Here is a 72,089-nt window from a genome sequence, read left to right on the forward strand (position 1 = left end):
ACTGAGCTGGGTCCTGTGCATTTGCATGGTGATTTTCCCTCCTAGGAGGAGTTAGTCACGCTCATCTTTGTACTCTCCTATTTGTTGGCAGTGGGAAACAATTGCCAAAATCCAGCTGCACAGCTGCCAGGCATTTGGGGTTTGCCTTTACCCCACCTGCAGGCCTCTGCACAGCGCAGCACCATGTATTGCATGTGGCCCCTGACAGCCACTACCATCGTGATGCCTTAAAAAAAAAGTCTGCATTTCTGTGCCCGTCCTCCGAGAGTTTCTCGTGCCTCCCGCCTTTCCCTGGGGGTCGAGTGGAGGGGAGCCTTGGCACAGCGCTGCTGGCGGAGAGCGAGCTGGCAGGGCCCAGATCTCCTGAGAAATCCTGCTCCCTGCAGAAAGAGATGTTGATCCCTCAACGGTGTGCGAGCCAGAACGTGGCTGCTTTCCAGGGCACCACCTAAAAGCTGACATCTGGCTGGCAGGGCTGTGGCACAGCAGATGTCACCCAGGCAAATTGAGCCGCTTGGCTGTGAAGGCACGGAAAGGCAGCTGACAGCCCGCCATTGCCTTCAGGCCTCAGAAACACCTACAGGGATGTGCCTGCCGAGGTGAAACCGCTCCCTGTCCTCATGGGAGTGAAATCTCATGGGTTGCCTCTGTGGGAGGAATTGCACGGAGTGGCACCACTCTTTTCATGTCAATGCAAGCAGATGACATCACTGTAATCTCCCGCAGGGACAGGTCCCAATCCCTGCCCTCAGGCTCCGGCTCTGCCACTCTGAAAGCAAAGTCTCCAAATCACTGCCATGTCCTGGTCTTCCTGCCCTCTCCTCCCTCGTCCCTCGCTGTACAGCAGCCTCTCTGCAGGGCAGCTTGGGCACAGCCCTGGGCCACACCAGCAGCTTTCCTGTGCTGGAGGTGTTTGTGTAACAACGTGCATGATCCCTCTCGCCAGCCATACAAGGGTTCACTTGTGTCGTTCCTCCATCTCCGTTTCTCAGAGCCGTTCCCTCTTGCTGTAGCAGCTTCCCATGCAAATGAGAGTTTTAGGACCGGTAAAGCAAGGGGAAACAGCGAGCTCAGCACAATGTCTGAGATGCTCCGTCAGCCCAGGCAAATGAGCTGGTACAGTAAACCCCTCACTGCTGTTTGCCCAAAACACTTCAGTAATGTCTCTGAAGAGGATTCCTCAACGATGCACAAGATACCCCGCACTGCAGGATCAACAGGTATTTCTCGAGCAAGAAGAAAGCTTGCACCATCTTACTATGCCTCTCGCTCAAAATGAAGGAGGCTGCTGCCACCTGAAATGCTTCTTGTTCCATCAGGAGATTTCTCTCTCTGTGCTGCCCTCCAGCTCCCGTGGCACTTCAATAAAAACTGAACCCCTGGCCATGTTTTCCAAGGAAAGCAGGATGTGAAGCCATGAATAATGGAGCTGCTCAGGTTCCCCAGGGTAACATTTCATTTACGGTCTTTATCCTGCTGCCTGTTTTCCTTCAATTGAATGAAGGAGTCACTGATTTCACTGGAAGCACTGTATCTGTACCAGATACAGGGCAGTTTTGGCTTTTCTTTTGTCAAAGGCCACTGTGGAGCATCATCTTCCTTTGTCTTCTCTGGGGAAAGTCTGGGCCTTGACTCTTCGCCCCGACTTTCATGAGTGCTTTTCCCAGCTTTTCAGCTCCTCCCCAGGCAGCTGCCAGCTGCCTCTTTTGCTGTTGTTCTTCTTCTTTACCCTACATGTCCAGAAATCCATAATGACTAGCTAAATTTCTAAAAAGATATTTAAAAGGCTAGTCTTAATAGTACGTTTGCATTTCACGTACCCTTCACTCAGCAGTGGAGGAGTACAGAATAGTTAAAGTAACTGATGCTGTACAGATATTTTTGAATGAATGCATGCAAAAGTCACCTGGTTTCAAGTTTCACTATAAAATTTATTAACTTAGGATGAAACTCTGTTTGGTGGTGAGTTAAAAGTTTGGTTTATGATTTTTTAGTTGTTGGAGGGACTTGACAAGGCTCAGCACTTTCACATGGTTTTGACATGAGACCAGGCAAAATTTTCAAGCCAAGAGGTTCAGAGCAGTTGCAGTTTGAGGTTTTTGAGCTGTAAAAATGCCTACAACCAGCTGCCAAGTAGATTTCTGGAGGTGTGAAGTGTGCAGACTGAAACAAGAGAAGCCTCTGGTGCACCTGTGAGCCGAGGGCAGGCTGTGCTGCCCTGCTTTGCTGGCTGCTTAGCCTGGCTGCTGCCAGCTGAGAGGCAGGAGAGGAGGGCGATGGCTCCAGTCCGCTCTGGCACAGCACTGGTGTGCTGGCAGGAGAGCAGGTGTCAGCCAACATCACACCCAGGGGCTACACCAGTGGTCTCCTGCTCTAATGCCTCAAGTGGCATCCCAGGGGCCAAATACCCTGGGCATCACCCTCCACCATCGTGGTGTTGGAGCTTATTTCGGAGATGCCCAGGAACAGCGAGGGTGGGCAGGCAGGGGTGAAGCCCTAGGACAGGCTGGGGTCTGCAGTCCCCTCCAGTGCTCCCATCTGGCTGCGTGTGCCCCAAAACAAGGCATGGGAGAGCTAGTACTGCTGTTCCTCTGCATCTCCTTTTCTGGATGCAGCCGAGATGCAGCTGAGATGCTCAGCACTTCAGCTTTGAGAGCAATTTTCAGCTGTAGGTGGGGCTTATTCTGGCTCCCGTCTTGCCTGTGTCCTTGTGCAATACAGACAGCAAGGTGCTTGGGACACCCTCAGGTGGAAAAAGAAGCCGTGACACCTTCCAGGATGAACAATGGCACTACCATTTCTTGCCGTAAGGTGAAAAACAGGATTGAAAACCTGGTAGATCTGGGCTGTCTGCTCTTTCTTTTCCTTGTTGCCTTCATCATCCCTGATAATGAGCCCTAACATCTCATAGTAAGCTGCAGGCTTGTCCCCTACTTTGATTGGTCATGGTGCATGACACAACTGACTTGGCCCTGATTGCACTTTTTAGTTGCTAATTTAGCACATATCCGTATAGTATGATAAAAATACCAACCGTATTTAGACAGTGACTGAGGATGCAATTTGAAATGCTGTTTTCCTCTTACATAAGATAACAACATAATAGAATCATAGAATTGTTTGTGTTGGAAGGGACCTCCAATGATCATCTAGTCCAACCTTTCTGCCATGGACAGGGACATTTTTCACTATGATCAGGTCACTCAAAGTCCCATTCAACCTTGAGCACTTCCAGCGATGGAGCATCCACTTCTCTGGGCAACCTGTTCCAGTGTCTCACCACTCTCATCATAAATAATTTCTTCCTTATGTCCTTATGTCCAATCTAAACTTGCCCTCTTCCAGTTTAAAACCATTGGCCCCTGTCCTGTCACTACACAGTTACTCCTTGGTAAAAAGTCTCTCTCTGTCTTTCTTATAAGCCTCCTTTATATACTGAAAGGACACAATATGGTCTCCTTGGAGAGAAGAAAAGAAACTTTAACCTGGAAATCTGCCAGAGGACAGCTACAAAAGTGGGAAGGAAGACTGAGGAGAAACATATAACAAGGAAAAGAAAGAGAATAAAAATCTGAAGGAGGAAAAAGTAGAGAAACAAAAAAGAAAAACAAAATGGAATAAGAAATCAGTTGTACTACAAGGAAAATGTCTACCTTTATCAGTGCTCACTCTAGTCCAAGTGTCAGTTCTCAGTTCTCAGAGGGTGACCTCTTGCGTTTAAGTGGGCTGTAAATTGCAACAGTCGAAAAAAGCAGCATCAACCTCTCTTGTTTGCTAGGGGTGGTGTGAAAGACCGGTCCTGCAGCCAGGACATCTCTCCATCCAGTGGCTGGTCCCAGCTGAGATGTGTCTGTACCTGGAGTAGGCACAAGGGCTGACACTTCTTCTGCGTGTGAGATCTGAGTAAATATACTCTCCCTTTCTCATTTTGGGAGATTTTAAGGCCCCCCTCATGCAGTGCTTCTGCTATGCAGGATCAGGAAGATGTTCATCTGTTACGGTTTTGGGACATGTGCAAATGGTACGTTTGGCTCCAAGTTTCAAGCCTGAGCAGAACTGGAAGTGGTATGTGGCCCCGAAATGCTCACTGTGGGGCAGAGAAGTCTGGGCTTCACCTTTGTTCATCACTAAATAGCTGCCTGAGAGGAAGCTTGGCTGGGCTGGATTCCTCAAAGGTGAGTGACTTTCATGTTTTTTGTAATACACATTTTAAAAAAAATGCCCCTGGGTTGGATCGGTGCCACCTTCCATGAAAAGGCCCTGGAAAACTTGCTGTGGCTCAGCAAGGGAAGACTGTATTGGATATTGTCAGCATGTTAAAATCCTCCCGATGGGGAGTCAAGAGGGAGAACACCTTTGGCAAAGCTGTTGCTTGTTTCAGCTAAGGAACTTGGTAAACAACGCTCTGAATAATTGCACCTCTGAGAAGGGATTTGGGATGAAAATATGAGCAGTTTAATCAAAAGAGAAACAAAGTTTATTTGCATGGGAAGAAATATATTCAACTTCACTGAGACTAAAGTCTGGGCTGCATAGCACGTTGTTTGAAGTCCTGTCAGAAGAGATTAGTTGTTTCATACAGTAATCATAACTAGCATCCTAATGGATTAAAAATACCTCTCTCACGTCCACCATGGAATTTTTTTTTTAATCAACCTGACTTGCCCTGGAATAACTCAGACCAGGGCCCTCGCACTGCTGTCAGACACGCAGCACACCCTTCAAGGGGCAAAACCTGCCCCTGCCTCCTACCTCCAGAACTGATTAAACAAAAATAACTCTGTTTTTTTTTAAGAGGGAGGACTGAACCAAAGCAGCTCTTTGAAATATCTGCCAACTCAAACATCAGCTCTCCAGATAAATTACTATAAATGAGTGAGTGTGACTAGGCACTGTGATGGCTGGGGCAATTTCCATGAGTGATGCTCAACAATGCTGTTGCAAGTAAAGTTGACAGGGCACTGACACACCTGTAGATCAAGGTTAAGGAGATTCAGCCCATCTCTCCCCTAAGTCCTACCATCCTTCCCCTTGGAGTCAGAAATATTTTTTCCAATGGATACGTCTGATGCCATGTTGATAATATTGTAGATTTAGCAAAGTGAAAAATGAATGCAAATTTGAAATGGAAATTAGAGCCAGACATAAGCTAATAATACCCTAGTAATTGACAGTGATCCAGATATTATAAGTAGTACTACATTGCACTTATTATCGTACGGCATAGAATGGTCTGTAGGAACCATCATGGAACAAAATCCTTCCCTTTTTTTCCCCAGTGAGGTTCCTGTACGATCTGCAGAGCTGCGCTGCTTGTAGAAAGCCATCCCTCGTCCCCACAAGACAGCTGGTGAGACCTTGGGTTTGCAGCCCTTCCTGGCCATCCAGAAGGACAGGCAGAGACAGTGTGCCACAGCCAAAGGGCCTGCGGGCATCTGCATGCTGGCGTTAAGTTATTTGAAATCAACTGGTTTGCTGTGCAGAGAGGCTCACACTAAGCAACAAGATGAGCTTAGGTGCTGGCATGGGCTGGTCAGGCTCCTTGGCTCGGTGTCATGGCGGGGTGGCACAGGACCACACTTCACACAGGACCCAGGCACCCAGCTTTCTGCCTCCCTTGCTGCACAGTTGTGCTGATCCCTCTGATGGAGGCAGAAGAAAGGTCATCTCTGTACAAATAAAATTGATAAATATGTATTTCTAAATCACATTCTGTTGTATTTCTGTCTCCAGCTCTCCCTTATGCTCTTTTTGGTGCGATTTGGTCCTCTCATGCCAGCTTTCCAAACACATCCAATCAGTTTAATAACTCTGCAGAGGGATATCTAGTGCATCTGCTTGCCAGGATGGAGCAACAGCTTATAATAGATTTTCTGCAAGCTGCGTTCTTCGGTGGCTGGCCAGCGGGTTTTATGCCAGCTGCATACAGACCTTTGGGAGGTTCCTAGCAGGAACTGTGCTGGAGAGCACCTGGGAAAGCAGTGTTCAGCTCACGAGAGAAATCACCCATATCAGCTTCTGCATTCTCGGGCCAATCATCTAAACAGGACTCTGCTGCTTCATTTTTCAGCTGCTCACGTCCTCAACAATTTTGTTTTCAGTCTTGAAAGTACCTTTCCGTTTCTTCCTGTAAGAAAATTGCTATATAATGTATAAGATTTTGAAAGGTAACACAAGGAAATGCTCCTGTTGTTGTTTCCTCTTTCTGGCTGGGCATGGTCTCATGGTAAACAAGGGTAGAAAAACAACATAAGAGTTTAAAGTCTGAATTCAAGTCAGTGGAGAGACTTTGAGGTGCTTTGGCACAGATTTTAAAAGCCTAGGTTTGTCCTTGGAATGGGTTTATATCGTGGATATGCAAAAGCGTTTGTGATTAGAAGTTTCATAATGTTTAAAATGTGCTCCTGGTACAAAGATGCCCCGAGCTTAGAGCTGACAGTCTGCAAATACAGATGAGCTCCATGGATTACTGTCGCTCAGTGCTCAGAGGGCACGTGAGGAACTGTTTTTCTGGTTATGTACTTGGCATGCAGCACTCTTTAGGCCAGAAAATGGGTTTCAAGCTGCACAGTTTAGCTTTGCAAATGCAGATCGGGTCATTTCTATGTTTGTCTGTTTGATTCATGCATACAACTCTATCAGCAATCCAGCATAAGCCTGTTTGAAATGTGTCCCTGGCAGTCATCTGGGCATTTCTAATCAATCCTGACTCTGGAGCTACTTCCATGCTCCAAAGGGATTACACTATCACAAATCACTGGGTACCATTTCCAAATGGTGGAACTGCTGAATGGCAGCTGGAGAAAATGCTGCCTGCTTCCTAATTTATAAAGATTGAAAAGTCATTTGTTTAAATGAGAATTAGCTCTTTATCATCTGGAAAAACAAAGTATTATATGGCAATCTAAATATGTCAGAGAAGTAGTGTGTCGACATGAAGCAAGGCAGAAAACGCCAGGAATCTGAGAAGCCTTATGTGCTGTTTTCAGCTTTGTACAGATTTTCCTGTGGGTCCTAGAACAAGACTGGTCCCTCTGTTTTGCCATCTATAAAACGCCTATGATATTATAATTTTATCTCCTTCTGAGGTCTATTGGAAGGCTTTATCCTTTAGTGTTTGCAAAATATTTTGAGATTCCCAATGGAATGTGTTCCATCAACGCAAAATATACATTATTCATCCTCTTTTTAACATCGAGTTCCAACTTAAGGCGTAGAAGATTATCTTGCAAGCAAAATAAATCTAAAATGAACAAACTAATATTTACACTTTTCATAAGACAAAAAACCTGAGGGATTTTATTCTTTTCAGATTTGTCTGGGTTTTAATTTTATTTAAGGTCCAGTTAATTCAAATTTCTCAGAAAACAGTCTACAATCAACTCTGGATGAGCTAGCTACACTGGATATAGATCCACCAGCGTGGATATTTGACCGATCAATTTGGTATTCAACTTATCTGGAAGCATATGTGTATCTCTGCACAATAATCCCACTGTGCTCTGCAAACTGATTTTGCATGGAGCCAGCTCAGGTCTGGAAGGACTTATTCACTATCACTCAGCCTTGGCTCTGTGTGCTCCCAGCTAGTTACTGCTCTCTCCCGTGCCATCAGTCTCAGGGAGGCTTATCAGCCCCAGTACAGTGCAGTGCAGTGGGAGTATCGAATACGGTTTTGTACCTAAATAAATAAGCCAGCCCAGAGCTTGCTCTGCCAGGGATGTAGTACAGAGACACTAGAGTATTGCTGCTGGAAACAGTTTGTATCTGCCAGGGTTACTGCTCCTGGCTCCCCGCCACCTGTGCCGGACCGGTGCTGCCTGGGGGTCGTGCTCAGTGGGTGTCCCCCCCTGCTTTGTACAGCCAGGATGTACCATCCCCAGACACCGGCTAGTAGAGAGCTGACAATTGTCCCAAATTGCAGAGGATCAAATTCTCGGCTGCTGTAAACCAAGGCAGTGCCTTTGATGCCAGTGGAAACTGCAACAGTTTGCACCAGACAAGGACTAGCACAGTGCCTAGATCTCGGAGGACCTTTAGTGAATTTTTGCTGGTCCTAGAAAGAAAGAAGGGGTAAGAAAGAAGCAAGCTGGTTATTCCTTTTCCCATCTGTAATGGCTCACTATGCTGGAAAAGAGGGCAAAGCCGCCACAGGCAGCTGTAAAATAATTTATAGATTACTTTCTGGGAAGTTCATCATGCCACAGGTTTCGCTGAACTTGGCAGCATTACAGGTTTATCTTTTCACAAGCAGCTGTCTTTTAATGGTCTCACAGACAGACTATACTTGCCCAGCGCTCACCCTCCCAGCTGCCAGCCTTCACTAGATACTCAGGTGCTTTTCTTGGCTGGGGACCAGAACTCAGGCTCCTTTCTCTCCTGGAGATGCTGCCCTCTCAGCACCAAATGCTGGTTTTCATCTAAAAGGCAACCCACTCCTTCCTCCTAAAAATGCTTTTAATTATAATTGCAGGTAGGGTTGCAAACTTGGAGGCAGGTTTACTGGTAAATTTGGGCTCCTTCGCAGTCTTTCAACAGATCTGGAGAGTGGTACACCAAGTTTATTTATCCGAGGGAGCCAGAGAAACACCTGTTCTAATCTACTGAATTATTATATAGAGAATGTGGACCATTAGTTTTTATCCACTGGACTGTCCTGAGTCCCCTTGAGAGCTTTCCTGGGGATATTTGGCAAGGAAGTTGCACAGAAAGGAAGAACTCCGTCAAGTTACAAAGGATGAATACAAGGAACAAGAAGAAAGGTCAAGTCCCAAAATTCAGCTTGAAGAGAAAGAAAAACTAAGAATAACACAATCTGTAGGCTGTGTGGTGGCTAGGAGGTAGTTAGAAGTTTTGGTTCATGACCCAATACATAGCTGAAGTTTGCAGCAGAGAGCATTGAGAATGAAGCAAACAATTAAAATACCCATCTGTCTTCACTAATTGTGATCTGAGGACAAATAAAACCAACATCAGAGAGAAGAGGAAGCACTCAGGTCTAAGAAGAAAACAGTGAGCTTAGCTAAATTAGCTGCTTTGAGATTATCTTGTCCTGATGATGCTCACCTCTGAGCGCTCAGGGTGCTGGAGGAGGCTGCATTTCCACAACACCTTAGTCCAGCTTTGAAGCCATCCAGTGGCAAAAATCCCTCAGGTACTCATCTCTGCTCCCTGTGCCAGAGTTCAGCCTTCCCTTAGGTATGATCTACAAACTGGACTGCTGATATACCTTGGGTTGAAATAATCCTTTGAAGATGAAGAGGGAAAGCCTTGTTTTCTAACTGGCAAAATTACAACAACAGTTGTACTTACACAGGTGGGGATTGGAGTAAGTGGTGGTTTCAGGGCAAGAAAAAGTGATGAAGAGACAGGATAGAGAGAGAGAGGGAGCCATGAGGTGCAATAAGGGTGAGAGGTAGGAATTTCTTACATCATTTTCTGCCAAACCCAACACTAACACACAAGGCAGTTTCAGAGGACATAACATTTATCATTGAAAAGTTGCGGTGGACAGAATAGATTGCTGAAACTAGAAAGCAGCAAACTTATTCTATATGCTTAAAAAGGGGAAAGGAATGCTGAGTAAGCTATAGATCTATCAGCCTAAATTTAATTTCTGGAGCAAACAGAAAAAAAAAAAATGGCTGTGAGCACCAAGAAGCCACAACCAATATGCATTTCTCAAGAACAAAACATGCCAGAGTGACCTTATTTTCTTCCCAGACAGTGCCAAAAGCCTGATGGAAAAGAGAAAAGCATAAGATGTCAGATAACATGAGTGTAGTAGAGGTTTTGACCCTGTATTTCCCCTGACATTTTTAAAAGCAGGCTATAGTAACATGTTCTTGGAGCAACTGGAAGGTTACTGCTCGAATTATTGAAAACCCACTCTCTAGAAATAATTATCAGAGGCTTAGGCTCAAGTCAGAAAAGCGTATCAAGTGAGGATCCAGAGGTCTGTCCAAGGTCGGGGGCACATCAGTATTTTTTGCAGTGCTTGAGATGCCGTAAAATGGAGAAAGTGTACGAACAGGTAGCTGGTGCAGTGCCAGGAGGAGCTGCAAGCACTTTGAAGGCAAGCTCTAGACTTCAATATGAGCATGACAAATGGGAGAAATGGTCTGGAAAAGTAGGAAGCAATTTTATAAGAAGTGCAGGGTCAGATAAGCATGCATCAGCAATGGTTTATGCAGAGGTGAGTTGACTTGGGCCTGCAGGGATGGCCAGGTGACATACCAAGATCCCACATGGCTTTTTCTTTTCAGTAAGAAGATATTTTAAGATGAGGAAAAAATGACATGGAAAAGCTGTATGCAAAGGTCAGTGCTTGCCTGAGACGTCTCTGATCCTAATAATGGCAATCAATCTCTGGTAGTACACCTAGTAATATTGCCTAAAGAGACTAAATTCTAAGAAACTGAAGTGAAGCCTGCCCCATTTGAAAGTCACCTGATTTTTGTCATGTAAATCCATGCAAAATTTGGCCCAAAGGACTTACAATACTTCAATTGCAATGGCCAGCAATACAATACAATACAATATTTTTGCTCAATATTTTTGAGCAAAACATGAAGGGATTAGGAAATTATTAAAGTAAGGTTATGTAAAGTGCAGTTCCCTGTCATGATCATGACTCTTCTGCACCTATGTTGTATTTTAAAAATAGATTGGGTAAGTAAAATCAGAGAAAAAAAATTGACCACACTTTCTCCCCTGCTGCACCTACAACATATAAAGGACTATTTTCATGATTATGCATGGTGGAATCACGCAAATGTGCACAACTGTGCTTGGAAGAAGGAGGAGGGTGTGCCAGGAGCCGTACAGACCCTTCCCAGGGATAGAATCATGGAATCGTTAGGGTTGGAAGGGACCTTTAAAGGTCATCTAGTCCAACGTCCCCGCAAGGAGCAGGGACATCTCCAACCAGATCAGGCTGCTCAGAGCCCCATCCAACGTGGCCTTGAATGTTTCCAGGGATGGGGCATCCACCACCTCTCTGGGCAACCTGCTCCAGTGTTCCACCACCCTCATTGTAAAAAATTTTTTCCTGACGTCCACTCTGAATCTATCTCCCTCTATTTTAAAACCATTACCCCTTGTCCTAGCACAACAGGCCCTGATGAAGAGTTTCTCCCTGTTTTTTCTGTAGGCTCCCTCTCCCTGGAGCCTCCTCTTCTCCAGTCTGAACAGCCCCAGCTCTCTCAGCCTGTTCTCACAGGAGAGGTGCTCCAGCCCTCTGATCATCTTCATGGCCCTCCTCTGGACTCTTTCCACCACATCCTTCTGATGTTGGGGGCTCCAGAGCTGGATACAGTACTGCAGGTGGGGTCTCACCAAAGCAGAGCAGAGGGGCAGAATCACCTCCCTCAACCTGCTGGCCATGCTGGATGGCCCTGTCCCTAACATCCTAACATGTTCACAGTCAATGCAGAAGATAGAGACAAGCTGACAGGTATGACAATGACTCTGCCTGAGGGCAAGGCTTAAAACATTAGCCAGGTCTCCTGAACCTGTATCTATTGCTTCACTCACTAAATAATTGCTTTGGACTAATGGAGGTTTAGACTGGCATTTAATTCAGTGCATGCACACAGAAATCTCTGCTAACTGGTGCTACAGGTTAATAATCAGAGAAAGACCCATCAAAGGATCATATGGGAATAATGGTTGTCCACTCGCAAAATAAAGGTGTACGGCTCACATCCCATTGTCCCAGGCTTACTGGTTCGGCAGCTCACTGGTGTTGTGCACAGGGCCACGCAGGGCCCAAGGGCTCCAGGGCACCAAGTCCTTCATGGGCACTGAACTTGCTTGCAGATGGTTTCTGATGCCCTGCTTTTTCCTAGCTTAATTCTAGTTTGTAGAATTAAATGCCACATAACAAATTACTTTGTCAAAGCAGACTGAGAAGAAATGAATCTTTCCAGCCTCATTCAGTTAATCCAGAATAAATAATGTGATATTTCTCAGTCCGTTGCACAGGGAACAGACTATGCCAACTGATTTCTTCTCCCTAATTGAGAAGAAATGGCCAGTATAATGCAGCTGGGAGGGAAATGGAGAGGTCTGGCACTTCCAGTGCTGCAGAAGAAAGTCTCTGAAAACTCTTTTGCTTAGTGATATGCCAGAAAGCATCCTTCCCCTTTTGAGAATAGCAAAAAAGAGGGCATTTCTAGGCTGATCTTACAGATTTTATATGTTATGCTGATTGACTGCAGCAAAGAAGAGCAGCCTAGGTGTCAAAGCAGACCAGTTAATCACTGGGGTTAATTAATCCCCCCGCAGCCATGAATGGCCACAGTTGCCACATTACTTTTCTCATTGCACATCACTTGCAGAGGAATAGAAGTGTTTTGTATTTTCCTCCATCACTGACAGCAATATAAAAGAAAAATACAACCTGGCTACAAATGCCTGTGGGACTGGAAGCGCTAGCTGCTTCAGTGGACCATTCTGTCTGCTAAAAGTCTGCTCCTTTCCTGATTGCCAGTGGCTATCAGTGCTTTCAAAGTGGATTTATTTCTCAGGGCCCAGTTACAGTAGCTGCTTGCACTGCCACCTTCTCCCGGTGATGTCTGGAGGCAGGAGCCAGGAGAGCTGCTGGTGCTGCTGCCCAGTTCCTTGCCACTGGGTCAGCACCTCCAGGAGAGCTGGCCGGGAGTGCCCACCAAACAACATCTTGCACAGCCCCGAGAACAGACTTGCCACTTAAAATGGATAACCATTGCACAGCTCTTCTGCCTTTGAGGTGAGGACCATACACCACATCTTCTTTGCAGCTCCTTTTATACCATGACTTGTGCAGAGTACACGAGTGACACCCTAAGATTACAGACGGAGCTTGCTGGACACTTGCCTTTACAAGAGAAATGGCATTGCCAAGCTGTTCGTATTGAGAAGGAATGTGCATCTGCAGGTATCAATCACTGGTGCACCCTGTCAGTCACGTTCCTGGGGTTTGGGTTTTGCTGAGCTGCAGTTCACATAAGGCCAAAGACTGGAGAAGGCGGCGCCCAGCCCACTTCACCTTCCTGGAACTCAGATTGATCTGATCCTTATCTTAAAAATAACCTGTGGCCATCTCCAGTTTGTGCCCATTTTGGAAGGAGGGCTTTGAGTGCATCAGTGGGGCTGGAGCCAAAGTTCTTCTTCCCCATGGCATGCTCTCAATGTTTGCCATGATAGCAGTCTAAAGACTGGCAAATTTTAGGGCTTTCAATGGTCAGTAATACAAGCACGGTCATGACAGTGAGATCTGTAAAACTAAACACGGCTCATATAAACCTGATCTGTCGGGTTTTGGCTACTCTACTCCTTGCATGTTTTCTGAAGGTGTACATTGAATGATGTATTTTAAGTAGGGTCCATGGTGCATCAGCTGTCACAGTGTGCATCTGCCTGGCCAGTACCAGCTAACTGTGTATCACTGGGTGCAGTGGTGGGCACCAATATGGTCTCAGTACCGGGCACTCAGCACAGATGGAAACGCACCCATCTGAAATAAGTTCCTTGACTTTAATGCACACACTGATAAATAGCTCAGCTTTGCCTATCTCTGGCAGAGGGTGATGATTGTCCCATGTCAGCTTTTAATATCACTATATTATGTTTTACTTTTATTGTGTTGGAAACTCAGAAATCTCTCTTTACCCTCCACTCCTCTCTTCAAATTTATGATACTCTTGTATCTTTTGGGCTTTCTATCCATTGCCTGTAACCATCTTCACAAAACAAGATCCTGCCTCAGGAAACACTTCAGGGCTCTGCAGGGCAGGTATGGGCTCTGACAGAGTGTGGTGGGTAACGGGGCTGCTCTGCCGGCAGCTCCCACCAGCTAGGACCTTTGGCTGAGTTGGATGGTGCTCAGCCCTCCTGGGTGCCTGCAGGGAAAGCTAGGCTGACTGGATCTGCCAGCATCCCTGCCCACTGGGAAAAAGCCATTTTGACAAAAGCATTGTTTGAGTCACAAAACCATAGCAATCTTGAAAATATTTCCCGTGCGCACCATTGTTTTTTAAATGAAAAATAATTTATTTAAAGGAAAAAAATAAATTTTGTTTTAAGCCATTTGTGTGCTGTTGTGGCTTCTCACATTCCAGCCAAACATAAGGCTTTGTATATTGTTTTGCTATTTCTGTATTATTCTGTGATATCAGAATTACTAGTGCATAATCCAACATTCTGTTATGACATAATAGCTTAGTCAAAATACACAGCTAATTTACAACTGACTTTAATTATTTAAAAATCATTGTAATCAGCAGCTGCTTGACATTGATTAAAACAACTTACTTTCCATAACATAGTGTTTTCCAACACATAGAGATAACTTGGAAAATCTATGACAATTTGACTAATAAAATAAGAATGGCTTGTTTTCATTCTTTCTTTAAAAGGTTGTTTAGCTATAACAAGCATTAAACATTTAATATCAAAAATGAAATAAGATCTTCCGCTCAGAACTAACCAGAAGTTGTCCATAATGTTAAAAAAAAATCTTGCACATTAATTACCATCTTCATGTTATAGAACATATTAAATTTCATTAGAAGGTACAAAAGTATATATGTCTATATATGTAGTTTTCCTTTCAAAAAGAAAATTTCAATTTGGAATAATTTCATGTTTTTCTGAGACACCCTTTACACTGAGCAGACTATTTTTAAGGCTTTCTGTTCCTGGGGAACTTTGCAACTTGTCCACAGTTACTCCAAGGCAGACTGCGCTCAGAAGTAAGATGCCAGGACTTCCTGTGCTGCTTCAGGGCTCTGACCATGCCATGCATGACCTTGTGGGCAGAAAGCATCAACCAGGAGCTACGAACCGCAAAACCCCCCTGGCAGTGAGTGTGTCCATGGGATGGAGGGGAGCCTATCAGGCAGTTTCCTACTCATCTTGCTTTCTTGGCCCAAGGGGCTCAATGCCTGGGCACGCTGCGGATGAGCCATTTTGAGCTAAGCACCAAAAGGCACAAGCTGCTGTTGCTGCTGTCCTTGCTGTCCATCAGTGGCCGATGGGAAGCTGGACGGAGGTGTCCCTGCCACCAAGGAGGCTGCTGCACCCCCAGCTGGCTGGAGCTGCTCCTCACCTTCTGCACAAGCCCCAGCTTGTGCCAGCTGCGAGATTTCCAACGTGCATTTAGCCTCTGGGTCTTTCCCAATGCCAAATAGGATCAGTCCCCAGAATTTACTTGCTTTTCAAGCTGAACGCCACTATACACAGCTAACTGTGAGAGTGGGAAGGGCTCGCCAGGTACATCCAAGGGATGAGGCTTTAAAAGAATGTGGCAAGGCTCTCAGATGTATTTTGATAATAATCACAAAATGCAGATGAAGGTAAAATAGAAAATGAATGCTGGACATCTGCTCTTGAAAGGAAAAACAGATGCAGAAAAAAAAAATGCAAGTCACACTCATCTTTGAAAGCCTGTTCTCTTAAAAACCTACATCTGATAAAAAATTTATTGACTCAGTTCAGGAACGTAACATTTGAAATGTGATCCTCTTTCTTCAAAATTAAACTGTTTAATAATTGACTAGAAAAAAATAGAGTGGCCAGCTTTGGGAACTTTACTTCACTTACAGCCATAATTAAGGATGATATTATTTTGGCTCAACACTGGACTTGTATGTGCATGTGCAAGCGTTTGTTTGTTTATATGGCTTCAGCATAAAGGTAGAAGAAGGGAATGTATCGCTCACAAGGTGTGTCATGTTTTGTGCACAAAACTCCATGAAAATATAAACATAAACAATCTTGGTCAGACCCAAGTAATATAACAAATGAGGAAGAGGAAAGCAAAGTTGGTCATGACATTGAGTTCAGAACACCCCTCAGCACAGGTCACTTTAAGAAAGGTTTGAAGCAATGCTGGGTCAGGCTTCGTACCCTTCAACACATCAGGGAAGCATGCTCTAGGAAACAGGCATGAAAAGGGAAGATAAATTATGTAGCAATCTTTCCTGTTATATGAAAGAGAAAGGAGAAAATATCAGCAAGCTTGCATTATTTGTGAGGCATTTAAGGACAACTGCGAACACCAGGAAAGTCAATGATGAAGCCAAATTTTATCAAAACATGTTTTCATTTTTTATAAAGTAACTGATCAATTAGTAATTTTGTGTGGTGATGAAGAAACATTCATGGTTTTGATATAAAATTATAAGAAGCTCACATTTGATGTTGGAAACAGGCTGAGTTCTCATGTTTTTGACCATACAATTCAAACAAAATTTATTGAGATTTAATCAAAAGGCCACTAATTCAGTGTGTTTTCCTCAGCTGGCTGTCATTTCCACTGTCATGTAATTCTCACTATTCCCTGGTAGTTATTAGCAGTCTTACGAAAAGGTATATTGTGAAAAAAACAAGAAAATCTGCAAGGGAAAAAGAGCTGTAGGCTCACTCATACATGTTCCTGGGACAACAGCTTCTTTGTCCTGTCTCATGTCTGCAGGTAACAAGCACCAGTTCTGCCCTGCTCAGAAACACTGAGCTCTTCTCAGGAACATCCTCTTCTCATTGCTCCAGTTTTGCTTCGTACTTCCCTTTGCCTTTTGTTCTTCCCTTCCCCAGACCTCCGTATGGTCTGCCATCACCTCTCTGTCACCAGTGGCTCCAGCCAGTCTTGTTGAGTTTACTGAGGCCTCCTTGATGAACTTCTTTCTTTGACTAATTGCTTTTAACATCTGAAACATCCTGCAGCAATTGCTTTATGCACAAAATTAAACCAAAATTAAGCGAGGAGATATTCTGTTCGTTTTTCTTCTTGGGGGAACAAGGAGGAGTGCTTGAATATTTCCCAACTTCAAAAATAAATGAACAAAATCTCAAACTGTAGGATGTTTATCAGTTAAACAGCTTTTCCAGACAGAGAGACAATTTGCAAGTAAAGCTTTCATACAAGGTTGCAGCCATCCCTACTGTAGCAATATCACTGTGAGTGTCCACTCTACCATAATCTGATGGATTTTTCTGAGTTTAAGATCACTATTCTACCTTAGGTGAAACAGGAGATTTTGTGTGCTCTACTTTTTCGTCTGAGGTTCTTCACACACAGTAGCACAGCAGAGTAAAGCACAGATCTTAACACCCATTAACCTGCTGACCACTGTGAACCTTTCCATGTATTCCTTGTAATTACAAATTACACTGAAACTGAAAGCAGAAGAATCAAAATGAGTAACATGTGGAAGCTTTGCAAAGATACGAAGGGTGAAAGGGCTTATGAGGTCTAATTTATTTTGAGTAGTCTACCCCGCTTTGAAAAAATCCTGAGCAAATGATTCAGCGGGGTTATCTGAGGAAGCTGGCCACCAGAAGAAGAGGTGTCTTGTTCAGTCTCTTACAGTTCATCTTCTGCCTGTCTCTGCTCTTCACTATAAGCTAGTTAAATTAGTGGCGTCCCTCAGGGGTCCGTGTTGGGCCCGGCCCTGTTCAACATCTTTGTCGGCGACATGGACAGTGGGATAGAGTGCACCCTCAGCAAGTTCACCAATGACACCAAGCTGTGTGGTGCCGTCAACACGCTGGAAGAGAGGGATGCCATCCAGAGGGACCTTGACAGACTGGAGAGGTGGGCCCGTGCCAACCTCATGAAGTTCAACCAGGCCAAGTGCAAGGTCCTGCACATGGGTCGTGGCACAAATATAGACTGGGCAGAGAATGGATCGAGAGCAGCCCTGAGGAGAAGGACTTGGGAGTGATGGTGGACGAGAAGCTCAACATGAGCCGGCAATATGCTCTTGCGGCCCAGAAGGCCAACCGCATCCTGAGCTGCATCAAGAGGAGTGTGGCCAGCAGGTCAAGGGAGGTGATTCTCCCCCTCTACTCTGCCCTGGTGAGACCCCACCTGGAGTACTGTGTCCAGTTCTGGAGCCCCTAACATAAGAAGGACATGGACCAGTTGGAGAAGGTCCAGAGGAGGGCCACAAAGATGATAAGAGAGCTGGAGCACCTCTTCTATGAGGAAAGGCTGAGAGATTTGGGGCTGTTCAGCCTGGAGAAGAGAAGGTTCTGGGGAGACCTGATAGCGGTCTTCCAGTACCTCAAGGGGGCCTACAGGAAAGACGGGGAGAGGCTGTTCAGTAGGGCCTGTTGTGATAGGACGAGAGGTAATGGTTTCAAAATAGAGGGAGATAGATTTAGACTGGATACTAGGAAAAAATTTTTTACAATGCGAGTTGTAGAACACTGGAACAGGTTGCCCAGAGAGGTGGTGGAAGCCTCATCCCTGGAAATGTTCAAGGCCAGGCTGGATGAGGCTCTGAGCAACCTGATCTGGTTGGGGATGTCCCTGATCCTTGCAGGGGGGTTGGACTAGATGACCTTTGAAGGTCCCTTCCAACTCTAACCATTCTATGATTCTAAATAAATATTAAATGGACAGATGAAGACATTAAGCTAAATGATGATTTAAAGGGACCATGCAAGAAGACCAGAAGAGGGCTGGCCACAAGAATATACCCCTGACATTTTTTCCAAAGTGAGGCATCATGGTGGAGCAGGCACCCAAAGAGTGTAGCCTTGAAATTCAAGTTGGGATGTTTCAGTTTTATCTAGGCTGTAATCCCATCCCTTAAACACTATCTAATCCAGAGAAAAGACACCATCAGTGTCAGACAAAACATACTTTTAGGCAAAGTAACCATGGTTTTTGCATTACTGCTTTTACTTTTGCCATCATTTTCTCCCATTTGGCAACAGACTTCAGGGCCCATTGTCATCTGCAGAGAAGCTTAGTGCGGAACTGAACCTCCAGGCCACCAGAACATCCCTTCAACTCCTGCAGGACCAAAGAAGGGCCACAAAGTTGATCAGAGGGCTGGAGCACCTCTCCTGCAGGGACAAGCTGAAGGAGTTGGGGTTGTTCAGCCTGGAGAAGAGAAGGCTCCAGGGAGGCCTTATAGTGGCCTTCCAGTACCTAAAGGGGGCCTAAAAGAAAGCTGGAGAGGGGCTTTTGACAAGGGTGTGTAGTGATAGGGCAGGGCAAAATGGCTTTAAACTGAAAGAAGGTAAATTTACGTTAGGTATAAGGAAGAAATTCTTCACTATGAGAGTGGTAAGGCACTGGAACAGGTTGCTCAGAGTTGTGGATGAAGTGTTCAAGGCCGGGTTGGATGAGGCTTTGAGCGGCCTGGTCTAGTGGAAGGTGTCCCTGTCCATGGCAGGGCAGTTGGAACTAGATGATCTCTAAGGTCCCTTCCAACCCAAACCGTTCTGTGATTCTCTAACCCAGCAGCTCTACCACCCTTTTCCCAAGGGAGTCAAGAGTTCTGTGGCAGCAGACACAACTGCATAAATGAAGGGTTTTTGGTGACATTACACAAGAGTTTGCAAAAAAGTCTTCACACCTCATGCCTGCAACCTGAGGCCAAAGAACTACTGCTGGATTTCATCTGTGAAATTTGGAATTTAAAGAGATAAGCATGCAGGTGTGCTCTAAGGATAAGCTAGCAGTATCAGGTCACAGGAGAAAGGTAGAAAAGTTCAGTTGAAGCAAAGAAAGCTGCCTCTTTCACATACACTTTGACCATATCTTCCTTAGTAAGATGTCTTTCGTGGATCACTTTAATTAAATGGGCTGTCACACAGAAGCAGGTATATTTTCATGCCAGCAGATTTTAAGTGCTAATATAGAAACAAGCCTTTCAGAGGGAGCAGGCCACTGGGCATCAAGGCTAAATTCAGCTACAAGAATGGGTGAGTCGTCTGCAGGCCAGAGGTTAATGTCAGCGCTGCCCTTAGGAAAGACTGACTCTTAAAATATCACATCTGAATATGCGCTCTTCTCAAGCTACAAAAATCTGTCGGGCCCCTTGCCAAGAGGAATTGGGTTGCAGACGCTGCTGTGGCTTCGGTTCCTCAGTGCTCCTGCAGAATGATCTGCTCACATACACATTTCCAAATCCAAGACAGCGTTTTTATCTTTAAAAAGCAATGAGTGTCAAGGCACTCTCTCCCAGCAATCGTAGACTCTCTGGATGAACCTGGCATGGTTTCCATGAGGCTCAGACATCGAGGAGGAAAAATCCTGATTAATAAAATCCACGTCTTGCTGTCCTATCTGCTCTGCGCAGCAGCCTGCAAAGGTGCTCCTGGAGCACTCATTCTGCAAGGCTTCCAACTCACTGTACTCTGTGTGTAAGTTATTTTTGTGTGCTTTGAAGCCTAAACTTTTGGTACATAACTTCAGGCAGTCAGCTGAGGCACCAGAGGCAGCAGCAACATCCATCTCGGGCTTCCTCTGCAGCGAGGAGAGAGCAGACCCACCAGAGGCAGATTTGGAACCTCTTTGCAAAACTGTCCTGTTTACACAAGGAAAAATGTGAGTGTGTGTTTCTGTGCGTGTGCAAAGAGGTGTATGTAAGTGTATTCACATCCTTACAGTTTTACAGGACATTTTGATGCTGTCTGAAAATGCAGCCTAAGGTATTTAAAAGCAGAGAGTGTAATCTATGGAGAGGAATACAGTGTCCTGCTAAAAATGTTATATGTCTGATCTGGGAATACTTAAGGTTTAAGCGGGCTATAAATGAATACTTAACTGCTTTAGTGCTGTGAAGTGATGACCCTCACGCGGCCTTGGGACATGCAGCATGGTCTTCTTTAGCTGCCACTCCACTGAAAATAATGGGAGCATGCATAACAGAGCCAGCCTGGAGGGCAAGGCTGCCTCCAGGAGCTACCAGACTGTCCTCTGCCTGATGTAATGCTCTAATGTTTCCAAAACAATGTAATTCTGCTCTCCTCTGTGCAATAAATGCTATTTATGAATTCCAAATCAAAAGTACATGTAGGCTGAGTATCACATTTTAATATCTGGAATAGTACCGCTATTGCTATACAAACCATAAACCATTTTCTTAAGAAAGAGATAAGTATTGATCAATTAGTACATAAATTATTTTAAGGCACTAAGGCTGTGTGGCAGAAAAAAATAATTTAATATAAATTTTTAACAAATAAATTGCAAAGTTTGGCTTATCCCCATTAATTATATTTCTTATTGGAAGCTGTTTGGACAATCCCTGCACATTTGTTTTGTCCTTGTGAGCATTGCTAATTTTAGCATGAATGATCGTTCATCTAAGAATTCATGCCTGAAATGAAATGCTTCACCACTTGTTATTCTCTTCTCATAAATGTTTGTTATCCGGTCACAAGTGGGAAAGCACAGAGTGACTACGCAGCTCCCCACACAGCACAAAGAGTGAATAGTAGCAAGAGGCATTCAGCCGGTTTTGGAGATGAACTAAATCAGTCCAAGGTAATATTAGACATAAAGCCCTCTTTCGTGCTCCACCAGAGAAACAATGTCATCCGCAACTCAGCACAGCTCCGTTCTTCCCAGACAGCATCTCAGGTCTGCCACTGAGCTTACTGGCATGATTAAACATCACGCAGCCTCTCCCTCACTGAGCTGTGAGGGAGCAGAGGAAGGACTCCAGGCTTTCCTGCCTGAATTTCCCCATGCCTGTTCTCCCCTTGGCTTGCCTCTTCCACCCGGCACCAAACGAACAGCAGGAATTTCAAAATCAGAAATGAAAAGTAAATCAGGCCCTTTGGTTTTCGAGTGGGCATGATCAAGGCTGAGTGTGCCAGGGTGGACTAAAAACATGGCACTGCAACCAGGTCTTTGTGTTCCCCAGCAGAAGTCCAGCACAATTTTCCATTAAAGAGTACCTGATGTGACACCCATCTCCCCATACTTTTCAGTTCGGCAAGTCTGACACTGACAGTGTTCTTTTATAGCGAGAGGATTCAGAAATCTGGATTCATAGCATCCTGTGTAATGTGTTACATTACCGATCAACTTCACCACTACAAGAAAAAGTGCAGAGGTCAGCCTGCAGCCATTAAACTGGAGTGGCTGGGAAAAGTGTGCGCATAACACGAATATGCTCAGCTAAACTCCTAAGTGTAATCAGTATAGGCCATTGATTCCTACAGAAAATCTTCAGATCAGTTATGATTTCCTCTCCATCTTTCATAACAATTTCACTCCTTGTCCTAATAGATTTTTCTCCTTATCTTTTAGTCTTCACTTCAGTCCTAGTGATGTCCTCTTTCATCTAGCAGGGATCTTGTTATTAATAATGCTGAAGCAGTGCCTGCTCATAATCTTTGCTGCTGCTGAGCAGAAGAGGCTTCTTAGAACATTTAGTATGAAGGACATTTTGTGCATCTGATATATTGAATCTACCTTTTTTTTCACCAGTGTAAAATAATCTGTCCGGATCCTGTTGAGCAAACTGTGCAAGTGTGTCTTCTATAGACTCGGGCTAGTATAGCCAAAAAAGGCCAAAGAAAGGTGTAAAAAGGGGAAAAAAAGCCCTGAATTTCAAAGTCCCTAAATTTGGAGAAAAGATATATTTGTATGTCAAATGAGAAATAAACAACCGCTTTAATTAATCATTCAGGATTTAACTGCAATGTTAGAATTATTGTTAATTCTGTTAATTCTTAACTCAAAAAATAAACCTGTAATTAAAGATGAATACAATTCATTGCCATCAATTACCATCCCAAGCAACTGAGAAGGAAGGCAGGCATAGCTCTCTCTGTGGCTGGCACTGCAGCAGCCCAGTCCCCTGGCCTTGGCTGGAACGTCCCATGCCATGTAAATAATGATATACTCAAATGGCCTCTGTCATTGGAGCTTTAAAGGTGCACATGATAATTTGGACTGCGTTCAGAATGGGTAGTTCTGGTCCTTTAGAGCTGTGGCAGGGGTGGCTATTGATTTCCAAGTTCCTCTGCTGCGATATGAGGCTCTGTAAGTGCTCCCTTGCGGCATTACTAACAGGCAGGCAAGTGATGCTCGGGTAGCATGCTCCTACATGGAACACTACTGCACAGGACCTCCCGGTTCCTCTCCCTGCTCATGTTTTATGTACCAGTATGATGCCTTCCCTCTCCCTCTGCTTCATCTCCATGAAAAGAGGGTCTGAAAAAAAGAGATCAACAAAGTAACAGAAATAGGATCAACATTTCTTTTTTATATTAAGGTGAAGCCAATGTCTCGTGATTGGCCTTCAAGGCACTTTGCAAAGGGCAGAAAGCATGAAAAGACTGTGCTCACTGTATTTCCATAGCTTTGGGCTTTGACTTGCTTTGCTTTGTTAGAGATTTCCTAGCCTTGCAAGCACATCTGAATCCCACACACCCATCAATTCTGCTCGGCCAGTTTGTCTCCTTGGTGCTTCCAGCTCAGTTTATTGGTTCATGGTTGACTTACACCTGCTTTGATTAATTTGTGGGCTAATGATTAGCCTTCCCTGGTAAAGGTGTATTTTTCCTAACTAACCCCTCCTCCTCCTTTCTTTCTACACTATGTACTTCTAATTACATCTTCTGCCAAAGGTGACCTGAATTTGTGTGTCACACTGGCCTGGCGTGGAGACAGCAGTTTGGAGCACAGTGGATAACACTACTCATCATTTTCATCACTGCATTAGTTCTGCTCCTTCCTATTCGTAAATTTGAAATCACTAAAATTTCCTCGATGTCTGACATAAATAGGCCTTAGTGGGAACAATCTCGTTCCAAAATGAAGACAGAAAGTAACAGGCTCAATCATTTGGAAAGAGCAATTTGTTAAACCAAGCAGAGCACTCGCGTTGCTTTTGGTCCATCTTTATTGCTTCCAGAAGGCAATACTCTCAGGAAAGTTTTCATGGCCAGATGTTCAGCTTTTCCAGCTGTTGAAATATTTTTGGAAGGATCATCAGTCAAGATAAAATTACGGGTCACTGGGGATACACGCTGACCTTTGCAGGAAGAGGGTGGTTTGGCTCACAGACCGGCCTTCCCAGCCAAAAGTCTGCTAGGAGGGGAGTTCTGTGACATCTATAATTGGACCTCATTATTCAATCTAATGGCCTCACTCAAGTCAGGGTATTACCCTGGAGGGCAGGACAGCAGAATCAGAGCTTAACAGGGCCTGGTATTTTCAACCCTGGCAAAGCAGCAACTAATTTATGTGTGGATCATTACCATGTGATTAACATCACCTACTGATTGCCATTTCCTAAAAAAAAAATAGATTGTGATGCCCTGACTGGCACCAAGAAGCATCTTATACCACAAATGCAATGCTGAGCTGAATATGAGCTGCAATGCCAAAACCCAGTCCTGCATGGTGGTACCCTCATCGCAGCTTGTGAATGGAGGGTAAGCTGGCTATGGGAGTCCCCTCCGCTGCCTCAACACAGGCATCTGTCGCCACCTGAAATCCCACCTACCCTCGCATTGCTGCTCCAGGAGTAGGGAGAGGTTTCCTAGAAGTCCTGTGTCACTTCTGCCAGCCCCATGCAGGTGTCCTGGGTGCCTGGAAGCCTCTTGAAAGTCTCTTGAACAGCACAAGATGCTCATGTGTGGGCAGTTAAACCTGCTCCTGGTGGGCAGCCAGCTGAACGAGGCTGGCTGTGGGCTAGTGGAAGGATTCACCCACCTGAACACAGGTTTGTAGTTCTGCTCTATAAGCCCCAGTCGCCACATGGAAGGGGGCACAGACCCTAAAGGTCCTCTGTCACAGCCCTTGGCCCCATTGGGAGGTCACTGCACCCTGGGTGCTGTGTCCCAGATGGTAACTCCTTCCTCCAGGCAGCTGAACTGATGCGTACATCTCCCCTAGCTGGAAAAACAGCCTGGACAGCCGGTGCTGAGGCAAAATCCACATGCAAGTTTCTTTGTCTGGAGTGGAATCTCACTCCTGGTTTTCCAGAGGCAAGTTGTATTAATTGCTTCCAAACAGTAACGCCTGTGGTCTGCTTCTCAGATTGAGCCAAATTAGCATGGGACACAAGAGGTTCGGATAAGGAGCTGTGACTTTAGATAGCTGGGCGTTTAGTTAGACATTGTTAAACACATCAGTACATAATTGAAAATGGCAGCCTTATGGGGACAATGTACAAAACCTCACCTACCTGATCATAAAATCGTTAACTATTTTATTGTTCTTTGTCTTTTTTTTTGAGAAGTAACAGTCATTTTTCATTTTAGAAGAAATCACAAATTAGATTTACTAATAGCACATGTGGTAATTGACTCAAATAATCACTGCTTTTATCTTTTCTTTAATTCAATTGTAATACCAAGGTGAAGAAAGCATCCAGCACAGTTAGATTAAGCTCTCAGAATCAGCAAAAATTGGCCTAAGCGGAGGCTGACCCCAAAAGACCTGATCCCAGCTGCTTGTGCCCTCTTTCCAACAGCACTGTCCCTGAAGCCATGAGACGAGCCAAGTCATGGAATGATCAGCTGAAAAGGAATCTTGCTGGGTTTTATACCTGGTTAGTTCTCAGCTAGATGTGGCTAAGCCAGGGACTTCACAGACTCTAATGCTGGCATGAAAGACTCGGGAACAAATGAATGTGGATCAGCTGAAACCTGTTATGAAACCGCAATCTAGAAAAATATCTAAGAAATTTTGAATTTACGGTTTGGGGTAATGAGTGTATTTTGCAATGCTTCGGCTAAGTGAAAACTGTTAATAGCTTAAATGCTAAAGCCTTTGTTTCCTCTGCAGAGCAGCAGTGACTGATCAGCAGTCACTCTTGCGTGCTGATCTTGCAAGCCTCACGGTCTTTTCCCCACTGCTGAGTGAGTCCCAGATGGTTCATACAGCTATTTGTCCTACATACTTATAAGGATCCATTATCTGGATAGCTGACTCGTGCAGCAAAAGATTTTCCAACCCGGAATATTTCCTCTCAGTGCTCTGTGCTATGGTTTTCAGGCATGCATGCAGTATTTTAATTGATATATTTATTATTTATTATGGAGTCATTCCTTTGGAAAAGACCTCACTGCAAAAAAAAAAGAGTATGTTTAATGCCACAAACAGAACATAGCAAGGATTGAGGTCGTTCCACTGCCGCAGGGCGAGAAATTTTGCAGCTGAGGTTGTCATAAACCCAGCACCTGCCTGGTTCACTTTTGAATGTTTATGCCAGTGATGCTAATCTTGCAGATCTAAAAAGCAGGCTGCAGACCTGATGAAAAAAGGCAAGAGCTGTCTGACAGTTCACAGGGCAAGGCGAGGCTGGGGGAAAAGATTATGCTTGTGCTGCGGAGAAAGTAGAGCTTTTTTTTTTTTTTGGCAAGGAGTCCAGCAGTTTATATAGTTGATGGCCTTGTCTTTCAGACATCTTTTGGAAAGACCAGTGGGAACAGTAGGATGCGTTTTTCTGAAGCAGAAGCAACCACCTTCTTTAAGAAATACTCCTACAAAGCCGTGAGTCATAGAATCATAGAATCATAGAATGGTTTGTGTTGGAAGGGACCTTTAAAGGTCACCTAGTTCAACTGCCTTGCAAGTAGCAGGGACATCTCCAACCAGATCAGGTTGCTCAGAGCCCTGTCAAACCTGGCCTTCAGTATTTCCAGACAGGCACCGCTTTTACCTTCCAAAGCAGCAGCTGGTAGAAGCTGAGCTGGAGGAGGCTGATGGAAACAGAGGAGTGATGAAACATCCCTCTTCAGGGTCTAGAAGCAGCTATATGGGGCAGATAGACATGAAGTTATCACCTCTGTGCAACTCTGCACTGGGGTGTTTCAGGTGAGGACATATAAGGGTGGCTGGGGTGGCCTCTCCAGTTCACGAAGACTGCTCCAAGGCTGGAGAAATGTCCTCCTCCAGCAAGCCAGATCAGGTCACCTCTTTCCCTAAATGTAAGAGGAAAAGCGGTGGTGAGCAGTGAGTAAGGCGTTGCTTGGGGAGCTCTGTTCTTGCTAGCACACAGGCTGAGCTGTCCTGAGCTGGGCAGCGTCTCCTTGCAGACCTCTCTTTCCACTCGAAAGGCAGGGTGCCTGTCAGCTGCCTACACAGATCATCTCCATTCTCAAAATACACCTTAGATTTAGCATTCTCATACTGGTCCAAGAGCACTTTGAAACTGGGAGCAGTTTGCAAAGGGAGGATAGCCTGTGTACCCAGATTGCTTTTTGCCTAGGGTTGTGTTTACATGGGTGGGTGCAAACCCAGCCAGAGCTTCTCTGCCTGCCAGCATGACACAGTGCCCCACGGGAAAGATAGCCCTGATGTGTGCTAAAGCAGCTTTGCAGCTTCTTGTCTGCAACTGGCTCACACATTGGCCTGGCAGGAGAAGGGCCCAGATGTGCTTGTAATCAACACATCCATGGTCTGCAAGCTCTATGGCATGAGCATCCTATTTTTGTCTAATGCATGCGGAGCACCTATAGGAAAGCATGTATATCATAGTAGCTCAAAATATAAGAAAAACCTTCATGTAGGATAAATAAACAAGGTGGCATTGCTGAAATTAAGGCTGGTTGTCGCATTGCCATGCTCGTTGCAGAGCCATTTTCACCTTGGCAAAGGGGAGCTCAGCTTTCATTTGGAAATGTAGCACAGCTATTTTTCACTGCCTGAATCATAGAAACCCACATCACCCCGTGCAAATGTTTAGAAAGAGGCATCATGACCCCTCCTCATGTGCATATCTCATGGGCCCAGCCAGTGCGAGAACATTATAGGCAAAGATGTCACTGCAGCAGATGCAACAGCTGCTTAACAATGGATTTTGCTTTTCCTTTTCTGAGCATATTAACTGCTTGCTGAACTTTATACTGGCACGTTTTCCGGCTTGGCATGCCTTTGAATTATAGAGGAATTCTGAACTCCCTCTCAAATATATTTAAAACCCCTATTAGCACAGTACTTCTACTTAGACTAGTTTAAAAAAAAAGAAAACACAAAAAAAAAACAAAACACAAACCCAACAATAGTTGAAAATTTGCTTTACCATGGCCCCAACAGCTACACAGTCACTTGGCGCCTGCCTTCATAAATCAGCTTAAAGTCCAGCCGAGACTTACAGTCCAGCCAAGATGAGCTTCTTTAAAATATCCTTTTATTACTTCACAGGGTATTAGTTTTTTTCCATCACAGACTTAAAACAAGCCTGTGCTTCCTGGAACTGCTTGGACTCCATCCCCTCTTCTACTTCCAAGCCAGAGGCTTGTTTTAAAAAGCACTATGCTATCTCAGACTGCCCCACTACCAGGGGCAAGCAGCTGATAGAGGAGAAAAGGTGTGAAGCAGCTGAGCAAAAATGAGGGTAGCAGAGGGACATAATCTAGTTCCTAAGGTGGAAGAGAGACAGCCTCTCCAGAGATCCTAGGCTAAGAGTAGTCCTTCACAGAATACCTTAGTGGTTGCCAGTAATTGCCCATTTTGGAAAAAAGGGTGCTGCTTCTGAAGAAATCCTGGCAATGCTGTTTGTGTTGGTGTGCACAAAACACACCTGGAAGGAGAGAGACATGCTTCTGCCAACAAGGCGCCGAGATGGTCCCAGACTAGTTGTGCAGACTTGCAGGTGCTTTCTTCGCAACAGCACAAGAAGCAGACAAGGAACAGTACTGAGCCCCTTTATAATGCACTCAGATGGCTCACTGGGACTGGGCCCTGGCAGAGGAGGACTATGGCCACTCAAAATTAATCTCTTCTGTCAAACTTCATGTGCAGTGCTTGGCGCACACCAGAAAAAGGCTGGCTCAGCACGTAGTGATGGCTCTAGGTCAAGATGACCATCCCACATCTAATGTTTGTGGGGAGCTAATTTTACTGGATTTATTCCCTTGATTTGAGTATAAAATGCTCTAGTATGAAGATTCGTCTGCCTGTGCAGTACTACAGATTGCACTAGCAATTCTAGTCAACTTCAGGAAGTTTTTGTCTTGCTGCTGTAGAGGAGGCTTCTGGCAGCAACTCGTCTCAAGATGGCAGAGTACTTTTGACATGCAGGGATTTTGGTTTCTCACCTTTTTTGGTGGGGCAAGTGCTGGAAGACTGAAATACTGACATTTAGGCATCTGCATGTGAGCTGAGTGTCTAAGGTTCCCCATAGTGGAGATTTGGTTAATATAGTCAGTACCTGTCCATCCCATTAAGGGTCTAATTCTTGGCAGACCAGATTATTTTCTAGACACTTTTGATGTATTGGGAAGTTAAACACCCTTAGAAATGGACAGGTTGCTGGTAGGTACTGAGTGACAGACTGGGTGCTCCAGGGCATTCTTCCAGTCTTCCATTTGCTGCACTGGCAGGTCCTGTGTTGCATCTGCCAGCTTTTTGTTGATGTCTCAGGCAACATAAGAAGTCTCTGTGGAGGCAATTGAATCACCCTCTGAGCTCAGGTGTCAACATCTCTATGCAAACACTTCAGCGTAGATACTCTAGTCTTGAGCTGAATATTATCTAACACAGCTGTGTGGCAGCTAATGCAGCCAGTCTACACAACAAGGCTTTGCAGCATCTCCCCATACTTGTGTGTGGTAGGACAACCAAGCCCCACAGCACCACTCTCAGCCTGCAGCTTTGGGTTTTTGTCCCTGCATCCCTTCTGATCAATAGGGAAGTTCTTGCTCTTTTGCTCTGCGCAAGAACCTTGTCCATGGACTTCTGGGCCTTGCTGCTGGTCTAGCTGAGTGGGGTTTGTTGTAGATTGTGTCAAACTAGCCTTGCATATTGGGCTGATTTGGTCTTTAGCAGTGTTCATGGCAGTGATGCTATTAAGTGTTGTGACCTTTGGTAGGAAATGGAAACATTTTTCCTGTAGTTGACAATGGTCTCACTGCTGATACTGCAACTCTATGCTGTGACTGTTTTACCAAAAGTGCCCTGGACCTCCTCCCTTCTTCCTGCAGCTCTGCAGGAGTTGTGCTGACAGCATTTTCTGAAAATGTTTGCACCCAACAGCCCTCCAAAAGGGGAATTTCCTAAGACAAAGAGGAAAGCACAGCAGGAGGATCTGCCCAGGGCTGGTCAGAAGACAGTAGGTACAATTCTTGGGATCTTCCCTTCCCTAATTCTACTGATTCACATCATTGGGCACTGTTTTATTCAATGAAATATTATGAAAAAGATATCCCAACCAGAATTTTTAATAAGGGCGGAAAAAAAAGAAAAGAGGAAGGATATAAGGATATGACCCATTCTGAATAAGGAAGCTGTTGAATAAAAACATTCCTGAAAAATATCAACTAAATCTTAGATAAAACTCCAGCACCAGAGAGCAGGTATAAATGTGAATGGGATTGATGAGTTTGAGACAAATTACTGCCTTTTAAATACATTTTTAAAAGTGAGGAACTGATGGACAACCACGAAATCACCCACAACCCTTGCTGGACTGAAGCAATCCACGGTGCTGGCACAGGAGGAGAGCACTGCTCACTACCCGCCCTGGGAAAAGGGAAGCCATGGGGGAGTGTCACTCTTCCCTCTACTCTGCTGAGGTGTGTAAGTGCCTGGTGGCACACCAAAATGTCCAGGCAGATATTGCAGCTGTGTGAGTCACATCACACTGGCACTTGCACCCACTGCATGAGCAACACGGGCAGGAATGCTTCCTCCACTGACATATGCAAATACCTTGCATCCACAGCACCTTCTTCCATTTTATTTCCTCATAGACCTTCTCAGAATATTTTCTGTTTGGTTTGTTTTCATTGACCTAAAATGCAGAGAAAGGAAAGCAAAGTAGATTTTTGCTCATCAACGGTCCAGATGAAGCAAGGTTGTGGGTTTGTTTTTTTTTTTTTAATTTAAATAACCAAGCTATGGCTTGTCATTCACAATGATGTCAAATATATAAAATATATAATTACTGTCATGTGTAACTGGTTTTTGTAACTTAAATAAAATGAATGACAAAATAAAATGCTTGCTTCATTGTTTCTTTTTGATTCACTGCCTACAAACCTGTAGTGCTTGAAGAGGATGTCAAAACAAGAGCTGGATGGGAACTTTTCAATTAAATGTTTTTCACCAGAAAATGCTGTTTCATTGAAACCAAAACTTTTCAAGGAAATCTATATCTGTAGTTGAAACTTTTGTTAGAAAGGTTTGAGGGTTCAGAGTGATATTTCTGATTAAAAGGAGAAAGAGACAAACAGACAGATAATGCACGAGACAGAGTATTACTGCAGCAGACCGAGTATCACCTGAATTTGATTCCCCTCACCAAGTGAGTGAATGAACCAAACACTTTCTCTCTTTACCCTCATTTATTTTTATGACAAATTTCAACAAATCATCAGTGTAACTAAAATAACGTGAAACCTTAAAAAGCTTTGCAAGCTAGAATTCTCATGTCTAGCTAGCCCAATATCCTGGTTTCGGCTGGGATGGAGTTAATTTTCTTCTCAGTAGCTGCTGTGTTTTGGATTTAGTATGAGATTTGATATGTGAAGAACATCAATAATACACTGATGTTATTTGTTGTTGCTAAGAGATCAAGGACTTTTTCCAGCTTCCCAGGTTTTGCTAATGTGCAGGTGCAGGAAGCTGGGAGAGGTATAGATAGTACAACTGAACTAGACTGGACAAAAGAAGCGTTCCATACCATAGACATTATGCTCAGTATATAAGTAGGGGTTGGCTGGTGGGCAGTTCTCTCTCTCAGGAAATTGTGGTTCCAGGATCACTGCTTGGGAAATCGCTGTTCTGAAATCACTGCTCAGAGTCATTCTGGGATCACTCTTAGTTCCATTCTGTGATTGCTGCTTAGGATGTATCATTTGTCGGGTCATCAGGTGGTGAGAAATTGTGCATAGTTGGTAGTGGATATTTTATTATCCCTCTATTTTATTAGCATTATTATTATCACTGCTAATATATATATTATTATTATCTTTTCCTTTGCTGTCCTAGTAAACTCTCTTTATCTCAACATACAAGTTTTCCTTTCCTCAACATACAAGTTTTCCTTTCTTTCCTCCCACCTGGGAGGAAAGAGGGTAAGCAAGCAGCTGCATGGTACTTAGTTGCTAGCTGGGGCTAAACACTAACACTCAACTAATACCAAATGTATGAGTCTTCTTAGGACATCTGTTCAACTCCAGTTCCAGAAAGGTTTAAGCCTATGAAAGATTAAAATAAAAGCATAAACCAGAGAAATCTCCACAGGGAACATCAGATATAAGGTCTTATAATAGGTTTGTGTGACTCAAAGAGTAGCTAATCACTGTTGTCCTTAATTTTTTTAAATATCCAAAATTGATCTTCATCAAGTAGTTACCCAACGGCTGGTTTTGGGCAGACAATCCAAGGCAATCTCTTCAGAGCATGGTGGTATACCAGACCTGGGAGCCAGAAAGTAGCCATCGTAGCACGCAAGTTGTAAGCAAGCAAGCAAGCCTGAGCTTCCTGAGCCCAGGAAGCACCACCGATGGGAGCTGGGTATTGCACACCCAGTCACTGGAGCCTGTGGCCCTTAGCAGCGAAAGCCATCCCACCACTGCATTCATTTTAAAAGTGTTTGGGGTTGCACTTTTCTGTGCATCTTCCCTGGTTAGCTTTGCAGGTTATGCTTCCTGTATTCTCTCCTCATAAAGAAGTAAAATGAAAAAGCACACACACCAGGAGGAGATTTAAGATGCCAAAGACTTGTATAATACTTAAGCCAGTTACTTGTAGTTTCATGAGCTGACAAATCTCTTTTGCCAGACTGGGAATCCTGACTTAGGAAATGCTGTGACTGTGGCAATACGAATCTTGAAGAGCAACTGGATAACAAATCTGACTCACGTACACACAGTGATATTTTCTGGAAATTCAGTGGCTTTGTCCATTATCAAAACTACGGATTTAGCTTAGCTGTTAAGCTTCAGCTAAATTTCTCTGTTTGCATTTGCAAGGGAGCTGTGTTTTCTGCAGCGGGGTGAAAAAGTTTGACCCAACACTCCTATGTTGCCTTTGGTCAGGTCTCACATAAGACAAGCAAAATGGCCTATCTCTGCAGGACACAGCCGATGAAGGATCTACATCGAGGAAATTAACTGTCAGTTTAATGCAAGCCCTTTACAGCTTGCCAGTGGCAGTAGGCAGGTAAGTGGAATATCATGATCAATGATCACAATGGCTGCTGATGGACTGGGGAGACCTAACATTGACATTTGACGTGAGGCCATTATCCATCACAGCTCCAACTGCTGTCTTCTGATTATGAGGGGGCTGAATTATTGAGCAGACCTAATTCATGGCAAGCTGCCATGTGAGTTTCTGCGAAGGGCGAATGTAATAAGAAATAAATGCCTCAACTACAATTTTGTAGTCTCTCCAAGTCTCTCCCATTGTGCTTCCCTGCTGGGTGAAAAAAAGGCGAAGAGGGAGGTTTAACTGCATGCTGAATGGCTTTGCATGGCAGTGACAGGTATTCAGATGCAGTAAGATTGTCTATTTCCAAAGAATCAGCATCAAAAAAATATTAAGACAGTGGGAATGCAGCACCTTTCAAAAGGAGGAGGCTCACTTAAAAGTTTGGCAGGATCAAACCCTCTATTATAGCCCTCTCTTCACCCCTCCAAAACTCTCAGACAAAGAACATGAACTTCTGCAACTGTAACTGACTGTAAAATCATCAGCAAAAGTATGCTCCACTCACATAATTTATTTGGATGTGGTCAGTGTAGAAACTGGCACTTGCTCTGTCCAAGTTCATAGCCCAGCTTCTCTGCCACAGAGAGTCAGGATCCCTGATGCTGAGTTCAAGGGCACTTCTGATATTTAAACATTCATTTTCACCACGAAATCAAAAAGAAAAGTTCAGGCTTTCAAGGCCTCCCCTCTAGATGAGCATGGCTTGACGGCAAGACGAGGTGGTGCTGGTGATGGAGGATGGAGCTACTGGGACATGGAGCAACACTTGCCTCCAGCTCCAAGCCACACACAGGGCACTGGCGACCGTGCCAGGGACCCTGAGGTGGATGGGACTGCAGATTCAGTGCCAGGCAAGGATGTGCCAGGAAAGCACAGGCCTGCTGCATCCTCCCACAGCCTGGCTCCTGACTTTTTGGGGTCTTTTCCAGTTAAATGAATCAAGTGTGATCAGGAGTAAATGTAATCAAACTGAGTCGTAAATGTTCACCTGATCTTTTAGGAGAGGGTGAAGTAAAAATCTGTCCATCAAATTCATGTCAGTAAACTACCAATAAAGAAATACCATCCCTGAGTCAGCACTGAAGGAAATTATTGTCTGAATTATTTCTTCCTATAAAATTGACTCCATTCTGGTCCCTCTTTATGAAAAGTGCCTGTAAATTTGCTTTGCATAAGAAAGGAAGCAATAACAAAACCAGCTACATGCTGTGCAGTAATATTTTGTATTTTTAAAAGTTCCTAATGGATAATCCCATTTCCTTCTATTCAGAGACATTTTCAATTATCTTCAAAAATGAGATCCCTGAATGGTGCACAACTTTGCCCTCAGCGATGCTGATACCGTGCCATTATAGTCGATGAGATTACACGTGTTTGAATCATGGTGGAATACAAGCCCTGCATGTTTATTGCAAATGCATTTGTAAAACTTATTCCAAAGGGCAAAAAGTGCATAAATAAATGCAGCCTCGGTAAATATCAGTATTTTTACTGAATGGATGTATGTGCTTTTGAACAAAATCTTGCAAACAGAAGTGGATTTCTGTCTTTTTCTTTGACTTTGTAGATTTGCCTGGCTTGGCCATATCTCCCAGTCCTCCACCTGTAACTTCAGCAAAATAGGTGAAGAAAACTCCTGTTAAATTTCAGTAATACAACCATCACATTAACAGTGTATACATTTCTATTTTGAGAAGAAAAAAGCTTTTTGTGTTTTGATTAGTTGTCTTTGACAGACTAATCTAGGAGCATGAATAGGTTGTATTATAGACTATTAACTTCCTAGCAGTTCCAGTGCCGGGAGTGTTTCTAGGGAGGCAGGTCTCCTTTTGATCCTACCAGACCTCAATATTACTGTTTGTATTAATATTAGCAGTGACATTTTTAAAAATTCAGTATTAATTGAATCCTGATTTCTTCATTATTTTCCACATATTGTGCTTTTCCATGAGAACCATGACTCAGGCCAACAAATGTTTAGAGAAATATCTTCACCTTGTAAGCTGCAAAGTACATTCTACCACCCAGTTAATTTATGGCAGCAATTTGGAAGTCTGCCGAGGCGGACACAGCTGGCTGGCAAAGAGTGTATTGTTATTAAATGTGAGCAACATGTGACACTAATCTCTAATTAATTTTTGAGAGAAAACTCACGCAAATTGCAATAAACTATAGTAAGTAAAAGAAAAGGCTGCAATATGTATTTACAGAAGTTCATTTCTGTAGTAGGTTTATACACATTAAATTTTTATCCCTAATTTTATTAAGTGATTGATTGAAGTAGAGAAGAGACCAGTAGAGAGACCTGGCTACTGGTTGTACCAGGGCTGAAGTCTTTTGCTTGGAGCTCACTGGAGAGGTTGGATAACCCTGATGATAACTCCATTTAACCAGCCACAGAAACGCCTTCAAAGAGCTGAGGTGGGTTGTTGAAGTCATAGGTGTCATTTTGTGAAACTGCTACTCACACGAAAACCACAAACCGTCAGGTCTGCGCCAGGACTTTACCTTGAATAATCTCGTGCAAGCACCGGCTGGATTTTCCTAAGATGCTCTGCTGGATAGGGAATATAGAGATCGTGCCATATCGGAAAGAGTGAGTTTCTGCAGAAGGGTTTGGCAATAAAATGAACGTCATTTTAATTAGCATTTTCCATAGGAAACATTGCCTTTTCATTAAAAACTCCCTATATTCAAAATGTTTAAAAGCTATTTGATTTTTTAGTAGCTGGTAACCATTTTCCCTCACTAAAAACTGCTGAAAATTTGGGGAGTTTCTAGCATCACTGTTTCAATGAAAAGCACCAATTTTCAAAGAAAAGATGTATTTTTTTCAAAAGGTTTTGTTTAAATAATGTTCCAGTCATCATAAAAGAATGTTTTCAATTGAAATGTTTTGGCCTGCCCTTTTGCAAAGAATAAATCTCCCTGGAAGGTGACAGAGTAAATCCCCCCCAGGTCATTTACATCGAAAACCTACAAAATCTTTTTAGGAAACAGAAACTGCACTGAAGTCACTGCAAGTCAGCCTCTAAATATTTTTAAGGTTTTCTGTGTGTCATCCTTTTGAAAGCGCTACCTAGCATACCGCAAAGTTTTTACAAGAGCTGTGCAAGGAGCTGATTTCTTCCTAATCTGTATCCAACTGTCAATGATGACCTTCTCACACAAAGCCTGACTGCATTTGCTGCTGAGCTGGGAAAGCGACACTTTCCCATGCTCCCCATCAGGCCCATAGAGCCTGTCCTGGTCCCTGCGCAAGACTCCTATGGAGAAATATGGTTTGTTTGCACTGAGCAGCAGGTCTGGTGGCAATGTCCAGCTCAAAGAGGACACAGAGGGGATAAATGACAGCCTGCAATGAAGCCAGAAACCAGCCCATTGCTTCTGTGCTCACATGCATGGTACCAGCGTGGGACCCACATGCTCCCTCCTGCCCAGGGATGGAGATGGAGCTCTCCTCCCAGAGCCCCAAGCCCTCCTCACTTTTGGCTTCATGCAGCGCACAAAGCTGTCAGCATCTCATCAGGAAAAATTTAAATTAGGAGAAAAAGGCACAGAACGAAGCGCTGATGTGGTTTGTTCACAGTCAGGGAAGCCTCTGTTACAGAGTGCTGTATTTTTGTCATTTTGTCATTTTAAAATTAAAGACTTTTTTCCACCATTAAGTATGCCAGGCACAGCTCCGGCTCTACTTCAAAGTCCACTTTCCCAGGGAAACAAAGCTTACGTCCATCCCATTGATTAGTGTGCTTCTCACTGTTAGCCTCACGCTAACTTTAGCACTCGCTGCCACAGTTTTATCCAGATTTGAGGCTTCATGAAACATGGAAGGCCTTGGAAGAGAAGAGAAACTCTAGTAGGCCCCAGTAAAAAGGAGTTAGATACCAGAGAGGGCTGTGCTGGCCTTCAGGCTTCATTAGCAGTGCTGCTGGTGAAAGGGACCGGGCTATTTCTCATCCCGCATCCAGTTTGCTTGGCAGGGACCTCATAGCCAAGCAGGCGTTTCACTTTTCTCCCAGCCCAGCCCCATGATGTGAGTGGCCACAAAAGTAGCCTGGTTAGAAGCGGAAAAATTACCGAAGAGAAGAAATTGTCTGCTGAAAAATACAGGGAGAGAAAGGGAGGCCAGCCTGGGACTGTGAGTCTGGGGACAGGGCTTGTGAACCAGAAACATCCCTGAAAAGTGCAGCCGGGGTACCTAGAAACCAGAGACATCCTGAGATACCACCGATATGCACAAGGCTAAGGGACTGTGATGGCAATTTATCATCTGAGAAGGTGGAGAACAGTCTGGGAAAACAAAATTTCTCTGAAAGAACAGAAAACATCATCACCTATTGGCTGTTAAAGGTCAAAACCAGAAATTAACAGCATCTATTGGCTGTTCAAAGTGGAATGTCCTGCACCCTTTTATGTCCCTATGTTATAAAAAGAATGTAATTTTTATCTAAAATGGAGCCTTTGCTGTTCTATTGCTAACAAGTTTGCCTTGCTAATGATAAGTTGTAGTAATAAGTCATAGTACTTAATTACTTGGTTGTTGCTGTTATTGGTTGTACTACAATCCTAATTTATTCTGTTATTGATTAATACCATACTATTGATTGATACTATGTAATTGATTGCTGCTAGTAGTTTGTCATAGCTTGATAAATACATATTCATATTCAATTTATTAATCATTGGTATATTTGCTAGTGGTGATTTTTGTGGTATTTGTGGTAATCTGTAATAAAGCAAAGAGATTTAGAGGACAAAGCCTCCATGTCCTTGTGTATGACAGAATCCTAAAAACCCACGGTCGGGATCTCTACACTAACCCCTTAGGTAATGATACCCCATCAGCACTCCGCGTTTCCTCACCGTGGGGGATGTGCCATCTGTGCACTGACGGGGTGAGGTATCAGCTCACGGGCTCCCTGCAAGGCAGGTTAGGGAGGCAGCTGCCCACTCAGGGGGTTTGGAATTCTGCAAAGGGTAGAGAGAGGAGAATCATTCAGTGTTTTCAGACTTGCCTGAGAAGTAACTGCCCAGCAGGTGACATTTTTCTAAGGGCAAAGGCACACTTCATGGTGAGGCAGAGAAAAATTTCTGGTTTTTCTTCTTCTTTAATAGATTCATTTTTTAAGTGGTAGCAGTGGTGGCCATAGATCAAAGCAGACTCTGTGATAGGCTGCAGATGATGCATCATCCTTTGAAATACACTTGCTTGGGATGAGCGCTGCTGGACACACAGCAATTTTATTCTCCTCGAGTGCTATAGAAATCTGTCAGTTAATAATAACAATTCTCTTTTCCCTGGACTTTCATGGTAGTTTCCAGTCATCATGAGGGGCTGGGGAGCTTTACCCCTGAAATCCCAAAGCAGACACACTGGATCACTGTGCACAGGATGCCGGCGTGCTCCTTGCAGGAACACCAGTGAGCCAGGCTCCGCTGCCACTGCTCGCTTTTCAGATGACCTCTTGCAGTACTCCCATGGAAACGTCACAAGCCAGAGAAATAATTTGTGGGTTTTTTCCCTCCCTGCCCAGTCCCTTGATGAATCTCACTACTTGGCAACTGTAGTGTGTAAATGCTGAAGCCAACAACACTGCAAGCAGGTGTTGTTTTCCCCCAATTTACTCTATCCACGTGATTTTCTCAGCAATTCTTGTGTGAGCACAGACTCAGAGAGAAAAAAAAAAAGTTGTGTGCATAGGATGTTAAAGCTGCCTGAAAGCAAAAATATCCTTAATCCCTCTAAGTGTCTGATATTAAGAAATGCTGGGCATCCATAATTTCATAGCTACTGAACTCAGCAGCAACTGCCAGTGCTCGACAGCTCCCAAACCAAAAGCTCCCCAAACCAAAAGCTCCCCAGACCAAAAGCTCCCCATGGGAATATATTGCTGTTCTGAGGGGACTTCAGCTGAAAGACTCTAGACAAGTACACAAGTTAGTTAGCAGCTGGCCACACTATGCTAATTTTAGAAAGCTGCAAACACATAACCTTCCAGCCAAGGGTGACAAATTTACTCTTGGACGAATTGTGCATAAATGAATCAGGCTTTCAAGTGCCTGTCGGTGCGAGCTTGATAGCCTGCACGCAACTGCCACAAAATGGTCTACAGCGGGCTTATCTAGGCTGAACGCATCCCGATGCGAAACAGAGGGATCTTGTGTTCGAGTCCCATGCTGGGGGAGGTCTTTTTGCCTTGGGCTGCCTGACGAGGACAGGGTGGCGGCTGAAGAGCCAACACCACGTCTCTCTGCTCCCTGGGCTTGTGCCCAGAAGGGCAGCAGTGGCCTGGCACTGGCAATGCGGCACTGCAGCAAGAGGGGAGAAAACCCCAGTTCTGCGGCACCAACATCCCTTTGAGGTACCTCACTAAAGCCAACTCACTTTCACAGCACCTCAGGACACTGATCCATCTCAGAGCTCCAAGGACACATCAAAGCACCGTCAGTTGTGAGCAGGACAGAAGAGCAGCTTGGAGAGCTGGTGCTTGACGTCGAGGTGGCTGCTGCAGTGCACAGGGCCTCGGGAACCTCCAAAAGGGACCTTAAATCTGACCAGAAAGATGTGAACCCATGCCTGAACAGAAAGAGGATTTGAGTGAGGGAGCAGAGAGGGGAAAACAGCTCTGTGGCATCATTTGCAGAGGCTAAAGAGAAGCTGCAAGGATCTGTCCCAGGCTTTTGCCTCTGCCTTCTCCTGCCCCTTCACACCTTTTCTCCTCTCCTCCACCACACTTCCTGTCCTTTTTTCATCCCTGTGAAAGGTTTGAAACAGCAACCTTTCTTTCACTTGCTTTGTTTGATAGACTTTTATGTATATTTAAGTCAATATAAACAAAATCTATCTCTATATATCAGTGCATATTGATGATATGATAATGGCAACATATGTATGCTGTATATGAAATGCCTGATACATATGATGTATATATATATGTTAATACATACAAGTATAATATTTATCTAATATATTCTAGATGTGCATATACATGTACGTTTTGGAGTTTTGGTTGGGTTTTTTTTAAAGTTCACAGCTTTACTATCTTTTCTTTCAAAGCCTAACAAAACAGTTCATCTTTTCTATTATTGGCTTAACTGGAGTTATTAACAATGATTATTGCTGGTAAGTTAAATAAGAAGCTAATTTAACTAGGGCAGAGCTCCCATTTGCTTTTTACTTGCATTTTCTACCCTGTTAAACATCACAGCTGCAGTTAAATCAATTGGCATCATCTGTCCAGATGCCTACACTTTAACTTATCTGCCAGTGTTTCCATACAGTATTTCCAATTCCTTTTTCAAAATGTAAGCATGAAACAAAAACTGCGTGGAGGTCTCCAGCAACAGTGTCTTTTTCCCTAAAGGAAGCAACAGCAGTGGAGCAGACCTACGCCCTGTGAAATGCTCGACATTCCCAGCAGAACCCTGTGCAGTAAAAGCTGCCTGCGTGCCCCCAGGGCTGTCAGCTCTTGTCTTGGGGTACGATGATCGGTGTGGGTCAGTGTGGAAAGATGGAGAATGGGAGTTAAATTTTCCACATGATGAAGTAAAAGCAAATTTTTTGTTACCTTAAGACAGCCAAAATGTTACGCATGATCTGTTTTTCCAGAGGTACCAAGCGCTGGAGTTGGAGAACGTAAAGGCACTGAGAACCACAGAAAATGAGTCCCAAAGAGCATCATTACAGAGAAAGCATCTGTGCAGGCGCTGAGCAGGGCAATAAACTGCAGTGAGCTTAGGAGTTGCTACCCAGCTCTAACCATCTTCCAGACCTTTGCAAAAGAGCCGTCTGTGTTTATTCCAAAGTGCCTAGAGAGGGCTGCTTCCCATCCAGCCCGGATTGAGTGTGTCCACAAAGCTCTCGTGGTCTCAAATAAGCTGCATATGCTCTTGTCCTCAGCCTCCTGCCTGCATGAAGACCTCGCAGACACCTGCAGACCACCAGCAGGATACATCCCACCAAGATGTGCCCTGCTGTGCTAACAGTGCGTTAAATCCACAGCTGGCCTCCAGCTTTGTGCATACCGCAATCCCTAAGGGCAGCTTTGCTTTATGCTGCCTTTGAAGAAGCATTTGAAGATAGAGGCCACTCTTGGAGCAGTGTGGGGACCTTCTGCTACTTTGTACCTGTCCCTCTCATGGGTGTCCTCTCCTGCAGACCCCCTCAGGGCAGGACACAGGGGGACCCAAGGCAGTCCTAGGGCTCCTCTGTACTCTTACAATTTAACTGATTTCAGAAAGCAGGTGGGACATACAGTGTTAGGAAAAGCCTCAGGTGGGGTAGAACTGGGCTGATCGTCAGTGCCTTGCTGCGTGGCGAGGCTTTGGTGAGCTGAGCAAGCAGGCACAGCTGTCTGAAGGCACTTCCTGTGTTTCATACAGGTTTCCCCCCACGTTTTGCAGAGAAAGTCTGTTTTTCACAAAATGAGATGCAAACAGAAGTGTTACTAATGCAAGCTGCAAGTCTTTGTTTTTACAGGGATCTTCCTAAGAAGCAGACAAGCACTCAATCAAACAGAAGGGGAAAAAAAAGCCTAAATCTTCTCCGTGGCCCTGAGAACGATAGAAGCCACCACTTCCTGCCGAAGGTGAGCAGAATTGATTTGCAACCAGAAGAAACTGCTTAGGTGTGCATGAAAGGCTCGATCCTGCTGTGCTGACTCAGGTAAATCTGCTGCTTGAACATGCAGCCTGACACTTCAGGTAAGGTGTTTTTCCAGTGCTGTTCAAAATCAGAGCGATGACTTTGTACCCTGTCCCGACCAACACATGCCCATGTGTGTGTACGTCTCCGTGGTGGAGCAGAAGTAGGCTTCTCCCAGCTGTGGGATAGCTGCACGCCAGGCAGTTTGCCTTTCTAAAGGCATGTGTCTGCAGTCGTATTCACCACGCACAATTCAAACATAACCACTGGGCTTTTCAAAGCTGCCTGTCAAATCAAAGTCAGCCATTTCGCTGTGCCTGCAGGCACCTGGGCAATACCCTCTGAGCAGCGTTGCACCGTAGGCTGAGGCAACCCAGACACTGCCCTCAAACCCATACCCTCCCTAAAAAATTGTCTCCCAGAATTTCAGAAATTAGGGGCAGGAGGCAGAGTGGTTATTTTTCCTAATGGAAGGACCATTAGGAAATGGTCTCATCTGCGGGATCCCACAGGTTTACTAGTACTCATGTTGTTTCTGAAACACAGAGTGACCTGGAGAGGGGAGGGGATAGCGAGTGGCAAAAGTTGCAGATGACACCAAATTAGTCAAGGTTCTTAAACCTGAAGCTGACTTTGGAGACCTGCAAAAATATTTCATGCTGCTGAGTGACAGGGTAATAAGCAAAAAAAGCTCATAAACTGATAAGCAATAAAAAAACCTGATAAGCACCGAATAATGTACTTCAGACAAAAAGTATGTACAAGATGACAGGCCTGAACTGCTACCACTCAAGAAAATGGCTTTGACATCACTGTGAAAAGTTCTCTGAAAATTTCTGTCAACACTCAGCAGCTGTTAAAAGGCGAACTGAATGTTAAGACTTCTTAAGGAAAGTGTAAACAACAAAATGGGGCTCATCATCTTCCAGTGAATAAGTCTGTGGTGTACGTGCACCTCAAATACTTTGTGCAGCTCTGGTAATGCCATCTCACCCATCCCTCCAAAAAAAAAAAAATAACAGAAAAAGGAGAATGACTGGAAGCATCCTACCGAGATGCAGGGTGGCTTCCACTAATTGAGAGCTACACCTCAGAACCTCCTCTATCTGGAAAAGCAACAGGCATGGCAGAGGCCTGCAGATATTAGTGGTGCAGAGCAAGGGATGGGGTTTTTATCCCTGCCATTGGGTGCTGTGGGAGACATGAGTGCAAAGACATCGCTCTGAGGTGAGACGAATTCACAGAGGCTTGGTCCCGTATGTGACTGACAGGGTGCAGCTCTGGCTCGGGAGGGTCCCATGTCCCTGTCTGCTGGAGGTTAAATGAGCTTTTTCTGTGCTTTCTCCGTTTCTGTACACTAGGGCAGGCTTCTGCTGATGGTCAGTTTCACAGGTGAGATGCTCTGCAGGTGGACCCTTGAGGTGACCTCCCCTGACTCTTCTTCCATTACGCATTCTTGTGTTGAGCATATCTGGGTGGGGAAAGTTGTCAAGATTTATGGAGGCAACCTAATAGAGCCTAAGCAAACTACAGACGAATCTTACCTGTGCTCTCTTAACCTAAATGCATCCACTGAAGATACTCCTGTTTCCTCAAGGATTCATCACACAGCTAACAGATTTGTACTGATCTATTGGCCATGAATTATTCATGATCTGAGAAGTGGCTGATGTAGTCATTGTTTGCAAAACCATTACAGAAGCCTCATTTTGATGCCTTTCTGGACAAAATTCAGGTTAAAATAGAATATAAATTATTATATTGTGCCTCAAAGACTTTCTATTCTGATTTTCCTCTTTTCCCTTTCACAGTCTAGAGAGATGTCAAGCCTGTAGCAGTGTGTGAGTGAAGGTGCAACAGTGCAGTCTTTGATGACTTTCATATGTAGTCTCAGCAGGAGACTATGTACTATTTTCCCTAAATAATTTTTGTTACTAGATTACCTTATTCGAAAGTTCACAGAGACCCATTTCTACCTTGATCAATGGTTAATGGTATCTTTATCCAGAACTGAAGAAGCATGAGACATCCTGACACTGACAGAGTGTGGAAATCCTTCACTTCATCACATAGGGCAGAATCTGCCCTGATTCATAAGGACGTGAGAGTCAGATTTGCCAGCATTTGCTGATACCTGCCAGTATTTTACTCCACAGGTAATTTGTCTGCCTCTGGCAGTGCAGAGGAATAATCAAATCCAGTCTTGATGTCTCCTTGAAGGCAACTGGGCTACCCCTAGGGGATCATTGCTGCCTGGTAGAGTGCCTGTTGGTGGGTAAAATTGTTGTCTACTTATTTAACCAGTTTGTTGTTGCTGTTGTTTTTTGTTTGAAACTTGTTTTTCTTATTTGAAATAACAGCATGAATGCCCATAAAATTGCCTCTATTTTGTGTTTGAAAGGTACATCATTATGTTTTTCCCCTGGTGCATTAGGGTAGCGCTTTTAATGCTACAGGTTTCAATAAAGTGTAGAAATATAGCTGACAACAAAACAGCTCTGCTTGCTTCATTTTTTATTAATGGTGATAGTTAATCTGTATTTATATGGACAGAGACACTCATTGCTCCTTTACACAAAAAATCCACAAGGAAAAAAATGAAGTTGGGGATTATAAACAATGCTATCTTCCACATGTAGAGTCAGCGAGGAACTACGGTGTGCGGTGAGCCCACATCCCGGTACCCTGCTACCCTACACCCTATGCCTGTGGGGAAGAGCAGCCTGTACATCAGCTGAGAGCAAACTTTTTCCCAGTAAAAACACGCTCTGAGTACCCTCCTGTTCATTTCCATTAAATGCCTTCAGGAGCAGAAGGATGTTCATTGCTGGTCAGGAGTGTGCCCTTGCTCAACGAGGTGTCAGCTTGTTTCCCACCAGCTACAGCTTTGGTGGGAAAAAAAATCTCTAAAATACGGCAGCTTGGGTCGGGAGATGATTAACCTTCTTCAGAAAGTGCTGTTGTCACCCTCTGGTTCTTCACCTTTCTCAGTGGTAGTTCAAGTGCATCCTCCCTGTTAGTGCAAGAACTGTCCCCTTAGCAGAAAGAATTTAAAAACTTTCGTAAATCAAGTGCTACAGCCTGCAACCTATCCATCTCCCTTGGTGGGTATTGCATTGGGTTGTAGCAGCAGAGCAAGCAGCAAAGAGATCATCACAGTGGAAACTACTCCCACGTGAAACTAGGCAGTGAAAAGTGTGGAGTGTCCTCAACACTTGTTTCTGGATTGACTGTGGACAGGTGTTTTTAAGAAAGATCGCTCATGGCTTTTGGAATAATGTTCTGTGTAAAAACCATGCCACATTTAAAGTGCTTAATGAGTGGAAGATACTATGCAGGGGTGGGGTAAGCTCAGTTCATCATTTGACACGTGGGTTTATGCGAATAGAGAATGAAGTGTGGTGCAGTACTCGTAAGAGTGGACCGCGGTTGGCAGAAGTTTCTCACTTTAACCCTCTTGCTTTGGGTGTACAAAGTACCTGCAAGTTAATCCACCACAGCTTTTAGAAACCATCTCTCACACCTTCCCACCACTGTGCCCACTTGTCACCAAATGCCTCAGTGCCCCTTTCCCGCCTGAGGCCCGAGCATTAAGCAGAAAACATATCGGGTGCGTGTGGTAACAGCTTACTCATAGGAAAATGCCGATAAGCCCAGGAACCGCACGCAGCATTAAAAAATGGAAAGATGACGGAAGAGGTGTGAGCAACCCCCTACGTCACTCCACCTCTCCTCATTACAGGAGAAGAATAATCCTTCCGAGAAGATTGTATGCCTCTGAAAGGCTCACTGCAATGTGCAAAGGAAAGGATGTCTCAGGAAATATTTTTCACCCTCTGCGCACTGGGGATGGTGAAGCTGGGCAGCCCGGGGAAAGGCCAATGAGAACACCACAGGGACTGAAGCGAGGGAGGGCGGAGGGGGCCGACAGGGAGGCTGTTGTGGGAAAGACACCGTGTGTGCATCCCTCTGCTCACAAATCCAGAGAGGGGAGTTCATAAAAAAAGCCCCAGAGACTGTGTTACTCTCATCATAACCCCAACCACAAAGAAGTTTTGCTAGACACTCTGTGCAATGACTCACCCCTGACACACAGTTCGCTCTCCAGCACTTGTCCGTGTGCCAGCGGGTGGCACATGGAGCCTGTCCTGGCCGAAGCAGAAACATGCAGGCATTCCGGTGGAAAGCAGTGGCCTGAGGTGGCATGGGAAACCAACAGACCCATGAGAGCAGGCAAACCATCGCTGTTGCCAGGCAGGGGGTCCACGCTGCTGCCTCTGCGGCACCCACCACAGCATGAGGCAGCGCTGATGTGGGACCGAGACCTGACACCCTGGGACACAGAACGAGAACAGTCCCTAGAGGCCACCAGCCCACCCCACCACCAAGGCTGGGTCCAGCCCCAGGCTTACGTCATGGCCCAGTGAGGGTAGGAGTGGAGTTTAAGAAAGCACTAAGTTGTGCAGATGTTGTAATAAATGTGACCTCTCCTTCCTGAGCACCAAGGCTGGCACGAGGGCATGCAGGCAGGTGCCCAGGGTCACAGGGCTTGTGCCTGGCCAGCAAAAACACCAAGGAACAGCATGGAGCCACCAGCACTGCCAGCTTCCAGGTGTGTCTCTCCAAATTTGTTATCCAGAGTGTTTCTGGAAACCAGAACCTGAACTTTGACTGAAGCCAGGATGTTGTTGTTCTGCTTTCTGTGCTTTTGCAAGAGGACTTTTTATTCTTTTTATTCATTGAGCTGCTAAATGACATGAAATTCTAATTTACTCAAAAAATGACCCAGAAAATGACAAAACAGAGCAAAGATGGTGGCCAGTTCAGCACCTTCAGTGCATGTATGCTCTTTGCAGGGCCATAATCACTGCCCAGCTCTTCTTGCAGGGTGACATCTGCCAGGGTAATTAGAGCAGACCCGTGCTTGGTACCAGGCAGCCCTGCTTCACCATGGGTTTGTTCCAGATAATGAACTTGGCCAGCCTGTTAAGAGACATGCTTTGCTACCAAGCCATCAAGAATCAATGGGGAAGAAATTAGCGTTTCCAAGCTAACACTAGAGAAAGACATGGTATTTTCCCATTTTATCAGTCACAGGCTCACTGTTGACTGTGGGGATACCAAGGTAAGGTGATGCTGAAAAAAGCCGCTGGGAGTCTTACAAACTAGCAGCCAAAAGGAAAATGCCTGGTCCTGCTTCTCCATTCCCAGGCTGTATTTACATCAAGAGCAGCCTCTGATAGGGCTGGTTGGGAGTTTTCTCTTGGAATGATTTATCTCCATATATGCAGTTTTGTTTTACAAGCTGCTGAAGACATTAAAATGGAAGCACCAGCTGCTCTGCTGCATGCTTTCAGAGGCTGTTTCTGAGCGGGCACGGGTGACCTTTCCCAAACTCTCTTCTCCATGACAACACAGCATCCCCATGTTTTGGGGATGGGAGCAGCTCCCTGCAGGCAGGGCAGGGCAGGGCAGGGCAGGGGGACATGCAAGCATCTCAGTGCCCATGGGAAAGCCAGCCCCATTGCTCAGCTCCCCACATATAGATATGGCTGCCAGCCAGCTCTGCCTGCCTTGCATTGAGTTTGGGAGGTGATGGCAAGCCCAGGGGTGCCCACCCCAGCCCGGTGGCAATCCAAAAGGTGGGCAAACTGGGGAAGGGGCAGCTGCCTCTTGCTCTCCTTGCACCGATGCTGTACCTGATGGTCAGGTATGCATGGCTTTCTGAATGGGAGTTTCTTGTTTATGTTTTGTGTTTCTCCTACTTCAGAGAACCTCACAGAAATGAGGTTTTGAGCTTTCACCAGTTTGAGTCTTTTGGTTTGTAATGTGCCTAGAAAACTTTAGAGGAAAACACACATAAGCTATTTTCATCTTGCTTTAGTTCAGTTTTGCTGCGGATTTTGAGCAAAAGTCAAAGGGTCACTCACTTCACCCTAAGCTGCTGATGTGCCAAATTATGGCACAAAGTCTATCAGCACCCCTGAAAGCAGGAAGTAGCAGAAATTTCTAGAGCAAGATTGTTCTTGTGACTGCTCTGGGTCAGCTCTGCGAATTCAACAGTACGAAGTTCACATGCAGTTCAAATATTTCTTGAATGTTTTTCTGGAGTGAACCTCCGCAGCGTGAGGAGGTTACTCAAGTTTACTCACTGCTAGGTCCTTATAGCAAAAGGAGTGTTGGCTGCCTCTTTATCTTACGTTGTTCAGTTGTCCCCACCTTATGCAGTAGCATATCCTCATCTCAACCTGGATCCACGCTCCCATTTACAAGGATATCTAGTCTCAAAAGGTCAGAGGCTCAAAGGGCCAAGCACATAGCAGATCTCCTTGGCTTACCTTAAGTACATTCTTCAGGATAGTGAGAATGCTCTGGTCTTGAACAACCCTTAAGGTAACAGCTGGTAGGAGCGATGGAAATATGTCGGCTATGGGGTTTGATATGCTCAAGTCATGGCTTTATAGGTCTCTTCCCTATTTTTCTCAGCTTTTGTGATAAGGAGCTTACAAGCAGTGACTCTTGCAAATACCTGTTGAGAGGCTTTTTCCCCCCATAAATGGCAGAGAGGAGAAACGCCTCAATGAAAAGGAAATCTGTTGAGGAAAATACTGAGTGTGGTCAGATAACTCCAGGTACTCCTAGAGCCGAAGAGAAGTGCAGTGTTGTGCATAACCATTTTCCAGAGAGTTCATGCCCCCGTGCCCAGCCCAGAGTCCAGCAGGCTGATTGCTGCAGCACAACTGGGACAGGCAACACCGAGGTACTTCAGGTTTGACCCCATACTCCTTGGCACTGGCCAGTCTATTCTGAGGGAACAACCAGGACAATAATACTCATCTGGCTTTCTTTCGAAAATGGGTTAAACTAAGCATTCAAGTGGATTATCTCCACACACGGACACAGGTAGATTATCACTGAATCCTTTGCTTATTCTTGATGGTAGACAGATGGATCTCCATTTGTAATAGCCTGATACTTCCCCTCAGAGAATAATTGTTACTGTTTCTTACAATTTTCCTGTGTGAGACTGTTGCCTTGGGGTCTATGTCCTTGAATGTTTTGGCTAGCATCATTTGTTCATATTGAAAATAAGGTCAGGAAAGATGTTCCTTGCTTTGTCATTAAAAAACTAAAAAAAAAAAAATTGAGGTTTTTTGATGGGTTCTGCTGTCTTGTGATTTGCAGTGGAGACAGAAAATCAGGTTTGTGACTTAAGGTCACAGAATCTCAACCTAGGAAAGTCAATGTGTTTTCTGTTCATTATTTTTTGTTTGTTTCTTACATATAGGGAGGCATTGCATTAACAAAATCTCAAAAAAAAAAAAATTTAAAGGTCCAGCAATCAGAAGTTAGAAATGGCCAGGATTTACGTTTTCTGTCAGCTTTATTTTTAAATTTTTCTCCTTTCTTCTCCCATTAACACATCATGCATAGTGTTGTCTTTAATTATAGGATCACGTACTATTTTTTTTCCATTCACTGTGGAGTTACGAAGTATGTAATCCCATAACTAAAGACTATTTCATATGCCATGAGCATGGCTAGATAGAAGCATGTGACAGAGATATGATCCTGAAAGTCCTGACTTTTGACTTTGCAGCAATATACATTTTTTTGTTTGTGGGCCTGAAGCTAAATTCCTTGTTATACATTAACCAGTTTTGCTTTGTTGCTTTCTGTAGCTGTGGGTTTTTTACAAAAAAAAAAAACAAACAAAAAACCTGTTCATTTTATCTTATTTAGTGTTAAAGCAGAGTCTAAATAGTTCACAGAATTTAATCTGAAAGTGCTGCCAGTGGTGCATCAGGGCTCCTGACTACAAGGAACCTTTCAAGATCCCGGCTCTGGATATAATTATTGAATTATTTTGGATTTGTGACATAAACAACAGCTTTTGGACATAAACAACAGCTAACTTATCTGAAAATCTCCCTTGAATCATACAGCTGCTGCGAAAGCTACCTAGTAATTTTCCATTGATCCTTTCATTCAGAAAATTCTCCCCAGAGCTCAAAAGCATGGTAAGATGTTTAGAAGTTGCTTGGTCCTTCAATGGTGGCCACAATATTAATTATGAAAAACACAAAGAAGTGGAAATGCTAGAGCAAAGAAAACCAAGCTCCTCACTAAGTTGAGGATACAGTATAAAGCAAGTCATGTTAGGAAAATTTCCCACCTATCTGGTAGCTAATTGCAGGAAATAAACTCCACAAATTCATTTATAGCTCTGTGGCTAAGACAGCACAGTCAGCAGGGAGGAATCGGTCATAGTCCCTGTGCATTTTTTTTCCATTCAGATGAGAAGAGGATTACAGTTGGGTATCTTTGATACACACTGCCCAAAACATAGGAAGAGGCAACTCTTTTCCAACCAGCACTTAACCCAAAGGGTCCTTCTTTGGACCTTCCTCTGTGTCACCACCTCGCCTGCTGGGGTGGTGTCTCACGCCACCTTTTCTCCTGCCCTTGAAGGGTTTCTCCTCCTCCTCCCTTTCCCAGGCAGTGACGGGTTTTCATCCATCACATTCAAGCCATGACTGCCTTTGCCTGCCTGCTTAGCTTTGGGAAGCAACTTTTCCTTCTGTTCAGTTTTGGAGATCAGGTTTACAGCACTAAGTAGCTTTCCCCTGCCATGACCTGGGAGATTTTGCTTAGTTCATCAGGCTGTTATGATGGTGACTGTGCAACTAAGTACATTGCTGCATGATGGTCCTCCAAGGTGATTCTTTCTTCAAACATTGACTTTTCAATGAACTGCTAAATATTTTCCTCATCCTTTTAAGTCTAACTTTACTCTAAAATAATTGCTGTCTACCTGTCCATCTGATTCCTATATCTTCAGTAGAACAATCTGGGAAGATGTCAACTGTATAAGAGAGCGAAATACTCGATAAGAATATTTTGATCAAGCTTTTTGCTACTTTTCTTTCATCCTTCTAATAGCAAAAAAAAAAAAAAAAGCCTTAGAGAAAGCTCTGGGGTCTGGGGGATGAACCCAAACAAAAAAAAAAACAAAACCAAACCCCAGGAAACTATGAAAAGGGAAAATAGGAAGAGAACATCTGGAGAACACAGAAAACATATTTTATCACAAGAGGGCAGTGCATATTAACAAGTAAGGAAATAATCTGCTTTCACAGGAGGTTAATCCCTTCCTTTTAAACATTTCTAAAAGCTTTGCTGCCAGTGCTAAAGGACAAAAAAGAGGCAAAAAAAAAGTCTTAGTATGCAATAGCAAACAGTGCCTTGTGAAGTTTGTTGTTCACTGGGACTGCAGGAATCTGCCCCTGTTACCAGATGTTGTGATTTTCTAAGAGAAGCGAGAAATGTCTAGGGGGCACAGGAGCCACTGGTTATCCCCATTTTGCTGTTTCCCTGGCAGACAACAATGCCACCTGGGGAACGGTTATTTCGCTTGTGTACCGTAACACCGCAAGAAAGACCGCTCTCACATTACACTTATTTATCCTGGCAACAAAGAAATGAATTTCCCCACTCAGAAAGAGGGATTTCAAGCACAGGCATACAGCAGAGAGGTGCGTACTTCTCCACTGACCAAGCTGTGTTTTAAGTCCAAGTGCCTGTGTTCCTTAAGGAAAAATAAAGCTTGTTTCAGCTCTGAAAACTGAAAAAAAATGGTAGCCATGGAGGCTTATAATGCCAAGAGGATGGGATATTGTCCTGGTTCTGGTTAAGATAGAGTTAATTTTCACCTCAGCTGGGAGAGAAACTGGAGCTGGTGGCACCTGTGGCTGGGGGACACAGCTGGGATAGCTTACCCAAATTAGCCCAAAGGCTATTCCATACCTTGTGACATCATGCTCAGTATACAAAGTGGGGACTCTGCTGAGGGGCGGGTTTTGCTATCTGGGAGGGAGCTGGGTGTCAGGATCCACCGTGAGCTATTGTACTATAAATTATGTGCTTAAGTATATTTTCTCATTGTTTTTGTTTTCTATTTCTGTTCTCTTTTCCTCTGTTTTTCTCTTAAACTGTTTTTATCTCAACCCATGAGTTTTGCTTTCTTTTCTTTCCTGATTGTCTTCCCTATCCCACTGGGGAGGCAGTGAGGGGGGAAGGTGAGCGAGCTGCTGTGTGGTATTTTAGCTACTGAGTGGGGCTAAACCATGACAGACTTTCACTGTTTGCAGGTTTTTTTCCAAGAGACTCCAGCAGCTATGGACGCAAGCCATTAACCCTGAAAACAGTGAATTTGGCTGAGAGAAGGAAGTGTCTGAATTCCTATCCCAGGTGTTTCCAGACACCTCTGTCTGAAAGTCAGGTGCCCATGCTCAGAAGTATGAATGATGCACCTAGCACGACACATGGTGAGAAAAAAAATCATCAGTGCCAGCAATGCTTATACTTGACTCACACACCATCCATTCAGTTCTTTTTCCAGCACACGGCCTTTAATCTTTCTGCCCTGAAAGGTCTTGAGGTTTTAACTGTACTTGTATGGTTTAACTGTACTTCCAGGTCTTCTGACTGACAAAATGCCGATACCAGCAGGTAGCCAAAAGGAGTCCATCCCAGCTGACATTAATCCTCCAAGGCTGCTCCCCACTGGAACACAGTCTGAGATGGGGAAAGCCCTCACCCTGCCTCTGTGAGATGTCAACTTTTGCCCGTTGCCTGCAGAGCTGTAAAACTCTGCCCTGGTGCCCACAGGTGACCCTGCAGTGTGAAAGCATTGCTGCTGCTGTAAAGCACTGGGATTCAGCTCACCTTGATTTAGAGGTCTACCTGAGGAGGAGGTGAGCTGAACTCAAGAGGTGCTTTTACTTTCTATTTCGATGGTAGGTGACTAGGCCATGTATAGGTAAGAAGAAATCCACTCCGCCCTCCTTTTCTTGCATGGGGATTGTGCTGGGGGAATTGAGATTTAATTGCATGTTGAACACCTATCAGTTCTTCTACCTATCTAAATGTATCTAGGGGGGAGAAATCACATGCCTTTTCAACATACTTTTATGGTTGCGCAAGGGTAACCTGGGCCAGAAGATACACAATAAATTATCTTGTATACTATCTTGTCTTGTATCTTGTGTACTGTGTTGTCTGTCTATTCCAAGATGTGAGATTTAGAGAGCATTTTGGCCTTCCCATCTGCCTTCAGCAGGGATGTGAGAGGAGGAGGGTCTGTGCAGCATAGGGCACACTGGCCAGCAGGAGGAAAAGTGGAAACGTGTGTCCTTCCCTGGTTGCTCCTGCAGGTCTGCCCCTTTTGACCATGCAGCCAGCTCCCTGGGAGTCACCGTGGAGCTGCTATGAAAGTTTGCTGACCCTCCCATCCAACCATACCCCCACCTCTCCAACACTTGCTTTGGAGAAGAGCATGTTTTGGAGAAGAACTCATAGAGGTGAGCCTTCCACAGATGGGTTGCTGGAGACAAATAGAGGAAGCATCTGAGTCTTAAAGTCCTCCTCTTGGACTTAAAGATGGGAAGATGGGGCTCAGCTGTCAACATAAGTGGAGATGATGTCACACAACTGCATTACACCAAAGGTTAAATTTGCACCTCAGTCTCTCAGATCACTTTCTTAACTATGTGAATTTGCAATGCACAAGATGAGCCAGATTTTCCTAGAGATTCATGGCTTCTTGTTTGCTACCCTGTCTCTCTTCATGTTTCTGGAGGACGTGTTTAGCAAGCCAACTGGTGCCCGCTCAGAAGTCACCTCTCTTCGAGTGTGGGGAAACCCATTCAGTGCTCCTGGACAGAGAAGAGCTGGTTTCAAGGAACTACAGAAAAGCATAGAGTAACTTTGTCAGCATCTGCTGAAGGGTTAGACAACTCAGATACTGACCCCTGACAGTCACCTCTATTTGCCCAGGAATAGTAAACTATAGTGAAGAACACAGTGCTTGAGAAGGGAGCTACTCTGAAAAGTTGCCGCTATTTCTCGCACTCCTGCAGAAGGCACTGTCACAAGGATGCGCCTGGTGCCACTGGCAGCCACATCTGGGACCTGAGAGCCCACAGCTGTGCAGGACTACATGAATTGGGCTGCTTAAGCCCTGCTGATCTTGTATTTTGCAGTTTTTCTGTATTTGATTGTGAAACAGTATGGGTGCAGTACGAAGTGATATGCTTAGTCCAGTACAGAATATCCACAGACTTGCATCAATCTGTTTCCTAATCTGTTTATCAACTAGAAAACAGGAAAAAAAAAAAAAAGAAAGCAGAACTACAAACCCAAGAGCTGATTTAAAGGCTTGCCTAGGAAGAATAGAGTCTCTATTAAGGAAGGCTGTGTAAGTGAAATCGCAGAAAGAATAGGCAGAAGAATATATATTTATCTGTTCAGAGGCTGTTCTTTCACTTACTCTAATACAACGTGCCTCAGCATCAAGACTTAAAAGGTGACTCTGTGTGCCATGGAACCATGCAGTGCTGCCAGCTTCTGGCTGACGAGTAGCATAGTCCTCTTTTGGGGAATGAACCTCCTGTGTCAGTCTCATGCTGCCCTGCAGCCAGCTGAAATATCCTCACAGCTTCCACTGGGCTACAAGAATTTTTACCGGCCTCTGTTTTAAAAGTGACATTCCTGATAATGTAATTTCTGTCAAAATTGTACCTTGAAATATTTTCAGATATTTATAGGCTCAGTGGTACAGTGATGTTCCTCTAAGGAGCATTAAAAATTGAAGTATATATTTGACAAGCAGTGTATTGATTTTGCATGGCAAGGTTTTGCTGGGGGTGGGGGGAGATTACAGGAGTTGCTTCTGTGAGTTGCTGCTGGAAGCTTCCCCCGTGTCCGACAGAGATGTCAAGCTTGCTCCAAGATGGACACGCCGTTGGCCAAGGCCGAGCCCATCAGCGACAGTGCTAGCGCCTCTGAGATAACATAGTTAAGAAGCAGGGGAAAAAAACTGCACAACAACAGCAGCAGTGGAGAGAGGAGCGAGAATATGTGAGAGGAATGGCCCTGCAGACACCCAGGTCAGTGAAGAAGGAGGGGGAGGAGGTGCTCCAGGTGCTGGAGCAGAGATTCCCCTGCAGCCCGTGGTGCAGCCCGTGGTGAGGCCGGCTGTGCCCCTGCAGCCCATGGAGGCCCATGGAGGAGCAGAGATCCACCTGCAGCCCATAGATGACCCCATGCTGGGGCAGGTGGATGCCCAAAGGAGGCTGTGGCCCCGTGGGAAGCCCACGCTGGGGCAGGCTCCTGGCAGGACCTGTGGGCCCGTGGAGAGAGGAGCCCAGGCTGGTGCCAGTTTGCTGGCAGGGCTTGTGACCCCACAGGGGACCCAGGCTGGAGCAGTCTGTTCTTGAGGGACTGCACCCCATGGAAGGGACCCACGCTGGAGCAGTTTGTGAAGAACTGAGCCTGTGGGAAGGACTCATGTTGAAGCAGTTCGTGGAGGACTGTCTGCCATGGGAAGGACCCCAGGCTGGAGCAGGGGAAGAGTGTGAGGAGTCCTTCCCCTGAGGAGGAAGGAGCGGCAGAGACAACGCGTGATGAACTAACCACAACCCTCATTCCTTGTCCCCGTGTACCATTCAGAGGCAGAGAAAATTGGAAGTGAAGTTAATCCTGGGAAGAAGGGAGGGGTGGAGGGAAGGTGTTTAAGATTTAGTTTTTCTTTTCTCATTATCTATCATTATTTTGATTGGCAATAAACTAAACTGATTTCCCCAAGTTGAGTCTGTTTTGCCCCTGACAGTAACTGGTGAGTAATCTCTCCCTGCTCTTATCTCAAACAATGAGCCTTTTGTTATATTTTTTTCTTTCCTGTCCTGCTGAGGAGATGAGTGATAAAGTGGCTTTGGTGGGAACATGGCATCCAGCTAGGGTCAACCCACCACAGTAAGAAATTTCTCAAGGGATAAAAAGGGTAATTAAGATCTTGCTTACGTAGAAGAAGGTCAAGAGAGACAGTCTAGTGCTTTATCTGGTTTTACAGCCTCTGAATATATAACTTTCCAACTTCTGTGGCAGAATACGTTATTTTTCATTGCAGCTATTGTTTGCTCAGCTATATGTCTAGTCTAAGCTCTTTAGATTCCTGTACAATTAGTACAAAAGTGTCCATAAAAGAATATTCATTTCTCCTCTTATATGTCTGTTGTAGGACAGGATAAATGACTGCTGTAGATTCCTCTACAATTTAGAATACTGCATTCATTGTAGTGTCATTGCAGATTTGTTGTGGATTCAGTGTAGACTTATCTACACTGTGGAAGGCCAACACCACAGGTACAGTGAATCATGGCCTTATGCACTGTCAGCAGCACTTCAGACTGTCTCTGAAGGGTGCTGTGAGATTTGAAGAATTTCTCTAAGGAGGCACAACCAAAAAGACTGACCAGACGCCACAGGTAGAGCAGTCAGATTATATCTGTAAACCACAGAAGAATTCTGACCCCGTTGAGATGACAATCTTTTGCCTGAGGACATCTCAGCACAGAGCAGAAAGGGCATGATGAAAAATATGAACGAAATGTGGTGGGAACAAATTGTTTAGAAGTCACAGGAACATCTCTGAGAGTGATTGGTGATTCTAGAAGCCTCAGCCTTTGGGTAGCCAACTTTGAGATGCATGCTAGGAAATCATGCAACAGAAGTCATACCTTTGGGTAGACAAAACCAGCACTGTGTATACTAGCCACCAAAATCTGCTTGAGTCAAATCCCTGCCTACTTTGGGAACCAAAAAGTATCTGTTTACTTGGTTCTATTCCTTTTTCAACATTAATGTGACTGAAGGAAGGATTATTTTGCAAATTACTTCTTTGATTATTAAATAATATGAGTATGCTGTCTGGATTTGATAGATTGCTTATGCTCTGGGTGTCAACAATTCTGGTGTCAACACTGGTGAAGGTCTTCAGACCACACACTGCTCTATGCTGTACTGCCATCTAAAAGAGGTGTTTGTTTTAGCAAAACCCACATTTCCTATGTGTGCATGCTGAGTATTCCCTCCTAGCAACTTGTTCATTTACAGAAAGAAAGTTCTTTTTATAGTCTTTGCATTACTGATCATAGACTTTTCAATTGCTAATTATCGCAGAGGTTCTTTCCAAGAGAAGGGTGGAGGAGAAGACAGGCTTTCCACATTTCTGCTCTACATTAAAGATTTATGCATTTGTAACATTGAGCTTATTTAGCTGCTGCTTCTCCTCAAAGATCTCGAAGGAAATGCTGATGCTTGTTGGATTACTTCACCCTGTGGAGAGGAACTATGATTTCTTCTTTAAATAAGATGAGAGGTACTTAACATTTACAAAAGATCTAACATGAACATATTCAAAGAAATTTTAATAATATTAATGGATTTTGAAATACACTTATCTGTTCAAATCACTGATCTTTATCTCCTGGGTAATCAACATAAATATGTGTTTACCTGCTTATTCTTTTCATTCCAGGTCCAAAAGCATTGCTCCTAGGTTCTTGTTCTCAAATTGTATTACTAAGCATTCAGTCCTTGCAGACTGGCAATTGATTGGATTAAATATTGAATAAATGACAAAAAGGTAAGTTGTTTTTTTTAATTTTTTATTTTCTTTTGAATTTACTAATAATCATCAAGGTGAGCACTTACACCTTGTGCTTGCATAGTCACCTAATTTGCCCAAGCATTCTCACAAGTGGTGGTGCCATACTGTCCACAGAAAATTCAATCATCAGATGAAGAACATGAGATAAATTTGGGCTTCCTTCCATCAGTGTTTTTCCATTTTTAATAAAGTACTTTGAAGACTAGAACCCTGTCTGAATCCTGCCTCAAATGTCAAGGTGATACTTGTAGCAAAAAAAAAAAAAAAGAATTCCAGTATGAAACTTCATCTTTCTTCCTACCTGAGAGCCAGGCCATTTTCCCTCTCCTGCTGGACTCCTGTGATTTATTCTAAGTAGAGCTGAAACAATCTCTGTGTCCTCCTTGCTTTAGGGCTCCTCATGACACCCAGGGAGATCAGTGTCTTCACTGATTCCCAGTCATTACTGAGGGATAGCTGAATGATACAACCCCAATTTCTAAGGGATAATCAGGTCAAGCTCCATCTTTCCCAAAGACTGAATTAGAGTGCAGGTGCCACCACATGAGCTGTGTTGCTCTGCTCCATGACAGAACACAGAAGCCCAGGCCAAAGTGCCTGAAAGCTATGGAAGAAGCATTTTTGATCAAAACTTGCAGAGATAATTGAGTGAAACCCATCTGTACAACTTTAGAAGAAGGGTTTTGATATAATTTTAAAACTTACATTCAAAAACCAGTTGTTAAAAAGGAAGCAAACAACCAAACATCACAAACTGCTGGGAGTGGGGGGTTTGCAATAAATTTTTTTTTTAAATATGCTGATGCTCCTTTGCAGATACATGCAGACACTTCCAAACTGAGCTTTTCCTTAAAAGAAGTTGTAGAGATGCAAGGGAGACCTCTTCATGCATTGGGTGTCCCAGTGTTTGCTGCTGCTGCTACACATTTTTACTCTGAAGGTGTTCAGATACCATCATGATTGGTTGGAGGATAAAACCCTGAGACAGATGGAAGAGAGAGATACCGTACTTCTACAGGACATGGTTTGCCGAAGTGAAGCATGGTTATTTGTTGTCTGAAAAGAATTATACTTGACCCAGTTTAATTAACTGTGGGTTGCGGTTCAACATTTGAAAATTGGTTACTCAGAAATTATACTGCTTTAAAAAAACCACTATAAAACAATCTTTTTTGTGGTCTGTTCTCAAAGTAGCAGCATAGATTAAGTCACTCAAACATGTATACTGTATTTCCTTAAAGGCAGCAGGGCTGAAAATGCAGGTGGTTTAATACTACAGTTTAACCAGGAGGTGTTATCTATATGCCACTTAGACCAAGAGAGCAAATGTTTCTCTAAAGCAGATGACATTTAAGCACAGTTTCTTTCTTCATGAATAAACTCTCATGCCTACAAGAGTGTCTTCTGTAGCTGGTGAAATAAAGTGGTTATTTAGATCTTTATTTTACTAAACTCAGCTTTTAGAGTTATGCTTATGTACAGCTTTAGCTGACAGCTTTAATTAACAAAGTGCTTCAGGAACACATCCTAATAAATGCAAGTGACTTCCACCATGAGATCTTCCTGTGACTGGTCACAAGACACAACCCTAGGAAGAAAAAACAGCATCTTCTAATCATTAACAGTATGGGTCAGATGTTAACTAATGACAACTCCATCTTTGAGCCATACTGGCAAGGATCAGAAGTTGTAAGCAGCAACAGGTTGTTTCGCTGGTCTTTGTTAAGGACAGTGAAGAAAGAGTCACTTCACGAGCTACTTCCCAGTAAGTGGTCACATTAGATGTCAGTCTTGGCTCTGAGGACTGGAAAGGTGTGAAAGGGGCTTTGGTATGTTTCTGAACATGTTACAGCCACACCAGTTGACTCTAGCTGCTGATCTGCTCTTTTTGTCTCTGCACTGATGACCAGATAAAGGCCAGATTTCATAGCACCCTGTTCTGGTTCTATTTCTTTCCCTGTCGCAGGACCCTTGTTTCAAACACAGTTCATCACACACTTTGTCGTCAACAGGGACACATAATGCAGGCAAGGAATCCCATTGGGAAAAACAAATGAGGCTAACTGGGTAAGCATAAGAAGAATAACTGAGTCCATAGCCTGACAGGGTTATTATTGTCATTCAGATCTGTTTTCCCTCCAGGGGTTTCCATTCCTGAAGAGTGGAAAGGGTGGAAGACATATGTGTCGGTACAGCTAAGGCAGGCACTGGAAACTTTTGTGAATATCAGGCCAGTGCATTTCTTAAAACATCACAGTAGCCTGAATCCCTTTACCTGTGGACTCTGACTCAGCAATTCACTCTTCTTGGGATGGCAGCAAGTTCTGTCTCCATATCTACAGAGTCCTGAATTTTTATTTCTTTTTGAAGCTATCTTGTATTTAGTAATGCTCCCAAACCAGACCTGTTCTGATCAACTGAATGGATTGGCTGGATCCTAAGAGACATGTTCTTTGTGGACTTATGGTATTTTCTACCATGGCTTGGCACTGATTTTTGAAAACAGAGTAGCTAAACTGATGTATTTTTTTCACAAGTTTCGAAAGCAGCAAGAGGAAATTGTATGTCCAGAATCTTGTATCAATTCTAAACACTGGCACGAGGAAAAATGTCAGAATCAGGCTGGAAGAAGCAAGATATTGATGGGGCAGGCTGCCACACAACAAGAAGGAAAATTCCCTAGTTGGCAGACATTTTAAAATCACTGAATTAATTTGGAATTATGTAATGGTAAACTTGAAAAGATAGCAATTTTAAGTGCTTTTGAGAAATCAAATACAGTATTTATGAGGAACTCCTAAACATATCTTATAAAAGAATAATGGACTTTTAAAGGTATATAATATTTACAGTTAGTGGCTATTACTAAAACATCCAAGCCTAGCTTATCATTCTCATGTTAGTCTAACATAACTTTGTGAGATAATTGCCTCCATCATGGGGTTCTGGTCCAGTTTTATCAAAGTTTGAGTATAAGCTCATTTAAGGATGTTCAATGAGATGAGGAATCTCAGGGGATTTATTTTGTGGGGATGGGATTTGCTCCCCCATAGAATAAGACCCTCTTCAGATCATCTCCCTTTCAAGACTCCTTCCTGAAATCTTTGAAGGGCCAGGGAGAGTTTCTAAAAGAAACAGAATCTACTTCTTGTTGGTCATGGTCAGGCCCATACAAGAAAAGAGCAGGAAGAAATGGCAACCCCCTTTCAAACGCATCAGACACCTTCTCTGAAAAGTTAAACCAGCTAGTTGCTGTCTGATATTCATCACTTTCTCTAGATACGATCCTGCGTCACTTAATTCTGAACCTTCAAATTTAGACAAGTTGGTCAGCTGCTTCCATAGGGTCACTATTTTATAGTTAGTTGATAGACCAACTCGGTACCCTCCATCCAACCAGTAAGTCTTCTTAGCCCTAGTTGTATTTTCCCATTCCATAGCTACTAAAGAGAGAACATGTCATTATGAGCAAGAATGTCATATCTCTTATCTACCATAGCAAACGTAATTTGAAACCCCGCTTTAAGTGTGGGTGGAACGAGATGCTTTTCTGAAAGTCTGCAGTAGACTAATAAAGCTTAGGAAAGAAGCTCTTAAGATAAGGTCCAAATGCAGTTTCAAGATAAGAATCTCCTTAGTGAGATAAGACTGCAACCAAATACATACTGGTACTAGATCAAAAGCAACTGCTCACTCATTTCTGAAAGCTGAATTCGAATCACAGACGCATAAGACACTTTCCTGTGGGTCTCTACACTGAAACAACAGAGGGTGAGGTGTGTTTGTAATCAGCAGGTTTTGGAAGGTGTAGAACACTATACACCTCTGAATAATCTGATGTGAATAGTTGTCTTTGGCCATTTAAATAAACTCTAATTTGTAATAACTTGACCTCTCAGCAACACTCAAGCATCACTTTGTGTTCCCGTCCTCTCAATTTTTTAAGGTATGTTAGCAAACTTAAAGCACTTAAACTTAAACTGCACTTATGTTAATTTCTATATCTATGCATGATCTGTTTTTCTTTTTAATCCCAACTATGTGCATTTAACTATGATGCTATTTCGAAACTTTCGTATGGTTTAGGAACCCAAAATAGAAATGTTATTTCTTATTGCAAGAGAGCAATGCTTTGCAAAGGTGCAAAAAATGGTAACTCTGCAATTGTGGCTTTGTTGTACCGAGCTTCTGGATATGTAATTCATCTTCAAAGGGGACAAGCCTTAAGATAAAGAGTTCCCATTGCAGCTCTTGGGTCCCTTCCAGGACATGGATGAGGGAACAGAGGGGACATCCACTAATTCCTCACTGCAGGGCCCAAACCTGAATAGCTGCATGGGTGCATCCCTCCTCCATGCCCCCACAACCACCTCCTTCTCCCCACATCTCTGGGTGATGGCACTCCCCAAACTCAGCTCCCTCACTCACCAGCCCGCTGTGCTGCTTGCAAGAACAAGACTGGGCTTTCTCAAGCGCTCGCTGTCCTTGAATTCCTCACAAGTTACAGACACCCAGTGGACACCCGTTGAGTGTTTAGTGCCGCGGTGAAAGCCAGCTCTAAAATCAGCACCATGCAAGTGAGCCGGTGGCCACAAAGGTAGGGACAGCGTGAGGGTATGATGGAGTCAACTTGGCCTTGCTAAGAAACACAGAAATAGCTGGGCTAGGGATTTTGTCTTTTTGTTAAATTTCTTTTAATAATACTCTTGGTGTGCTGTGTTGTTTGTACATGTGAGTCTTACTGCAGGAGTGTGTGTGTGTGTATATATATATATATGTACATATGTGCATGTATACATATACACATATATCCATTACAAGACTGCTTAACTGCCAAGTTTTAAAATTTGGTTCTGTTGACAAAAATGAGATTTGCCTTTTTCATAAGGATTTTGTCCTTTTGCGGCATCTGGTAAAGACAAAGTGGAAACTGTTTAAGCAGGAGGTGTGGGCGCAGTCCTTTCCAGCTGGTTGTAAAACTGTCAGAGGGCAAAAGCCTTAAATATTCCACATTGCCTGAAAATTTATGCCAAGAAGAAAAAACATTTCTCATCACCTTCTTCTGGTTTTATGAAGCTGAACTTGGCTTCTCCTTCTCACGTGAATTTGGCTTGAATAGTATCAATCACCACAGAGAGGTTTTGGTTTTCACCGTTTTCCTTTGCTCCCCTTCTACCCAGGTGTGGCACGTTTTTCTTGTGGTACTGCACCTGTAGAGGAATGAGATTTCACTCTTGGCAATCTTGGCCAGCGTTATTACACTTTCATTTGACAGTGTTTTCATAGCAAATATAACACTTCTGTTAGCTAACCCTTAAACCAAATCTGTGACCATCTGGGTGCAATAAATAGCTTAACCAGGACACTTTCCACCTGACTTAAGTATTTGGTTGGAAGAAGCAATTTTAACCTTTTTTCTCACCTCTCCCTTCAAATACCTCTCTTGTGAGAGCTTTTCCCCTCCCTCCCTCAGTGAACCTGAGCGGGCGACAGAGAGATTATTAACTTCTACCTGCCAAAACATCAGGTGACTAATAACTAGTTCCTCGAAACTTCAGATCTGTTCAGTTCAGAGGCTCTTCCTCTGAGAGTGCCACAATGTCAGAGGGACAGCAAGCCTTCCTCATCCCTTGCAGGATCGTGCACAGACCCATTTCTAACCACCCAACTCACATGACAGGCTCCGTGCCTGCACATTCAGAAGTTTTGCATCGGGATAATAAATGGTAGAATAGAATAGAATAGAATAGAATAGAATAGAATAGAATAGAATAGAATAGAATAGAATAGAATAGAATAGAATAGAATAGAATAGAATAGAATAGAATAGAATATTTCAGTTTGAAGGGACCTACAATGATCATCTAGTCCAACTGCCTCACGACTTCAGGGCTGACCACACAGGGATGTTAGTCCCTGTGTTACAGGGCTGTGGCACATACTGGGTGGGATGGAGAGGTCCTTCAGAGAAACAAGGATAAATGTGACGGATCTGCAGTGGTGCAGATCTCTCAGGCAGCTCGCTGCAGGGTAGAGGGGTTACAAGGGCTACTAGTTTGGAGACTAAGCTGCACAAGGTCTGGTGAAGAATTTTCTCTCCCACCAGAGGATGTGGTCAGAGGTCCCTAGTCCCTAGTCCTGTTTTCCAAGGTAAAAATGACATGAAATTTTTGAACATTAAATAACTTAGTATTTTCCATTGTCTTTAATAAATAAATCTTCTAGACTTGTATAATGAGTTATAATGAATCCCAAGAATCTATTTGAGTCAAGGTCTGAAAACATGATTTTTTCTCTATAGCTGGATGGAAAATCAATATTAAGATTTCAGTTAGCTGACAGCTGATTTCAGCAGGGGAGAATTTGCTGAAGCAAGAGGTCACCTCTGAAAGATGTTCTGTTATCATAGAATGCAGAACTTCAGCAAGTTCTTAATGATAAAAATGCTTTGCTCCCACACTTTGCTGTAACTTCTGCATTTCATTCAGCAGCAATCTCAGCTCTAAACATGTTAGCCAGGGGACACTAGCCCCAGCTTCTTGTATCAGACAAAACTGCTCCAGAATTGGCAGTATTTTGTTTTCCATAAGGCATTTCTATTTTGAAATTATTGTAAGTGAACTCCACAATGCTTTAGATAACTGACTGCATATCTTGCCTCATCAAACTTTTTAGCAGTACTACTCTTGATGGCAAATGCACCCTGCGACAGAGCGAAGTTCTGAAGAATATGCAAAAGTAGTTTTAAAGCATGCCATAAACCACCAGATTTTAATTTTTTACCAAATAATTTTAAGTATTTACGTTCTGGTTAAAGCAAGTTGAAATTTTGGGCAGAGGAAGGAGTCAGGACTCCAATTTTTACCCAGCTTCTGCACACACCCTCTAGGTTTTTCATAGTGGTCAAGGAGATGATTGAAGCTTACACTAGAAACAAAGCTGCATTTACACCTTATTGGGATATAGTAAACATTCCTCAACATTTCTTAAAAGTTTTACATTAAAGTACAATTTTGCAAATTTCTAAAAAATAAATAGAATCATAGAATCATAGAATGGTTAGAGTTGGAAGGGACTTTCAAAGGTCGTCTAGTCCAACCCCCCTGCAAGGATCAGGGACATCCCCAACCAGATCAGGTTGCTCAGAGCCTCATCCAGCCTTGCCTTGAACGTTTCCAGGGATGAGGCTTCCACCACCTCTCTGGGCAACCTGTTCCAGTGTGCTACAACTCACATTGTAAAAAATTTTTTCCTAGTTTCTAATCTAAATCTACCTCCCTCTATTTTAAAACCATTACCCCTCATCCTATCACAACAGGCCCTGCTGAACAGCCTCTCCCTATCTTTCTTGTAGGCCCCCTTGAGGTACTGGAAGACCACTATCAGGTCTCCGCAGAGCCTCCTCTTCTCCAGGCTGAACAGCCCAAACTCTCTCAGCCTGTCCTCATAGGAGAGGTGCTCCAGCACTCTTGTCATCTTTGTGGCCCTTCTCTGGACCTTCTCCAACTGGTCCATGTCCTTCTTATGTTAGGGGCTGCAGAACTGGACACAGTACTCCAGGTGGGGTCTCACCAGAGCAGAGTAGAGGGGGAGAATCACCTCCCTCGACCTGCTGGCCATGCTTCTCTTGATGCAGCCCAGGATGCGGTTGGCCTTCTGGGCCGCAAGAGCACATTGCCGGCTCATGTTGAGCTTCTCGTCCATCAGCACTCCCAAGTCCTTCTCCTCAGGGCTGCTCTTGATCCATTCTCCGCCCAGCCTGTGTTTGTGCCTGGGATTGCCACGACCCATGTGCAGGACCTTGCACTTGGCCTGGTTGAACTTCATGAGGTTGGCATGGGCCCACCTCTCCAGCCTGTCAAGGTCCCTCTGGATGGCATCCCTCCCTTCCAGTGTGAAATCAACTGATCTCTGGTTTTATTAGGGGATAGAGGAGTTTGACTTGAAGAAACCTATCAGTTCAATAACCATTTGGAGTTATATGCAGGCATGGTTCTTGCTATAGAGAGACCATCATTCGCACTGCACTGATCTCCAGGCACTTTCTGATATCAGCAAAAAATTTCCAGGTTGTTTTCCTCCTTTCACTCGGGGAACTACAGCAGTCTTCTCCCAACTGCCCCACCAGATAAAGCCTATCACAAGACTTGATGTCAAATTGGGAAGCCAACATGGTATTTATAGCTTGTGTTATGGTATTATATTTTATATTGTATATTGTAATTTTTAAATTTATTTTATCATTTGTTGTTTTAGGCATCAAAGTTATTTCTCATCCATGTTGCAAGAGAGTTGAAGCATCTTAAAACTATAAATTACTTCACCAAGTAGTTTAAACCTGAATTCCCTCTCTACCTCTTCCATTCTTACTATCTTTCCCCTGGAAGTATTTCTATATGTTGTTCTTGCTCTCATGGAAAAGACAAGGTGGTTAGGTCGTTGCTAGAAGTTTGGTTGAAGGATGTCAAAAAGTCTAGTTTCCATTCTGAAGCCAAGGAGAAGCAGGTTTCCCATGGTTAGTCCCATCATCAGGTTTTTGTGAAGTGGAACTGGTGTTTCCTTGCCAGCCTTCACGAGGATTGATTCATGTGTCAGAGGTGTGTGTCAGGATCTAAAGTCCTCAGCCCTGCTCTTAAGGAGTTTTGGGGCTGTAGAAGAGCCACTCTTGAGTTTGAGATTTCTTTAAATAAAGTAATTTTCTTTAAAACCTAGGAAATTGTATTGCCAAACAAAAGATGTACAATTTTTATTAAAGCCAAGTTGCCAAGCATAAAAAATGCTACAGCTCAGGATACCCACACAGCTGTCATTTGTCTCCCTTCTATCTATACATCATAGAATAGAACCATAAAATAATTTAGGTTGGAAAAGGCCTTTAAGATCATCGATTCCAACCATTAATCTAACACTACCAAGTCCACCACTAAACCATGTCCCTAAGAACCATGTCTGTACATCTTTTAAACGCCTCCAGGGATGGTGACTCAACCACTTCCCTGGGTAGCCTGTTTCAATGCTTGGAGGCCCTTTCAGTGAAGAAATTTTTCCTAATATCCAATCCAAACCTCCCCTGGTGCAACTTGAGATTGTTCCCTCTCATCCTATCACTTGTTACTTGACAAAAGAGACCAACACCCATCTCACTACAATCCACTTTCAGGTAGTTGTAGAGAGCGATAAGGTCTCTCCTGAGCCTCCTTTTCTCCAGACTAAACCCCAGTTCCCTCAGCTGTTCCCCATAGGATTTGTTCTCCAGACCCTTCGCCTGCTTCGTTGCTCTTCTTTGCATGCACACCAGCACCTCAATGTATTTCTTGTGAGGGGCCCAAAAGTGAACACAGTATTCAAGGTAATAATGATAATCTTTAATTAGAGAACAGCCCATTTTAATTTTCCTACCCACAGGACTCCAGGTTAAGAGGGTCAGAGGAAGAGCGATGTGCAGAGGAAGACTCTGAGTTGCATAGTGGACACTCCTGCTTGTAAGAGCTCTCCCTCCCTTGTGAAGAAAGTCATAAAATTTGCAGTGCATGGAGAAAAAAAAATATTTCACAAAGAGAAAGAGCCTCATTTAGGTCATAGCACACCACCCTTAAGAACTGCCTCTACCAGAGAGGTCCATTTGGATGGCAGGAAAGCAGCAGAGAGCTCTAAAAGTAGCGGTGAACTCCAGGCTGTTCTTTTTAGCAGAACTTTCTCTTTTACTGTCCATGAAGAGCGTTCACAAGCAGCAATGCAGTGGAGCACAGTGATTTCATAGATTCGCAGAAGATAAAGCTTTGTAGGTTCCAAGCAACACAGAAACACCAAGAAAGCCACAAGTTACTAATAAAAAGATAGTAGGAGGTAAATTACAAATTATAACTGTAACCACAGATATTAGATAATTACATTGAAGCAAAGGTATTCTAGAATTTGTATCAGATGTACCAAGTGAGATTGATTTCATTTTCTATTTTCAGCAAAATGCAATATGAATCAGGAAAGTGTGAATCAGTGAAGCTCTACATTCTCTAATTATTTTTTGGGTTGCAAATTTTCTAATAGTTTACAAACTTTCCCTCCAATATTTTAAACTCATCATAATACTCGGTTACCATTAGTGCTATAAAAAAACATTAATCTAATTTTTTACACAAAGGAAACAGATTAATATTATCTATATAATCTACATAACCTGTATAATCTAGATAATCTAATCTGTAAAGAAATTATATAGATTAATCAATATCTCTATTAATCTAAACCGAATAAGGATGTTTTTCAAACTAAAGAAAAATCAGTCCTCCTTCCTCCTGTAATGTTCTATGTTTGGTCAAATGGTGCCATTTCACTGCTTTTGGGACAGGAATATTTGATTCCCAAAGTCTGTTTAGTAGGATAGGGTGTTCTCTATCTAGTACAGAGTCTATGCACCACTTGTTATGGGGTGTCTGGTAATCTGAGTTGGGCAAAATATAGTAACTGTGTTTTCAACAACTTGAAAATTTTCAGTTTTTTTAAATGAGAAATGCACATGTGCCTTTTCTATTTGCTGTTCCCATTCCCAGTGCCTCAGTGCATGTGTTTCCAGATGCCTAGCTTGCAATAAATGATTTGGAGCTGGTCTGACTATGCCTGGCTCTGGGTTTCTCAGCAACTAAAGCAAACACTGAAGTTGGCCATCCTGAAGAGAACTGCTGCTGCCATGCAACACAGAGGGGTAGGGACAGGAGGAAGCTCACACCAGAAGGGGCAAAGAGGGAAGACCCTTGAGTCCAAGGTTTCAATAGTGATTCACATCACTATTGTGTCTGTACACGTGGTTCAAACAATTTTCTTCAACATAATACAACTAAGGTTGACCTAGTCTTACCCCTTAGGAAGACCTGAAAATCTTGTCTTTATTTTCAACAAGAAGTAAAATAGGTTATACTGTGCATCTTTATGGCTTCTTAAGTCTCACTCTGTTTTAGTATGACAGATCATGACTCTTTTTCTAGTATCTTACAATAAAAAAGTTTTATCGTTTCATTTTGAACCCATCCTTATTTCCATTGAGATAACTGACTTTCTTTTTGTCATATAGGGCAGTATCAGTTCCTTTATTTGTCATACAGAATTGGGTTTTTTTTTTCCTATTTTGGTTGTTATTATTTATACATGGGAAAGAATAAAGGGAGGAAATAGAAATGGCACCACAAATGAATATTCCACAATCTAGGTTACTCTGTCAAATAGCAAGGAAGCTGATGATGAAAACATCTCAAGGGATGTGTCTTTCCTCTTTAAATGCAATACACTATACATTTATTTTCCATTTAATGTGGGCTACAGTCTAAAAGACAGCAACTGACCATCATCACTAGATCACAGCAGACACATGCACTGACCTTTCTGAACTAATTTTCTTCTCACATTCAAATAGGGCTGTCATGAAAATGATGGAAGAAAAATGACTGAGCAGAAATTTGCACAGTAAATTGTAATAGGAAGATTTGCAAACTGAGATCAGGTGTCAGGACGTTTGCAAGTTAGAAAGTGCTTTTGTCCCCTCTTAACATTGACAGCATGGAACATTCAGAGTTCACTTCAAGCTCCTTTCCCATACAATCATTCTCTGACTGGAAAAAGAAACATCACACTCATTTTTTAAAAAGGTGAAAAGAAGGGCTCTGGCAAATACCAGACAGCCTGAACTCTGTGCCCAGTAAGATCATGGAACAGATCTTCCTGGAAGATATGTCAAGGCATGTGAGTGACAGGGAGGTTGTTAGAGATAGCCAACATGGCTTCACCAAGGGCAAATCATGCCTGACTCATCTGGTGGCCTTCTACGATGTAGTGACTGAATCAGTGGACAAGGAAGGAGCTACTGATGTCATCTGCCTGCATATGGTCCCGCACAACATTCTTGCTCATAAATTAGAGACATATGGATTTGAGGGATGGACTATTCAATGGATAAGGAATTGTCTGCATGGCTCTATCCAAAGAGTTGCAGTCAAAGGCTTGATATCCAGCTGGAGATCAATGACAAGTGGTCTTCCTCAAGAGTGTGCATTGGGACGGCTACTGTTCAGTATCTTTAGTATTGACATAGACAGTGAGATTGAGCGCACCCTTGGTAAGTTTGCAGGTGACACCAAGCTGAGCGGCAGAATTAATAAACTAGAGGGAAGGGGTGCCACCCAGAGGGACCTTGACAGACTTGAGGAGGGGGCCCGTGTGAACCTCAAGAAGTTCAACATGGCCAAGTGCAAGGTCCTGCTCCTTGAGGTATCAGTACAGACTAGGAGAAGAATGTACTGAGAGCAGCCCTGTAGAAAAGGGCTTGAAGATACTGGTGGATAAAAAAAATTGTATATGAGCTTGCAGCTGAGAAAGTCAATCATACCCTGGGCTGCATAAGAATAAGAGTGACTAGTGAGTCAAGGGAAGTGATTGTCCCCCTCTACTCTGCTCTTGTGAGACCCCACCCGGAGCACTGCATCCAGCTCTGGGACTCCCAGTGCAAGAAAGACATGGACCTCTTAAAGTGAGTCCAGAGGAGGGCCTGAGAGAGCTGGGGATGTTAGGCCCAGAGAAGAGAAAGCTCTGGGAACACCTTTAAATATATAAAAGGGGCTTATGATTCTATGATTCTATGACAAAGTCTTTTTTTTCCAAGGCTTGTTGTGACAAGACAAGGCATAACAGTTTTAAACTGAAACAGGGTAGATTTAGACTGGATATAAGGAAGAAATTTTTTTTACGTCAAGGGTGATGAGGCACTGGAACAGGTTGCTTGGAGAAGCTGTGGATGTTCCATCCCTGGCAATATTCAAGGTCAGATTGGATGGGACTTTCAGTAACGCGATCTAGTGAAAGATGTCCCTGCCCATGGCAGAGAGGTTGGACTAGATGATCTTCAAAAGTCCCTTTTAAACCAAACCATTCCATGATCTTATGATTCTAACTCTTCCTGGTGGATGCTCATCCAGTCATGCCACTGGAGAATTTATACTTTAACGATGCACAAGAAAATTCTGTTAAAATAATATTAGCTAAGTTGGAAGGACAAGCATTAAAAACCTGGGAAAAGGCAGAATTAAAGATGCCTGTGCAAGCTAATCTTGCTGGATAGTCAATGTGGTGCAGTTAATATGCTGTGGGAGTCATGGTGCTCATCTGATAAGTACTCAATAGTCTCTTTGATGCTTAATATAGCCTGAAGCCATTTTTATGGCATGCTGCTTGAGTCCTGCTCTAAAAAGTGTGTTTCTAATGTCTTTGCAGGCTTTTACTTTCCCTTTGGAACAAAAAGATTATATTAACCCTACTTTAAAATGAGGGTAATGAAATGAAAAGAGATTTCATCCCAGGGTAGTCATGGACCGCTACCCTTTGTGTGGGACATGAGGCAGATGTCTTGCTCAGAGATTTCACAGCCACTTTGATAGCACGTGACCACCTCAAATGTGGGAAGCCAGCATCTGCACGAGGTCGGAGGGGCATGTGCCCCTGTGTGCTCTCCTCTGCAGACCAAATGCCAGCCAGAGCCAGTGAGCTCACCAGGCAGATGAGCAGCCCTTCAGTTAAAGTTTTAATTCTAGCTCCAAACCGTGGACATATTGGTGGTTTTCACTGCGATTGTTAAAGATTTTCTAGCAGAGGCAAAACAACATGTCCAAAAAACACTTTGCTGAAATCTCCATTCCTAAGGCAAAATAACCAAAGCAAAGCAATTCAGTCTGGGACTGGTGTCTCTAATGAAAATGTCCAAATCGGAAAGCAGGATCTGAAGGACTACAAACCGAAAAGCCTTACAGTAAATTGTTGTGGGGTCATCCTTGCAATGTAGGCATTGCTAATTTCATTGTTTAATGTATGAATATGATAAATAGTATTGCCATGCACAAGAGAATGTTAAAAATGCTACCGTACCTAGAGGTCAGGCCTTTTTTCTGGGCAAAGGATGCTGACTCTCTTTATCTGCATACCAGCTGCTTAACTCAGATCCATGTCCAAAACATTTCTTCCAAGGAAACCAAGCTTCTGAAGGGAAGCGGTAGGTACAGGAACAGAGATTGGAGTTTAGTGGTCAGCGTGCTATTAACATCTGACTAAAAGCAGCTATTAACATCTGACTAACAGCAGCATAGGCAGATAGCTGCCTGATACCTTATCTTGCACTAACAGAGATACTATTTTACAAGGCAAACTGTTCCAGGAAGTGTTTTGCCTCCGTTTTATCTTGGTGCTTTCACAAGTGTATTGGTGTGACGCCGGTGTGATTTTGATTTCCTTGGAAAACAGCAGTAAGAGGGAGAAATAATACTTTTTCCATATCAGATAATCACTGAGTCCTATAATCTCTAATGTGTGAAGGGCAAGGAAGAAATATAAGTGATCAGTTTACACCAAGCTCAGGGCATGAGTAGGTGTGGAAGGCAAATGTCTGCCTCCTCTGTCTTGCATGAGACTGGACATAGCAAATAGCAGAGAAGTGTTTAAGATATTTAGGCAGATCACTTAGATGCTTTTCTCCAAATGAGGGAGATTCTGTCTCTTTGCTGAGTAAACTGAGCCTCACAGATGTGATTCAGGCTTTTTAATCTCTCTCCTTCTCATGCAAGCTCTGCCCTCGTGTGCAGCCCCTGCAATCAGGGGTTATGCAGGCTGTGTGTGGTGCTGGCTCCTTCCCAGTGGCTCCAGTGTCCCCAGGTAGTGACCAAACTGTGTGGGAACCCTCCCCTTCCATGAATGGAGGAAGCAGCTGGAAACTGCTCTTCTTAGCACGTTACAGCTCATTTTTTCAGATCAGTGATGCCATAGGTAGTTTTGGCTCACCATGTGTACAGTTTGCCCCCCCAAAAAAAAGCTCTGCCTGCCTCTCTGAGGTCACAAAGTGTCCCAAGTCCTTGTATGAAACTGGATTAGACAGCAGTACAAGCCATCCCAGCATGGGAAGGCGCGGGCCATATTCCCATGAATCACATATTGCTTGGAAAGTGCAGGAACAGACAATAATGAAATTATTTTTTTAAGATATTGGATGC

This window comes from Chlamydotis macqueenii, chromosome 1, assembly GCF_036417535.1.
Source record: "Chlamydotis macqueenii isolate bChlMac1 chromosome 1, bChlMac1.mat, whole genome shotgun sequence".
Classification (NCBI taxonomy): domain Eukaryota; kingdom Metazoa; phylum Chordata; class Aves; order Otidiformes; family Otididae; genus Chlamydotis; species Chlamydotis macqueenii.